General features: G+C 34.7%; 7 protein-coding genes across 9 annotated transcripts in view; 3 read left to right on the forward strand and 4 right to left on the reverse strand.

Moving 5' to 3' along the window:
• Nucleotides 1–4834, reverse strand: part of LOC110641970 (plant intracellular Ras-group-related LRR protein 6) — an 11308-nt gene extending 6474 nt beyond the window's left edge. The window contains 14 exon segments of the mRNA XM_058145462.1: nucleotides 86–153; nucleotides 235–281; nucleotides 1837–1941; nucleotides 2385–2463; nucleotides 2590–2650; nucleotides 2740–2817; nucleotides 2923–2976; nucleotides 2979–2991; nucleotides 3123–3197; nucleotides 3812–3887; nucleotides 4050–4136; nucleotides 4252–4388; nucleotides 4520–4583; nucleotides 4770–4834. Coding sequence (XP_058001445.1) covers nucleotides 86–153; nucleotides 235–281; nucleotides 1837–1941; nucleotides 2385–2463; nucleotides 2590–2650; nucleotides 2740–2817; nucleotides 2923–2976; nucleotides 2979–2991; nucleotides 3123–3197; nucleotides 3812–3887; nucleotides 4050–4136; nucleotides 4252–4388; nucleotides 4520–4583; nucleotides 4770–4834 — 1009 coding nt within the window.
• Nucleotides 4835–7195: 2361 nt separating this feature from the next.
• LOC110641973 (nuclear/nucleolar GTPase 2) lies at nucleotides 7196–12461 on the forward strand. Its single transcript, XM_058145463.1, has 11 exons — nucleotides 7196–7515; nucleotides 7649–7782; nucleotides 8228–8357; nucleotides 8628–8788; nucleotides 9230–9331; nucleotides 9445–9549; nucleotides 9945–10073; nucleotides 10181–10321; nucleotides 10805–10905; nucleotides 11468–11525; nucleotides 11939–12461. Exons 1-11 carry the CDS (start codon nucleotides 7281–7283, stop codon nucleotides 12317–12319), a joined length of 1677 nt encoding a protein of 558 aa, XP_058001446.1. The 5' UTR covers nucleotides 7196–7280; the 3' UTR covers nucleotides 12320–12461.
• An 18577-nt stretch (nucleotides 12462–31038) lies between these two features.
• LOC110641978 (MLO-like protein 11) lies at nucleotides 31039–41123 on the forward strand. The gene is made up of 15 exons (XM_058145464.1): nucleotides 31039–31966; nucleotides 32462–32519; nucleotides 32669–32904; nucleotides 33311–33427; nucleotides 34406–34466; nucleotides 36155–36249; nucleotides 36718–36792; nucleotides 37205–37290; nucleotides 37419–37468; nucleotides 37725–37765; nucleotides 38227–38397; nucleotides 38545–38580; nucleotides 38846–38913; nucleotides 39008–39068; nucleotides 40412–41123. Exons 1-15 carry the CDS (start codon nucleotides 31823–31825, stop codon nucleotides 40799–40801), a joined length of 1689 nt encoding a protein of 562 aa, XP_058001447.1. The 5' UTR covers nucleotides 31039–31822; the 3' UTR covers nucleotides 40802–41123.
• A 574-nt stretch (nucleotides 41124–41697) lies between these two features.
• LOC110641954 (putative glycine-rich cell wall structural protein 1) lies at nucleotides 41698–42475 on the reverse strand. The gene is made up of 3 exons (XM_021793857.2): nucleotides 42471–42475; nucleotides 42161–42366; nucleotides 41698–42119 (listed from the first exon to the last, which is right to left on the reverse strand). The coding sequence occupies exons 1-3, from the start codon at nucleotides 42473–42475 to the stop codon at nucleotides 41698–41700; spliced, it is 633 nt and encodes a 210-aa protein (XP_021649549.2).
• Nucleotides 42476–42532: 57 nt separating this feature from the next.
• LOC110641955 (putative glycine-rich cell wall structural protein 1) lies at nucleotides 42533–46714 on the reverse strand. The gene is made up of 3 exons (XM_058146254.1): nucleotides 46627–46714; nucleotides 43371–43434; nucleotides 42533–42905 (listed from the first exon to the last, which is right to left on the reverse strand). Exons 1-3 carry the CDS (start codon nucleotides 46712–46714, stop codon nucleotides 42533–42535), a joined length of 525 nt encoding a protein of 174 aa, XP_058002237.1.
• A 2406-nt stretch (nucleotides 46715–49120) lies between these two features.
• On the reverse strand, nucleotides 49121–50106 carry LOC110641949 (uncharacterized). 2 transcript variants are annotated; one of them, XM_058145465.1, is made up of 3 exons: nucleotides 49929–50106; nucleotides 49551–49749; nucleotides 49121–49421 (listed from the first exon to the last, which is right to left on the reverse strand). In XM_058145465.1, the coding sequence occupies exons 2-3, from the start codon at nucleotides 49624–49626 to the stop codon at nucleotides 49315–49317; spliced, it is 183 nt and encodes a 60-aa protein (XP_058001448.1). In that variant the 5' UTR covers nucleotides 49627–49749; nucleotides 49929–50106; the 3' UTR covers nucleotides 49121–49314. The 2 variants fall into 2 exon arrangements, with proteins under 2 accessions (XP_058001448.1, XP_021649541.1); XM_021793849.2 differs by having other exon boundaries at nucleotides 49551–49632; nucleotides 49929–50099.
• Nucleotides 50107–50594: 488 nt separating this feature from the next.
• Nucleotides 50595–56854, forward strand: LOC110641950 (2-succinylbenzoate--CoA ligase, chloroplastic/peroxisomal). 2 transcript variants are annotated; one of them, XM_021793850.2, is made up of 10 exons: nucleotides 50595–50958; nucleotides 51039–51111; nucleotides 51181–51334; nucleotides 51451–51549; nucleotides 52493–52590; nucleotides 52793–52986; nucleotides 53601–53728; nucleotides 54218–54606; nucleotides 54714–54925; nucleotides 56596–56854. In XM_021793850.2, exons 1-10 carry the CDS (start codon nucleotides 50759–50761, stop codon nucleotides 56723–56725), a joined length of 1677 nt encoding a protein of 558 aa, XP_021649542.2. In that variant the 5' UTR covers nucleotides 50595–50758; the 3' UTR covers nucleotides 56726–56854. The 2 variants fall into 2 exon arrangements, with proteins under 2 accessions (XP_021649542.2, XP_058001449.1); XM_058145466.1 differs by lacking the exon at nucleotides 51039–51111 and having other exon boundaries at nucleotides 50827–50958.
• The last annotated feature ends 4094 nt before the right edge of the window (nucleotides 56855–60948 follow it).

The raw sequence follows: 60948 nt of genomic DNA on the forward strand, positions 1-60948 counted from the left end.
GAGGGAAAAACACCTTAGAGAAAGTAATGAACTTAGAATTTAACTATTGGTTATTTCACACGGGTGAAAAAATAAAAAGGCTTACCTTCACCTTCAGAAAGTCTACTTCGAAGATACTTCAATAAAGCAGGTGTCGGTCCAGAAACCAAAGAGCTGGTAGAAGGGTAAAAAAATATTTTACAAACTTGTTTACATGCAAAGAAAATTCACAGAGACCAACTCGATGCTCCACACCTTCGTAAAGTTCGCAACAGATTTCCAGTAAGCAGCAGTTTCGCAAAGTTATCATCTTTCCTTGACAATGAAAAAAAGATGTTCCATTATTTAAATACCATTTCAATGGTAAAGAACCAACAAGTTTTAATTCTTTTCAGTAACTGATAAACAAGTAAAAGAAAACAAAAGAAACCAAACATAATAAAAGAATACAGATGAACAGAAAAGTCAGGGTAATATTTTAAATCATTTAGCAGCATAAATAAACATTAAACATATGCAGAGAAGTAAACTATTCAAGCGTGATAGAATTGAAGGAAAAGGGTTAAGGGAAAAGCTCTATATGTTACATTCCTTCATTTAATGAGAAGACACGCTTAACTTTTAGAGCATCTTGTTGATAAAATGGACTATTTGTGCCTAACTTCATTCCAAAGGCACCTCGTGGAGGGAGAATTGCTCAATTCATATATGAAGCATTTTTACCTAATACCCAACCGATGTAGGACTTAACACACCCCCTCACGTCTAGGAATGGACATCTAGAGTGCAAAGTTTGCTAGACTAGACATCTACAAGTAGCCCAATATCGAGATTGGGATTTGCTCTAATTCCATGTTGATAAAATAGATTGGGCTTAACTCCATCCCAAAAGGCACCATTTGAGGGAAGAATTGCCCAAATCATATATGAAGCATTCTTTTCCCAATACCACCTGCTGTGAGACTTAACACACCATCCCACACCCAGGACTAGACATCTAGAGAGTGAAATTTGTAGGACTGGACATTTGCAAGTAGCCAAACATTTAGACTACGGTCGGCTCTAATACCATTTTGATAAAATGGGTTTGACCTAAGTCCACCTAAAAGGCACCTTATCAGGGGAGAATTGCCCAAGTTATACATTAAATAATTTTTGCCCAATGCCCAACTGATATGAGATTTAACACATCTAATGTATCAAATTGTGCACTATAGGATTCTATATTTACTTGGCCATAATAGAAATTAACCCAGTGATTATATGTTGGCCCCATGTTACTCAGACTTGGGTACAGGTGTCGAAAATGGGTACATAAGTGTGTTAAACTTCTGAACTTTTTAAATAGAAAAGAAAATATGGGGATATAGATCTAAATTTAGACAAGGGTGCTCGGATACATTATGTAGGCCAAAAGGGTTGAAGTAATGTATCCAAAAGAGGCCAACCACAATTAATTATCATATGCAACCATTAGATTCTCGAAATATTCGATATTTTTTAACTTGTTTTATACATATCCATTAGTTTATAGTTGCATTCTCTTTTTAATTTCTTTTTTTTTTTTTTTACCTATCCTTTAATTCAATATATTTTTCATCTTTAGAGATCTCTGTCACTCGAGTATCCATGTCGTGTCCCATGTCGTGTTCAGTAGGGCAAAATGAAGAGCCAGAGTTTTAGAGTGTTGGCCTATGGATAAGCCCCTGTACTCCACATGGACAAATTAAAAAAGATATCATTCCTTCATATTATCCAAAATATGTGAAACATATAAGCAAGGGTTCCTAGACTATTATTGTATTACATCCATTGATTTAGACCCAATATTCCTGAAATAATTTCACAACCACCTATTTTGCTAACCTTACCAATTTCTGAGGGCAATCCACTCAATGAATTATTTGAAAGATCTAGGAGTGAAAGACGTAATTTGCATGCCTCCTTAGGAAATTCCTTTAACTGCACATGCATGAAATAGTCAGTATTCAGGTCATAATTTAGTGATCCAGTACCCATGAATAATATCACTTTGCATGATAGTTTGCATTTGATTTAATCAATCTCTACAATTAGCTATGATTTTAAACGTTTCTGCATAAATCAATTAACTAGAAAAGAAGAGAAATGAATAAATTGTTATTTGAGCATTCCTAAATGATAGTGCAACTAAATCATCAAAGCAATTGTTGCGATGGTATGGATTATCAAATACTAAACATAGGTAAACTAAGGTGATGCAAATTCTTTAATTTGGAGTGCCAATGATTTCTTGTCAAATTTCAAGTGAAGCTGAGGTGATAAGATCAAAAAGACCACAGTACATTTGTACTCTAACCTATGTCAACAACCAAATAAAGAAAGAAGGTGTCCATCTTATTACAATAAAACACAACCAAACAGACCTGGTTTGAGTAGAGATCTAGCGTTGCTAAGTGACAAAGTTCCCCAATCTCTGCCGGTAAAGTAGATAGTGAATTGTTCCTAAAAATTTGACCAGACAAATACCAAATAAATATCAAAACTGGAACATTTCAAGTGAAAATCCACATGCTCCAACTACCACCTAACAATTCAAATGTATTCTCTAAAAATGGATGAGAATATGACCCCATATAAAATTCCATGAGGGAACAGCAACCCCTTATTGATGGTGGAATCGAAGAAATTCCTGCAGAACTCAAAACTTCAACAATTTATTAGGAGATATAGAAAAAAAAGGGGTATTGAGAAAGGAAACGCCTAGGTTAATTTACTCACTGTTCTGATGAAGGTCAAGACGAATGAGTCGTGAAAGGCTTCCAAAGTTATCCGGTATAACTGTCAGCATGTTCTTTGCTGTACAGATTGAAACAATATAAACATTTTAAAATTTCCATGGATGTAAAAATATTCTGATACTATTATTAGAGAACTGAATCAATAGCCACCACAAGTAATTACATGCATTTAGTTCTGTAAGCATGGTCCATGATGCCATCAAACTCCCAGAAAAATTTTTAGCTTGTTTCCCTGGCATGATAGAAGATTCATTAAGATACAAGAGACCATTTATCCAGATACGTATTTTGATCACTGCATGCAGCTACCAAAAAGCTAAACAGCCATTGTTGAGTAGTAAAGATGGCAAATATTGCTAATACCTCGACATCTACTTTTGTCAATTTTGAACAGTTTGCTAGGTCCTCAGGCAAGCTGCTGATAAAGTTGTTTGATGCCTTGGGGGAAAGTAGCACAGCAAGTTTTCATCAAAGATCATGTAAGATACTTAAATAAATAAATAAATATTAGTTTGAATTGATAATTAAGTATCATAAGTTTTAAAGTTTAGGTTTCAAAAAAGCCCCAATAAGAGATGTTCTTAGTTCCTAAATGTATATGCTATTGCGTCATATGGTTTTAGAATGATGATAAAAATTACAAATATGTTTCCCTTTTCCTGTCCTTTACAACTTGATATGCCTTGTCAAATATCTATTAGGGAAAAAATATGTTAAACGTATTTGTATCATATTTCAACATTGACTCCATAAATGAAATAGCATTACCAGCTATGACATTTATTTTTATATAGGCAATATTAATTTAGTAATTTGTTAACCCAATTATCAGTGATTGCCAGGAAAAAAAAACAAAAATTTTTGCTTTGAAAATGAGGCATTTGTTTATGGGTGATGTAGCCATTAAATGCAAGCAATCCCCACTCATCAGCATTAAGAAACTCAAGTTCAAATGTTACAAATTTTATCATTTATAAGAATCTCATGCTAACAATAGAAAATTTAAACGTTGTGTCAGATTTACTGGCATCACTAATCATGGTAAGTATTACCTTCAATTCAGATAAATCTAAACATCTTCCAAGTGAACCTGGAAGTTCCTTAAGTTGATTGCCCGAACAATCAAACCTAGAAGAATGAACACATGCACAATGAAAAAACAAACAGAAAAGATTAAGAATTTAACTATGACCTATTGGTCAAGCAAAGGTACAAAACCATAAGCATTTTTCATATGAATAAACTAACAGAAGTTAATGACTGCTATTGGATGCTATAGCAGATGCCTACTTGACAAGAGCAGCTGCTGATCCAATTTCCTCAGGCACTTTCTGTATCATGTTAAATGACACCTCTAATGATTTAAGCAGGGCAAGCCTGTCAAATAAATTGTAAAGAAAAATCCCTTGCTAAGCATCGAGTACAAAAGAAAAATGAACGCCCAAATAAAAGAGAGAGAAAAGTAGCAGCCTTTAAGTTTGTTAACACTTACTCTCCGATTGCAGCTGGAAGCTCCGTGAGTTTGTTATTACTAACATTCAACACAGTAAGTTGAGTTAAATTTCTCAGGTCTTCCTTTAAAGACTCAATATTATTATGAGCCAAAATCAGCTTTTGCAGCTCTACAGCCTACAACCAAGCAATAAGAAATCACTCCCCTCCAGTCAACACACTTTTACATAATAAAATACACCTCTGTAATCTTAGTAAGAAGCTTGCAAACATAAATAAAAACAAAAAGAAAATAAAAGAAAAATTACCTCCCACCACTTCTCACCCGCCCCGACTGCATCCAAACTTCGGTACACCTCATCGGGCACATCTCTGAAGAAGTAAATACATCAAGAAAGATAATTACCTTATTAATCCCCAAAATGTGCATAGAGAATCATCGATTAGCAAAATTTGAGCAATTTTCCAAATTGTATAGCTTAGAATCATGCAAATTGTATGGAGAAACGAGAATAGAGATTACATTTATCCATTTTCGAGTGGTTTTAATAGACTTGCTTAAGAGAACGATTGGAGAGGTTGAGAGAACCAGAGGCTCTTGCAGCTTTTAGGACCCTATCCATTCCTTATGATTATTTGACATGTCTTCTGCACCCCAAGACCGCAAAAGAAAGCTTTTAAAATGTTGCACTGAGAGGAAGAAAAACAGCTTTCCAACGCGGTTATCTTCGGTAATTTTTTGTCAGTGGATCCCACGGTTAATTACTTTCATGCAAAGTAAAATTACATCTTTAGGATGATTTAACATAAATTTTGGGAATTACCTCATTAAATTTTCTTAGATAAAATTGTAAAGAAGATTTTTTATTCCACAAAGTAATTAATTTTTATAAAAGGTTTATTAACCTAACATATTACGAAAACTATAACGCAATTAATTATTTTAGTAATAAATAACTTGTTTCTATATCTTTTTTAATAAAATTTGTCAAATACAATTTATTTATTGGATTTAAAATATATATTTTATGTGAAAGAATTTAATTTTTTATTAAATTAATAAAATTTTTATAATTAATTATTAAAAAACTATTAATTCATAAAAATTGCATGGAATGAATCATAAAATTTTATTAAATTGTTTTATTTTTTATAATAAAATTTTTTATTTTTTATAATAAAATAAATTACTTTAGAAATTTAACACATAAACCATTATAGTTATTAAAATTGGCTGAAAAAAGTAAATATGTTTTTATAGGATCACATATATATATATATATTATTAAATTATTTTATATAAGATTGCATATATGGAATTACGGCGTATAATATAATTTTTTCCTAGTTTTTGGTAGATTATACTAGTGGCTTTTGGCCAACAGACTATGATTACCATTTAGTATTATAATTGCCAAATAATAATGATAATAATAAAATAACTTGTCATATGTAGAAATTTGAATAAACGAAATTATTAATTATTATGTTATTTAAAATATTAAGAGTTTTTTATTTTTTAAATTTTAATAATATGTTAAATAATTTAAATGATCCAATTTAAATTTAAAATTTAACTAAAGGCTAACTAAGAAATTTAAAAATAATGAATTCTTCAAAAATAAAAATTCTTATTTTTTATATTTTTTAATAAATTATTAAAATTTTTATATAAAATAAAGAATAATAAGAAAAAAATATATTTATTATTTGATTATAACTTTTTTAAAAGTTAAACAAAAACACAATTGAAATGATAAATTACTCAAATCAAAGTGTAATGCATCAAGAACATAAAAATGGTGGAGCATAGCTCCATTCAAATCATGAAAAGAATAAGCTATTCTATAAGTATATTGATTCATAATTTTATATCGATCGTGAATAATATATATGTGTGGTTTATATGAGAATAAAGAATTGATCCGCTGAACTTTTCATAAACATAAAATAAATATTAAACGAGCTATGATGACCAAGCCACCCAAAATCAACTCGAGAAGCACTAGCATCCACTAAGGCATCAATATTGCATTGAAGCTGCGCAACATTTGGCGATTGCCATTTTACTTGAAACATTATCTAGTACACTCACGAGGAGTAGAATTGCATTCTCAAGCTCTTGGCCATTCTTGAAGAGTATTATGCTGCTTAACCTGCTTAACTCATTGGCGAGCTCCTTACCATAAATCAGGAAGACCTTTTTGTAGAATTACATCATCGCCTTGCTACATGAGGAATCAAAGACCACCTATTATCAAGAATTATCTTAAAAATATAAAATAATTGTCATATATTATATTTAATGAATTTAGTATTTTAATGCTTTACTGATTTAATCTATTATTCAATTCAAATTTATATATTTTATAAGTTGGGTGAAAATAGTTTAACATTCTTAAATCCATCAAAAGGATTTCATTAATTTATAAGTTTTTTTCCTAATGAAATATGTTGATAATATTTTCATTTATTTTGTTAAATTTATATTTATCTTAAATTTTTATTTCTTAATTAAATTTAATTTTTGTTATCTACTCCTTTAATTTTTTTTTTTTAAATATTGCCCATATCATCATTCATTTTATTAATATGCTGGTGCTAAAAAAATATATGGCAGTTAGGGACGACAATGTATAAAATATTATTATTATTTAAATTAATTTTAAATTTGGTTATAATTATTTCATATTATAAAAAAATTTTATTTAATATAATTAATAAATAATTTATATAAAATATATTTTTATTAATAATTTATATTTTAAAATTTTAATATTTTATAAAATAAAATTAAAATAATCAAAAATAAAAATATAAAATTTTATATATTTTATTTTTATTTAATAAATTATATATTTTAAAATAAAACCCAAAATCATCCCGATAATTGGGCAGACCCGGATCCATATTTCGTCTAGTCTGGAACAGGGCAAAAGGCACAACCCAATTCACCCATTTGTTTGGTTTAGCGCATACAAAACATTGGATTAGAGCTAAGCCTCAAGCGGCACCGTGTTTTATATTGGCAGTTTCCTTTAACAAACAAGTGAAGTAACTAAGAAGAAGATGGTGAAGAAGAAGGAGAAGAAAGCAAACGTCTCCGGCAAGCCGAAGCACTCTCTGGACACGAACCGTAACAATGGTACCCACGATGGCTCATCGCGTAGCGCCGCCACTGTCCGCCGTCTTAAGATGTACAACACCAAACCCAAGCGGGATAGCAAGGGTAAAATTTTGAAGTATGAGTTGCAATCCAAGGAGCTTCCCAACACGCGCATCCAACCTGACCGCCGGTGGTTTGGTAAATTTCCTTTTAGACTTGAATGGATTTTTCAAGTTGATTGATCCAATTTCTTTTTATGCTGCAAATTTGTAAATTGAGTTCATTCATATATATGTAAAAATAATTAGCGTGTAATTTATATTTGTTGTAGGAAACACACGGGTTGTAAATCAAAAGGAGCTTGAATTTTTTTGCGAAGAGCTCCAAAATCGGATGTCAAGTAGCTATAATGTCATATTGAAGGAAAGGAAGTTGCCACTATCCCTTTTAAATGACCATCAGAAGGTACGAGTTCTTTGTAAATTGGAGCTAGCTTTGCCATTTTAAGAAGCACTTTTTATATCTTTAATGCACGCAATGGATTTGTGTATAAAACTAGAGCAATTCAACATTTTGAAAATTATGGGGAATCTAAGAACTAACTCATACATATGCAAAATGTTAATTAGATACAATTCTTATGATCTATTTTAGTACTTGCTTTTAGCTATTCAATGACGGACTGCCTCAAATTAAGAGTTCAATTCCTTTAGTTAAATGCTTGTTTTCAGAAGCATTATGTATGAGTTCAAACCTGGTCTGACAACAAGTTCACATTTGGGAATTTAGGATTTTTCCTTCACCCAATTGCCTCTAGTTTAATTTCTTAAGCAATGTTTGGTCATGCAAATTGTACCTTGAGTTTCATTCTAACTTTATGTTTCCATTTTCATATTTTTAATATGTGAAGCAAGCCAGAGTACATCTTCTTGATACGGAGCCTTTTGAGGATGCATTTGGACCTAAGAGGAAGAGGAAGCGCCCAAAGCTCTTGGCGGCAGATTATGAGTCTTTAGTAAAGAAAGCTGATGGTTCTCAGGGTAAATTAACTAGTTTTTGCTCTTATGCTTTCTTTTCTGTGTTGCGTGGTGGGGAAGTGGAGTTAACTGTTTATGTATGTCTTTGTTGATATGGACTTGGTATCTAACAAAGCTCAATGACGGAAAAGGATTCTTATAGCCAACCCCAACTATTTTGGGATTAAGGCTTAGTTGTTGTTGTTATCTGTCATTTTTAAGATTTGAATATTAATGATATTATTGAAGAGATAAAGAGGCGATGTGCTGAATAATTTGTTTGTAAATTTGCAGATGCTTTTGAGCTGAAGCATGGTTCCAATGCATCTGCAGAAGGAAGTGAAGTAGATGGATTTAGGGACCTGGTTCGGCATACAATGTTCGAAAAGGGCCAAAGTAAACGTATATGGGGTGAACTCTACAAAGTTATAGACTCATCAGATGTTGTAGTGCAGGTCATTACTTTTCCTTGTCCAAATGAAAAAAGCATTTATTTCCTTGCTGTCCTCTTCTATCATGAAGAATGATTATATTAGAAAACATAAAAAAAAAAAAGTGAGGTATGAGATTAAACTTTGTTATCTTTTTTGGCTATTATATAAAAAGTTGAAAATACAGTGTGTGTCATCATATTATTAGGCCTGACAATTTCTATGTTTGTTCCTGCTGTGATATTAGCAGACGTGGAGATCCAGTTTATGGATCATGCTTAGAACATTTCATTTCCGATTTCATTGCACATGCTTTATTGTCATTCACCTAAGCTTCTGATTGTCTTTTACCTGGACTCCTCTCTCTCTCTCTCTCTCTCTCTCTCTCTCTGTTGATGAGTAGAAATCTATTGAACTGGTTGGGAGTTGAGTTCTCAAGCTTTTTTATCTGTTCATATATTACAGGTTTTAGATGCCAGGGATCCTCAAGGTACTAGATGCTATCATTTAGAGCACCATTTGAAAGAACATTGCAAGCATAAACACATGATTCTTCTGTTGAACAAGGTCTGGTGTACTTTCCATGTATAATCTTATCATGTGTAATTTTTCCTTTTTTTTTGTTCTTTTTCTTCTCCCCTGAGGTGCTGTTTGTAAATACTGGTACTTTCTTTATTCAGTGTGATCTTGTTCCAGCCTGGGCTACAAAAGGATGGTTGAGGATACTATCCAAGGAATATCCAACTCTAGCATTCCATGCAAGCATCAATAAGTCTTTTGGCAAGGTACCATATCATAGATTAAAAGTCGAAATCACAAACTATGATTCTTACCTCAGCAGCTAAGCATGCTTTTCCTAGAATCCAACAATCTATAGTATGTTTACATTTGTACATTTGTATATTAAGCATTTTGATTTCAGATTTCTTTTTGTTCTATGATCTAGTTTCAGCATTTATTTAGTGCATTCTATTGTCTAGTCTCTGATTGTCCATTTATTCTTCAACAGACTATTTCGTTTCTCCAAGGCCTATATTTATAGGATGATATAGTGATAGAAAAAATATGGAGCGAAAATCTTCATTCTGTCTACCTTAAGATCTTGTTCCCTGTTCAGTAATTTTGTATAGTGTTTGGATTTGCAATCCTAATCTGTAAAACTGATTCTTCTTAAATTCAGGGTTCTCTTCTGTCCGTATTAAGGCAATTTTCCCGCTTAAAAAGTGACAAACAAGCAATATCAGTGGGATTTGTTGGTTATCCCAATGTTGGGAAGTCATCAGTTATCAACACACTGCGTACTAAGAATGTAATATTTCCATTCACCTTTTATTACTTGTGAATTGTGAGTAGATGTTGATGCAATCCATTTAGGTGGTTCATTTTGATTTGTTAATTTATTTTCTTCTTTTTCAGGTTTGCAAGGTTGCTCCTATCCCGGGGGAGACTAAAGTCTGGCAATATATAACATTAACAAAACGGATCTTCTTGATTGACTGCCCTGGAGTTGTTTATCAAAATAGCGACTCTGAAACAGATATTGTATTAAAGGGTGTGGTATGTCTCTTGTCTGTTTTCTTATGTAGAAATTATATGTCTCTTGTTCGTTTTCTTATGTAGAAATTATCTGCGTGCAATGTGTGGCAGTCAGTCAACCTTTTTCAGCATGGGCAAGGTCATGTGCTAGGTTTTTATTTATAAAAACTGTTGGATGCTTTAAATAACAAGAAATTATCATTGAAGCAAATAGTTTTTAGAAGGCTAGTATTAAGAACAAGCCAATTTTTGAACAGGTAAAAGTTGGATTCACTGATTGCAGATTTTATCAGGATGCTAGGCTGAGGCTAATTGTCATGGGTGAAAACTGAGTAATAAGAACTAAATGAAAAATGGTTCCTATTATGGAGAACAGAAAATTTAAAAATAAGCCAAATGGGAGCATTGGGTTTCTCTTTCATGCTTGCATGATTCTTTGTGTACATTTATTCACTATTTAGCATTTACCCATACTTATTTATGGGTGATTGGGGTCCTCTACAGGTACGTGTCACAAATTTGCATGATGCTGCTGAACACATAGGAGAAGTCCTGAAACGTGTCAAGAAGGAGCACCGTGAAAGAGCATATAAAATAAAAGAATGGTGCGCGACCTCTGCTCTATGATTGCTTTATTGTGTGTGAATAAAGCGATTCAAGCCTTTTGAACATGAATGGCAATCCAGAGGATTATGGTGTTCCCTGGATTGTTTACACAGGACCCTTACCGTCATAAGATCCTACAGCCATAATTACTTGTGCTGATTTTCTTAACTACAAAGTGCCTATTGCTTTGAGATTATGCATCTTATTTGCTTTAATCCACTTGATATCTGAAAAGGCAGAGTTTTCAAATTTTAAATAATTAAATTGCCTTGAATCTGCTTGGCGTACTTTCCTGCATGCTTAAACCTGCTAGGCATACCTTTACTGCTTGCTTCATTTAAGTTGTTTTTTTTTTTGGTTGATGGAAGTTTGTCTTAGTGCTTAACAAATGAAAGAAATTCTAGCCCTTAAAGAAATGGGAATTTTGAGATCTTTTTCCTCACGTTTATGCATATTTTAAAGATGTAACCCTTTCTAGCATTTGAAATCAGTTGCGATTACTTTTCAATGACATTAAATGTTTAATCTCTGTGAATAAACAGTATGTCCTATTGTTGTTAGGGATGATGAAAATGACTTCCTGGTTCAGCTTTGCAAATTAACAGGCAAACTTTTGAAGGTACATATCATCTCTTAATGCTTGATATCAAGTACTACATTTATGAAGCATTTTTTTGAAAAATCAATAAAGTGCATGCTATAATTGCTTACTAATCTGGTGCTTTAATGTCTATTCCATTGCTTGGAAGGAGATTCTAGACCTTGGCTGTGATTCTAACCGGTACATTTAGCACAAACTATAATATTGTGTCTCAAAAATGTGGCTGCAAAATAAGTTTGCTAAAGTTGGTGATTTTAATTTTTTGGGTTCGCAACTTTTTTTTTTGGGCAAAATTTTATGCAAAAAAAGTTATCCACCATCCCAACTAAATTGCACCTATCATCAAAATAACTGGTACAGTGTCTCTTAAATCTCTTTTTTTCATTCTTAGCTTTGGAAAGATAAAAGGGTGTCGAATATGTTGTGTTCAGGGTGGTGAACCTGACTTGATGACTGCAGCAAAGATGGTCCTTCATGACTGGCAGAGAGGTAGAATAGCTTTCTTTGTCCCCCCACCATGGCTAGAAGATGACTCCCGAGAGGAGCCTAATGCAGATAGTTTAAATGAGGAGGCTGCAGAGGATGATAATCAAGCATCTGCGGCTTTTAGAGCCATTGCGAATGTCATTTCGTCCCAGCAACAAAAAAGTGTCCCTGTCCAAAGGGATCTTTTTAGTGAGAATGAGTTAAGAGGTGATGGGGCTGACCAGTGTCTGGCTGCTGAGTGTGAGAAGCCTGAGCAGCCATCAGGGACGGAGGATGAAATGGATGACGAGCTTGCAACTAAAGGAAAAGTTGAAGCAACTGAATAAGGTGGGTTAGCCTTTTCTTTTGTGGTTTCTCTATCTAGAGAGATTAATTTTGAGGTCTTTGGTAGGTTACATAGTTTTTGCTTTACGAGAAAATTTGTATGGTGCATTTTAAGTTCAATAATATGATGTTCCCTTGGACTAATTCTTTTAGCATAGCCTGTCTGTGCTCGTGCTTATGTGAGGGGAAGAATTGAGATAAAGAGAGATTTTGCAAGATTGCTATTATACCATATTATCGTTTGATTGTTTCATATGTTAAACATGCTCAGATGAAAAATGTTTCTTGATTGCTCAATATTGAAGTCCAAAAGGATAATTGAGCGCAGATAATAATTGAACAGGTCACTCTGTATTTCATTATCTTTAAATTGCCATCTTCCAAGCTGTATGTATTTTTGAAGGCCAAAATGATCAATCCTTCCCATGAATTTCATTGGCTCCTTTATCAAAGTTAACCATAAATACTTATCCATTCTTAAAGTGCTAATAAGCACTGTGCTATTGAGTTTGTGGCAATGCAACACAACGAGGTCAAAGTGCTTGCCAAGTTTCCTTGGGGAGGAAATGGCTTAGTGAGTTTGTTGGAATAGCTTCAACAGACACCTGTATATTTGACACTTGGTTAGGGGTAAATAAATGGCAAAAATGTTTAATTTAGTCTCTGTATTTATTAGAAAAGTTTAATTCAAGTACTATTGTTTCTAAATTAATTTAAAGTTTTAATTTAAATTCAATTTAATTTAAAAATTAAATTTTATGGATTAAATTTCTTGATTTTTTTATTTAAATAAAAAATTAAGAAATTTAATTTTTTAATTTTGAAATTAAATTTCTTGATTTCTTAATTTAAACTTAAAAATTAAGAAGTTAATTTTTAATTTTCTTTATTTATGGGTTAAATTAAACTTAAATTTTAGGTTAAATTAGACAAAATATTAAAAATGAGTTGAATTAAATTTTTCTAGTAAAGGCATAAGTGTAATTAAACTTTAAGTTATAAATAAATAAATAATTTACTACTCGGCGTGTTTCACAGTTTGACCCTTTTTAATGGTATAAATTGTATTTTCCGACTTCCGATTTATTTTTTTAAAAAAAATTACTTTTCCAAGGATTTTAGAGATGAATTTCAGAATTACTTGTTTGCTTATGTGTGGCATATGTATATGATTAAGGAGAAACAAAGCAATAACTAAAGAACTAAGAAAGCCTGCTCCTGTTTCAAGGGACATTCAATACTCGGTCATTTCTCGTCCAATGTTTGGCATGCTTATGGTTATGGAAACAACATCGATCCTAATGGTGCAAGCCACCATATATACACTGCTGTGAGACTTCTCTTCACAACATTTACAGGCTTGATCCTTGGGATAATGTTCTGAGATCTTGGCTCCAAGACATAAGCTATCTATGCTCAGGAACTAATACTAAATATATACGAGTGTAAGCTGGGAGTACTGTTTCCATCTTCCTTCTGACAAGGACATCCCCATATGACTAATTTTTAGGACAAAGCTACAAGATCTTTTTAATGCAATGGGTTCAATGTTCGATGCTGCTATGTTCATCAGGTCACAGAATGGAGACACTGTGCAGCCTATTATAGCTATAGAGAAAGAGCTGATGGAACGTACTCAGGCTTGCCATATGCTTTTGCACAAGTAATCTACAACTTATCACATATTATGCAGTAACTTAACATTCCTCTATCTACAGTATTTCTTTTATTTGATCTTCTGTCGCAGGTTGCAATTGAGATTCCATATATTTTAGTTCAAGGTGCAGTCCATGTATGTTTTCAGACATCTCGGTGGTTTAACTCTAAATCAAAATTTTATCTTGAAGTTGATGATTTGGCCTTTTTTTAATTTTATTCGAAGTGAGTTTAGGTTCTAAAAGAATGAAAAGAAATAATAATTAGTCTTGCAATCTTGCATTAAATGCAGAAATGCATAGAGCAACACAACTCGGCCATCATTATCTTTGGACGAATGGATTTGGTCTTAGCATATTGGTGGTGGTGGTGGCAGTGTCAATTTATCAAATTAAAGAGATCAGACAAACAAACGTTCATCGAGTCAAAAATTTATAAGCGATGCATGTTGTGGGTCATGCAATGAGATTTCTGATAAAATTTGCCTCATTTGACTTTTGCAAATTATAAGAACTGTAATAAGTTGGTTTATATGAACCGTGTGAGATTAGAACACAAGGATTTTCTATTTTCTTGGTTTGGTGCGCACGCCATGCGCAGTACCTCTCTCTCTTGGGAACCCACTTGAGTATAGGTCATGATAAGGCCTTTTGGGGCCGGGAGTGAAAAAAAGGCCCCTCAACCCCTCTACCATGGATGGTGAGCAGCATGAAAACATTGGATTGATTTGATTGGGAATCTAGTCCCCATTTGATAATAGCCTCAAAAGCCGAAGGGAACATCCCCTCCTGATCCTGCTATATGTATGGACCAACCCCATCATACACAAAACTGCTTTTGGGATATGATTAAAGGTTTGTCTAGCATTGATGATTGATGTTAGGAGAAAATCATTTTTTTAGATATTTTAATCAGAAAGTATTAAAAAATAATTTAAAATTAAATTTGATAAATTTTAATTATAAAAATATTAAAATAATAAAATAATTTTTTCTAAATTATTTTAAAATTACTTTTTTTAACAACATCAAAAAATATTACTTTTATTCAAAAAAATATTTTTAAACCTTAAAACGCAATACGCTAAGACTCCCGTTCCCATCGGTCATTTGCTTTTGTAATATGGCTTTTGTGGAATAGTGATAAAAGTTCTTTACTCTTATATGACATAAAAAAAAAAAAGCTTAATATAATAGAAGTTATATATATAATTTAATAATTAAAAAAATATATAATAAAATAATAATTATATAGTATAATTAATTATATTTTAATTAATATAATAAATATTCATAAAACATAAATATAATTATAATTATTTATTTTAATTTATTTTATTTATTATCAATACTATTATTACTCTCCACTCTCATGCAATCACCATTGATAATACCTCTCCCATCTTATCACTACTATTATTATTATTATTATTATCATCACTGTTATCACCACAATTCAATTATTATTGTTGTCACTATTTATTTATTATCACCATAATTATTTAATTATTATTATCATTTATTACTGATTATAATTAATATCAAAAATTTAATTAAGTATTAAAATAAATATATCATTATATTTTATTATTTTTATTTTTATTTTATTGCTAAATATATAATTAATTACACTATACTATTAAAATATCTGGCTCTCTGCCATGTTGCTAAATAATAAACAAAACAATGACATATCGAAAATGAGTGGTTGGGGACTCAAAATCTGGAAGTGGCTGTGTCCATGACCACCCATGTGGCATTTTTTTTTTTTTTTTTATGTTATATACACATAAAAGGCTTCGCTTAAAAATATGTTGATTAAAAAAAAAAAAAAAAGGGAAAATGGGTCCTAAGGTAAGGTGTCTGTCACTGCCGACCTCCTCCTTCCAATTATTCTCCATCCTTTGTCTCTTCTCTGCTTCTATTTTTTCCTTTTCCGAGGCTTTCCCTGAAACCCAATTTGGATGTTTTATCCATGAGTCTTATTAATAGATGATCCAAAACATGACGATCACATCACATACACATTGTAAATGAATTTTGCTTTAGTTACATTAAAATTTAATAAAAATATTTATATTTAAGTTTTTATTTATCTCAATTATTATTTTCATCTATTTTTTATTTACAATATTTAAATTTTACATAATAATTAAAAAAATAATTAAATAATCTCATTTTTTTTAAAATATACTAGTGATTGATTAAATTATTCTTTATCCCATCTAAAAAATTTTATAAATATCTATTATAATATTTAATAGATATAAAGAGTAAAATTGATAAAAAAAATTAATACCTTTTGATTTTCTAAATGTGACAATTAATTTTAGATAAAAAAATTCAAATGTGGCAAGTGAAAATTGACAAAAGGAGTAAAATTTAATAATAATAATAATAATAATAATAATAAATCACACACTTTTTATATCTTTGTTTATCTCTGTTCTTTTTTTATTTTTTATTTGAGTTGCAAAAATAATGGCTCTCTAAGTATGACGGTCATATCCTCCTTAGGTCCGAGGTCTGGGGTTACTCATTCTCGATTTAACCCAACCGTTTAAGAAGAGACCTACCACCGAATCTAAGGTGGCACCCAATGAGACAAATCATTATACAACTTGTCATTGCCTCCTATTGTACTCCTAAGTAAAGATAATATTTATCATGATGCCATTGCGGAAAATTGAATCGGGATAGGACAAAGCCATCTCACCAAGTTGACCATTAGGCTATCATGCTTGCTAGTACTTATCTCTATTCTTTACTGCTTATGCAACAAATTAATGCATTTACTGTTTATGATGATTAAAAACCTCAAAATCACCACATCTAAGTTATGGGTCAGAAAAGCATTTTCAAAAAAAAAAAATCATTTAAAATACTATTGAAAAAATAATTTTAAAAAATTATTTTGCTATTTTGAAGTTTTTATAATGAGATCATATCAAATTTAATTTTAAATCAATTTTTAATACCAACTAACTAACATATTTTAAAAAATATTTTTCTCAACAACAGTTTCAACCGTTAAACAAGCTCTAAAAGTGTTTATATATACATTAATTAGTTGCATATGTCACGACCCAACCTATGAGCCGGACCGGCACTAGGACCTGGGCCAGCCTAAAGCCCCCGAGGCCCATAGTAAGCCTAATTATTCCTCAACCCAACTCTAAGGCCCATTTGGGCTCAATTTCAAGAATTCAACTGGACAGAGTCCCGCCATAAAATAGACCATACAATGGGGAGTTTTTGACTCACCCGACCTGTAAATACAATATATAATCATCTGGGAAGCTCAGCTCACCCTTCATATAATCATGATGCCATCAAAATAAATGAGAGCTCAGCTCCCTCATCCAGTCCAACATACATGCTTTTAATAAGTTTACAGGTCCAACATGGCAAATATATTACAAACCCAAATCAAATAAATATTTCTAACACATGCGGGATTCTAGGAGTTAACAGAATTACACAAACATTACAGACATTAATAGACGACCTGTGAGGGAGAGAAGCAGGTTAGAACTCAACAAGAAATCTCCTGTATCCTGGAAAAAATAAGGTGAACAGGAGTGAGCGTTCAACTCAGAAAGTAAAAATATTAATTTTAACCATAATCTCTATAACTATCTAAAGCTAATGCTCCATGTGGAGTGAAATGCAATATCGTTAATATTTTCACATCATAACAGCAAAAAGGTAATTTGGAGCACTCACACACCCGATAACGTCAAACAATACATATACGGGAGCTGATCCCCTATACAGCCCTCTTAATCCAACCTTTGCCTGTGAAGATCTCAAGCCGGACTTTCGCTTAATAAATCAAATACGAGGTCCCAGCAAAGATCTCAAGCCGTGTCTACCCCGAAGAACCGAGTCCCAGCGAGTATCCCTCAAGCCGTGTCTACCCGCCCTGCCTATATCCAGTACCATATCACACACACGCCAACGCACGCACACTACTCCAAATTACCACAAACAACACCCATGGCAATTTATCAATTAAGAATGCAATATAAAACGTGCCTAATGTTTAACTACATAGATATATACATATAAGTGATGCATGAGCATGCCTGAACATATAATAATATTGAAATTATAATTAAAATTAATATTTTACTCACAGACTTAATCATAGTCACTATGGTGGCTGGATGGAGGAGGAAAGCTGTCTCAGCTCACCTGAAAATTTTATTATAATTATTTAATTTATTTTACTCAATACAAACTGAGAAAAAACTAAAGATGTCCTAAGTCGTATCGAAAATTTGGCGGAGTCTCCCCTATACCTAGGACCTACCCAACCTGCAAAAAGACTTAAAACACACTTCTATATCCACAAACTACACACCCACAACTCAATCTCATCACATAGCTCCTCCTGGGCCCATTCAAACGGTCATCAATCACAATATGTAAAATTACAGTTTAGTCTTTATAATTAACCCTTTTGCAAAAACTACTCAAATGAGCTCTAAAAATTATAAAACTTTGCCCCGCGGTCCTTAGCAATATTACTAAACTAATGCAAAATGAATTATAATTTTCTAAGCTACCACGAATATTTTATGGATTTTTAATCCCATTCAAACACTAGATAATCAAGAAAAAGTAAGGTTCAGGTTTACCTAAGCAGATTCCGACCTCGGGAATGAGCTCGGCACGTCTGACAATAATAGGGTAGCCAAAATCTCGACCCAATTCCAAGACTTTTTTGATAGCCTGTCTGTTTGGCTGAAAATTTACAGACATGGGCAACCGTTGAATTTCTATGAATTGAAGGTACCTACACGAAGCCCACAACACGGGGGTTAGTATATAATTTTTATAGAATTTTCTAAGCTCATTTAGTACTCGGAAAAATACTATGAAGTTTCGTGGGACCCACCAAAAAACAGTGTCGAAAATTTTTGAAATTTATATTGCCACAAAGCTCTCGACGAGTGGAGCGCTCCAGTACTTTCAGTTTTCTCGTAAGGTTCACGGTTTGCGAGAAAATCTTGCCCAAAAGTCAAAATTGACTAAAAATTCCCTGGTAAAAATTGGGCAAACCGCTTGATGGATTTTAGTGTTCTTGGTGTCTATGGAAAGCTCTCGAGGTGTAGATGAGTTTTGACACAAGAGCCGATTTGATCGGTGGCTGGATCGGTCGATTTTGGCCGGGAAGGTGAAGCATCGCACTGATCATTGGGGAGCTTTCACGCTCATTTTTTGGCAGCCTGGAGAGCCAGCCAGCGGTGGGGAGGTGCTGGGGCAGCGCGCTAGCGAGTGGGGAGGGTTGGGGTGGCGGCGGCGCGGCGAGGGGAGGTGAGAGGAGAGAGAAAACAGGAGAGAGAGAAGAGACGTCGGGCGTGCGCGAGAGGAGGAAGAAGAAAAAGAAAAGGCCGGTCCGATTCGACTGATCCGATCCGGTCCGATTCGATTCGGCTGGTCCGATTCAAGATACAAAGCTTTAAATTTTTACTCTGCCTTGAGATCGAAAACGAAGCCCAAAAATTCTGAAAAAATTCTAGAAAACTCAGAAAAATTAGAAGAGTCCAAATATATTTTTAGTTTTGTCACGTGGTTTTTTAAATTAATTTTTAAAAATTATCAAAGTTTTATATTTTCGGAAAATCGAACCCGATTTCTAAAATCTAAAAAATTTCAAATAATTTTCTAATATTTAAATAAAATAAAATATTAATATTTACTTACAAAATAATAAATTTAAAATTAGGGGTATTACATTCTTCCCCCCTTACAAAAAATTCATCCTCGAATTTTACACAAGGCAGAATAAAGTATAGAATTACACATTGAATAGATAAGAGTACTTGCTACGCATGTCCCGCTCTGACTCCCAGGTGCACTCTTTCACTGACTAGCTCCTCCACAAAACCTTAACCATAGGGATCTGTTTTGATCTTAGCTGCCTCACTTGGTAGTCCACTATGGCTACAGGTTGCTCCTCAAACGTCAAGTCTTCTTTCAGCTCTACTACATTTGGCTGTAGCACATGAGAAGGATCAGGTATGTATTTCCTGAGCATGGAAATGTGGAATACAGGATGAACATGAGAAAGGTTGGGTGATAACTCCAACCGGTAGGCAACTGCTCCAACTCTATCAGTAATCTCAAAAGGTCCAATATACTGAGGTGTCAACTTACCCTTCTTTCCAAATCTCATAACTTCCTTCATCGGAGAAACCTTTAGGAATACGTAATTGCCTACTGCAAACTCTACATCCCTTCGTCTAGGATCTGCATAACTCTTCTGCGTACTGAAAGCTGTTTTCAATCGTTCCCTGATTGAAGGAACTATCTCTGAAGTGTGATGCACTAGGTCTATATCATGCACCTTCGCTTCTCCCATTTCCACCCAATGCAGAGGAGACCTACACTTTCTGCCATATAGTGCCTCATAGGATGTCATCTCTATGCTGGAATGATAACTGTTGTTGTAGGCAAACTCCACCAAGGGCAGCTGATCATCCCATTGACCTCCAAAATCCAAAACACACATGCTAAGCATGTCTTCCAGTGTTTGGATTGTCCTTTCAGACTGCCCGTCTGTCTGAGGGTGGCAAGTCGTACTAAAGTTCAACTGTGTGCCAAGTTCCTCCTGTAACTTTCTCTAAAACTAAAAAGTGAACTGAGGCCCTCTGTCAGATATTATGAAAGCAGGAACTCCATGCAATCTGACTATTTCTCGAATATAGAACCGAGTGTACTGTGCAACAGAATATGTGGTCTTCATAGGCAAGAAATGAGCTAATTTAGTTAGACGGTCTACAATTACCCATATCGAATCATATCCTCGCGTGGTATGAGGTAACCCAGTCACAAAATCCATAGTAATCATTTCCCACTTCCATCATTGGCAAATCCAAACTCACCACCTTCACCCTATTGTACTCTTTCTATGATCTTCATCAATTGCTGGTCTCTGTGCTGGGAAACTCTGACTCTATATCGCCGGTCTGGTCTTAATGAAAAATGGACCAACAATACCCCCTCATTAGAAAGATCTAAAATCAGACCTTGATCCATCAACTCATGTACTTCCTGAATCAACGGTCTCTTCTCCGTTGATATGTGCGCCAAGCTGTTAGAAGATTTTCTGCTCAAAGCATCTGCTACTACATTGGCCTTCCTAGGTTGATACTGGATGGTACAGTCATAGTCCTTCAGAAGCTCCATCCATCTTCTCTGTCTCAAATTTAAATCCCTCTATTGGAATATGTACTTCAAACTCTTGTGGTCGGTGTATATCTCACACACTTCACCATATAGGTAGTGTCTCCAAATCTTTAGTGCAAAGACTATAGCCGCTATTTTCAAATCATAGGTGGGGTAGTTCTGCTGATGCCTCTTTAGCTGCCTTGAAGCATAAGCCACTACTTTTCCATTATGCATCAAAACACACCCTAAGCCAACTCTGGAGGCATCACAGTACACGGTATACCCTTCACCATTCATTGGCAATGTCAACACAGGAGCGGTGGTTAGACACTCCTTAAGCTTCTAGAAACTCTCCTCACAATCATCTGTCCAAATAAATGGAACATTCTTTCGAGTATTTAGGGGAGCTGCTATCCTGGAAAAATCCTGCACAAAACGCCTATAGTAGCCAGCTAGGCCCAGAAAACTTCGCACCTCAGTAACTGTTGTAGGCCTAAGCCAATCAGTTATAGCCTCAATTTTCCTGGGATCCACTTGAATGCCTTCACTAGAAACCACGTGTCCTAAGAATGAGATGCTTTCTAGCCAAAATTCACATTTTGAAAATTTGGCATATTGCTGGTGCTCCCTCAAAGTCTGCAACACCATCCTCAAGTGCCACACGTGTTCTTCCTTGGTCCGAGAGTATACCAAAATGTTATCTATGAATACGATGACAAAACGGTCCAGAAATGGCCTGAACACCCTATTCATCAAGTCCATGAAGGCTGCTGGTGCATTAGTGAGTCCAAAAGACATCACCAAGAACTCATAATGACCATATCTTGTCTTGAAGGCTGTTTTAGATACATCCTCATTCCTGATTCTCAATTGATGGTAGCCTGATAGTAGGTCTATCTTGGAAAAGAATCTAGCCCCTTGGAGCTGATCAAACAGATCATCGATTCGAGAAAGTGAATACTTGTTCTTCACAGTCACCTTGTTCAGTTGTCTATAATCAATACACAACCTCAAGAACCCATCTTTCTTTCTCACGAATAGAACAGGAGCGCCCCAAGGTGAAGTGCTCGAACGTATGAAACTCTTGTCCAAAAGCTCATGTAATTACTCCTTTAACTCTTTTAATTCTGCTGGTGCCATCCTGTAAAGCGGCATTGATATGGGATTTGTACCCAGCACAACATCGATGCAGAACTCTATTTTCCTTCCTAGTGGAAACCCTGGAAGCTTCTCAGAGAAGACATCCATGAATTCTCTGACAATAGGAACATTTTCTATGTTGACACCTTCTACAGATGTATCTCTCACCAATGCCAAATACCCTTGACATCCACGCCTCAACATTTTTCTAGCACTAATTGCTGACACCAAATTATATGGAGCCACGCTCCTGTCATCAAAGCTAAACTCTTCCACACCAGGTATGTGGAAATACACCTTTTTGTTCCTGTAGTCTAAAGTGGCATAACAAGTTGCCAAGCAATCCATTCCCAAAATTACATCGAAATCCATTATTGGTAGAGAACCAAGTCTACTGGGAGGATTCTTCCATCCACTACTACTGGACTACCCGAAAAAACTATATCTACATTTATGTTATCACTAAGCGGGGTAGCTACAGACAAAGGGCATTCTAAAGTTATAGGGTTTCTACCCAATCTCATGGCAAACACTGGGGAGACAAATAAGTGCGTAGCACCTAGATCTATTAAAACACGAGCCTCACAGGAACAGACTAGAAGAATACCAGCCACAACTGCATTGGAAGACCCTGATATTGACTTCTACCTCCTGACATGCCTCCAAATCCACATCCTCCTTGTCCTCAGCCCTATTGGCCACTGAACTGACTGCCTGCCATACTGGAAGCACAGGGTTACAACTGACAAGGAACATTTACAATAAAATCCTGTGACCCCATATGTGGCTCGCTGAACACGGGGCATTCCCTAGCAAAGTGACCTAGTTGGCCACAGCTGGAACATACTCCTAAACCCATCATACAAGGTCCTGAATGTCCTCTCCACACTGTGAGCAGGGTACCAAGGAGGATCCTGAACCAAACCCAAAACTGCTGTATCTCGAACTGTGACCACTGCTAGATCCGTACCCTGGTCTGAATCCTCGAGATTTGTGTCTAAAACCACTCTTCTTGTTTCTATTTCTTCCTCTATAATGACTTTGGCCTTCGCTATCCATAGTAACCATGTGGGAAACACCTGAAGAACACTCTGCTCTATTTTTCTTTGCCCTTTCACTGTCATATCCTGTATAGCTAATCTCAATCTATCAGGCTCGATCAGCTACCATATCAAAAGACAGATCAGACATCTTGGCCAGGTTTGCATACCTCCTATCCAGCCCCTTTAGGAACCTTTTTACCTTCATACTTTCTGTAGCCACTACTGTAGGGGCATACCTGCTCAATTCCAGAAATTTTGTAGCATATTCATCTACAGACCTGCCATTCTGCCTTAAGGCCTCAAAGGCCCACTGCTTTTAATCTCTGAAGCTTTCTGGCACAAACCTGTTGATGAATAGTTCCACAAACTGGGTCCATGACAAACCTTCCATCCAAGGTAATATGTAGTCATTCATCCATTATCTAGGTATAGGTCCCATGACATGCTGCACACACTCTATAAGTCTCCTATTAGTCAACTGCAACTCCATCCTTGCCTGTTTGTAGGAATCCAAAAATCGATAAACATCATCTGACACATCATAAGTACCCGGCACCAATTTCTTAAAATTAATTATTTGTTTATAAGGTTCTCCTCTTGGTGTGGTGGACTACTGCTGTTGGGGAGGCTGGACCATATACTGTGCCATCATATCGATGGTTCTCTGTAAACCAGTTAGAGTAGCTACCATTGGGTCCATGGGACCCTGAGCTATAAAAGACTGATCCTGAACTGGTGGCAACTGCTCTTTTACTAGAGCTGCTCTAGGCCTCCTACCCTGCCTCCTCGGGGCACGCGCCTCATCCTGTGTCGACACCTCGTCAGGCACATCTGGTTATAGTGTAGTGGCAACTCTTTTGCTTCTATGCATTTTCCTGAAATTCAGCAGCGTTAGCCCATAAAATTTCAAAATGGCATGTTACACAACTCTATAGACTCATATTTACACACAATATATAAAGCAGAAACTAGAAGCAAAGATGACAGTGCAAGACGAATGTGGACCCTATTTTCTGCATGTGACTCCTAGTAGACTCTTCCTAACACTTTAGACAAATATTTCCTATGAATTTGGAGCCTAAGCTCTAATACCACATTTGTCATGACCCAACCTATGGGCCAGACCAGCACTAGGACCTAGGCCAGCCTAAAGCCCCTGAGGCCCGTAGTAAGCCTAACTATTCCTCAACCCAACTCTAAGGCCCATTTCGGCCCAATTTCAAGAATTCAACCGGATAGAGTTCAGCCATAAAATGGACCATACAACAAGGAGTTTTTGACTCACCGACCTATAAACACAATATATAATCATCTGGGGAGCTCAGTTCACCCTCCATATAATCATGATGCCATCAAAATAAATGGGAGCTCGGCTCCCTCATCCAGTCCAACATACATACTTTTAATAAGTTTACAGGTCTAACATGGTAAATATATTACAAACCCAAATTAAATAAATATTTTTAACATATGCGGAATTCTAGGAGTTAACAGAACTACACAAACATTACAGACATTCATAGACGACCTGCGAGGGAGGGAAGCAGGTTAGAACTCAATAAGAAATCTCCTGTATCCTGGAAAAAATAAAGTGAACAGGAGTAAGCGTTCGACTCAGAGAGTAAAATATCAATTTTAACCATAATCTCTATAGCTATATAAAGCTAATACACCCTGTGGAGTGAAATGCAACATCGTTAATATTTTCACATCATAACAACAAAAAGGCAATTTAGAGCACTCACACACCCGATAACGTTAAACAATACATATACGGGAGCTGATCCCCTATACATCCCTCTTAATCCAACCTTTGCCTGCGAAGATCTCAAGCCGGACTTTTGCTTAGTAAACCAAATACGAGATCCCAGCGAAGATCTCAAGCTATGTCTAGCCCGAAGGACGGGGTCCCAGCGAGTATCCCTTAAGCCGTGTCTACCCGTCCTGCCCATATCCAGTACCGTATTACACGCATGCCAATGCACGCACACTGCTTCAAATTACCACAAACAACACCTATGGCAATTCATCAATTAAGAATGCAATATAAAACGTGCCTAATGTTTAACTAAATAGATATATATATATATATATATATATATATATATATATATATATATATATAAGTGATGCATGAGTATGCCTGAATATTTAATAATATTGAAATTATAATAAAAATTAATATTTTACTCACAGACTTAACCACAGTCTCTGTGGCGGCTGGGCGGAGGAGGAAGGCTGTCCCGGCTTACCTGATAATTTTATTACAATTATTTAATACATTTTATTTAATACAAAATGAGAAAAGACTAAAGATGTCCTAAGTCGTGCCGAAAATCTGGCAGAGTCTCCCCTATACCCAGGACCTATCCAACCTGCAAAAGGGCTTAAAACACACTTTTATATCCACAAATCGTACATCCACAACTCAATCACATCACACAGCCCCTCCTGGGCCCATCCAAACAGTCATCAATCACAATATGTAAAATTACAGTTTAGTCCTTATAATTGACCATTTTGCAAAAACTACTCAAATAAGCTCTAAAAATTCTAAAACTTTGCCCAGCGGTCCTTAGCAATATTACTAAACTAATGCAAAAGGAATTATAATTTTCTAAGCTACCACGAATATTTTATAAATTTTTAATCCCATTCAAGCACTAGATAATTAAGAAAAAAGTAAGGTTAGGGTTTACCTACACCGATTCCGACCTCTGGAATGCGCTCGAGATGTCTGACAATAGTGGGGTACCCAAAATGTCGACCCAATTCCAAGACTTTTTCGGTAGCCTGTCTGTCTAGTCAGAAATTTACAGACCCGGGTAACCGTTGAATTTTCACGAATTGAAGGTACCTATACGAAGCCCACAATACGGGGGTTAGTATATAATTTTTACGAAATTTTATAAGCTCGTTTAGTGCTCGAAAAAACACTACGAAATTTTGTGGGACCCACCGAAAAACGGTGTCGGAAAATTTTGAAATTTATATTGCCGCGAAGCTCTCGACGAGTGGAGTGCTCCAGTACTCTCGATTTTCTTGTGGGGTTCACGGTTTGAGGGAAATGTAGCCCAAAAATCGAAATGAGCTAAAATTTCTCGGACAAAAATTGGGCAAACCGCTCAATAGATTTTAGTGTTCTTGGTGTCTATGGAAAGCTCTCGATGTGTAAACGAGTTTCGACACAAGACCCGATCCAATCGGTGGCCGGATAGGCAGAATTTTGGCCTGGAAGGTGAAGCGTCACGCTGCGCATTAATGAGCTTTCACGGACATTTTTCGGCGGCCTGGAGCGCCGACCGGCGGTGGGGAGCTGCTGGGGTGGCGCGCCGGCGTGTGGGGAGGGCTAGGGTGGCGGCATCGCGGCGAGGAGAGGTGAGAGGAGAGAGAAAACGGGAGAGAGAGGAGAGACGTCGGGAGCGCACGGGAGGAAGAAGAAAAGGAAAAGGCCGGTCCGGTTCGATCGGTCTGATCTAGTCCGGTTCGATTCGGTTGGTCCGATTTAAAATATAAAATTTTGAATTTTTACTCTGTCTTGGGACCGAAAACGAGGCCCAAAAATTCCGAAAAAATTCTAGAAAACTCAGAAAAATTTGTAGAGTCCAAATACATTTTTAGTTTTACCACATGGTCTTTAAATTAATTTTTAAAAATCATCAAATTCTTATATTTTCAGAAAATCGAACCCGATTTCTAAAGTTCGAAAAATTTCAAATAATTTCCTAATATTTAAATAAAATAAACTATTAATATTTACTCACAAAATAATAAATTTAAAATTAGGGGTGTTACAAAATATGACAACAATTTCATTTTAAATTTTTTAGTTAGATATATTATTAAAAATGTTTGTTTATAATTTCTTAAATTTTCGTAATCAAGTGAAGTCTTGGTAGTTATTCAATGTTATGTTTTGCTATTATTACATTGAAATGGGATATTATAATATTCATAATTTATTATAAGGGCATGTAAAATTAATAAAAGCAAGACTATATATCTTCTTATATTTTGTCTAGTTACTTTTTATTATTTTATATATTTATTTTAATTTTATTTATTTATAATTTTTAACTTAAATTTGATAAATTTCCTATTGAAATAAGTGGAAATAAGTAAATCATTTATATTTTTAGGGAGAAAACTAAATCAAATATTGTTTTATATTTTATGACTCCAATTAAACAAGTTTCTCAAGATCGTAATACCCTTAACAAGTGTTTTTTTAACATTATACAAATATAGTAACATTTTTTTCAATTGCTGAGTTCATATTTATAGAATTTTTTTTTTCATTTGAAGAGTTGGATATTAACCCTATTCATAATTATTTTAAATTTTTTTATATTATTAACACATCCTAATTAATTTTATTTAAAATCTATATCCTCACATTTTCTATCTAATCCAAAAATTAAAAAAAAAAAAGTAAGTAAACAAAACATACAAAAAGTTGAGAAGGTTTTATACTTATAAGCTATTTTTATTAAACACATTAATTATTTATCAGTTACTTATCAACACTTTAATCAAACATGCAACTATTTAAAAATTTAAATGCTTATAAATTTAATTCTTAAAAGTTGATTTTTATAAGTTAAGCCAAATACTCTATTAAATTGAAAGAGCGTCATGTATAAACTTTTTATCTAAGAGCGTTAATCAAAGCTCATTTTCTCTCATCTTTGTTCTTCTCCTTTGCAAGTTCAGTCCGCTCATTTGTAGTGAATTTATGATTGTTTTCCGCCCCTTCTGAGGAAAGGACAACCTTTTTTTCCCCTTATATGGAGAGTGAGTCTTTCCTTCCCCACCTTTGGTCGGGATTGTAAATATGTTAAGATGATCTCTTTTATTTTACATGTAGATTGAGCTTGAATGGTAAGGGATAACAGTTGATCTACTGGGTTTAGTTTCACATAACTCTTAGCTATGATCTTGTGTTTTTGCTTATTTTCTACTTCGTATGGGTCTTTTTTGGGTGTTGTTGCTACAGGGCTTGTGACATACAAGAACTAATTTTGTAGATTTGTTCAATTTGTAAAGTTTAGAGCCTTCATCACCCTTTGTGTCATCCTATATGTTTTTTTTTTTCTTTTTTCTCTAGTCTGGCATGGAATGGTCATTTGATGGCCAACTCGAGAGATGCAATACAGTAGATCAGCTAAAAAGGTGTGAATGAGACACCAAAAAGACCCACCGCCAGTGCTCTTTGTCTGTTGTGGTGCTAATGCAAATTTCCTTGAGGCTTGCATATTGCTTTCCTTGTTTTCATCGACCTGACGATATCTAAGATTCCTTTGTTTTTTGGTTCCATGTACTATGTGCTGAAGAACTCTAGCTTATTAAACCATGTTGTCTTATTGAGTTGTTGTAAAGTCCTACTCTTGACTAGTGTTATGTCGGTTCAATAGTGACCATTGTTATCAAGATCCTCAACGATGACGCATCCTTGCATCTGTGGTTGGGTTCATGTTGGCACCTAGATCTTTGAATTCAGGTTATCTTTGCCCGTTTTGAGGTTGCTGCACTAGTTAGGTTATGGGCTAAAACCTTTTTAGCTTTTCTTGTACTTAATAGTATTGGGTTTGGTCCTATTTAGAGTTTGGAGTTTTATAGTTAGGTTGTTAGCTTTGACCCCTTTTTTCTATTTGTATCTTTAGGATTTTTTTAGATGATTGTAACTCTTTGACTTTTAGGGATGGTAAAAGTTTACAAACCTCATCCGATTCGCTCAGTATCTGATTAATTTTCCTTAATCCTACCTCAACCCTTATGTTATGTTAGGTTTTCCTGTTCTCAAACCCCCATAATACGCTTTACAATATATTATTATTTTTTATTAAAAATAATTTATTTTTATATATTTATGTATTTAAATATTAAAATTATATTTAAAACTTATATTTCACTTTTTAATAAATAAATAAATAAATTATATTATATAATAAAAAATTAAAATAAAAAAAGAAAAAAAAGTCCCCGCAGATAAATTCAATCCGCCCGCTATGTTCCTTAACTAAGAAGTCTCTGCCCTAACTTTGCACTCTTATGGGGTGAGAATAGGGGAATGATCCCGTTCTCAATCCATTCTGTTGCAATTTTTATTGACTTTCTAGAACTTTTTAATGGAAAATGACTTAAAAAAAAAAAAGAAAACACGCCCAAGTCAAGTGGCATTGTTCATAAGTGCTTTTCATTTGTTTATCATTAGAAAATGACATAAACAATTAAACACCAATCTCTCCTTGATGGTCGAATTCAACGCATAGAAAGTAAAATCAACTGTCTTTTTCTATCTGATTTTCTCACCAGCCAAACAAACCCATTCAGACCCATCTTCAATCAAATTTGATGCTTTACCCACTTTTTTTTTTTTTTTTTTTTTTTTTAAGTCCTTTTCCCCCTTTCTATATCTGTATTAGGAAATCCATCAAACAGCGTTTTAGATATATTTAAAATATTCTGATAATAATTTCTTTAAAATAAATATTAAGAAAGTATTTGAAATTTATGAAAACACATTTCTAATTCTAATATTTAATTATTAAATTTAGAAAAATTAAAAACACTATGACCAAGAGCGGAGCTTTTTTTTTTTTTTAACGAAGCTAATATTATACATAAAATTAATTTGAAAAATAGTTTATTGTACTCAGCATTCATATATCTTAAAAAATCAATATTATATACTCAAAAAATACCATAATATAGTGTAATTAAGATAGAATTTTTTGAAGTGTCAATATTATAAAATTTATTAAATATATAATAAGAATAAATAATTTTAAATATTTCATTTCATTTATATCATAATAAATTAATATAAATTATTTTTAAAGAGTTAACAACTTAAATAAATATTTTCTAGATATACATATTATAAGAACAATATAATATAAAATAAGAGTCCAAGGAAAAATAAAATCATTAATGAATTCTTTTTATTTTCTTAGAAAAAATCAAATTAGTGATTTCAGAAGGAAAATATATAAATAAAGTAAATATGCACACTAATTCAAATCAACTGTTCTAGTTATCTCTAGGTATAAATAATGTTAAATATTTTTTAAAATTAAATTTTAATGACTTATATATAATATATATTTAAATCCTATTCAGCAATGTTAGCTTGTTAACCGGTATATATTATGTTAATAATTATTTATTTATATAATAATTTAAAATAAAAATATTTTATAAAAATAATTATTATATTAATTATTAAATATAAAAATAATAATATTATACTTTAATTAAAATTTTCATCAATCTATGAAAATTAGGAGCAATAATTTTACATAAATTAAATTTTTTAAATTTTAGATATTAATATAAATATTATATTATTAAATAATATAAATAAAAAAATAATATTTTTACTGTACAAGAGCTTAATGTTACAACAATGACTAGCAAAACTTACCATACCCCACACTAAATTAGTAATTAGCACTTCAATTCATAGCCTAAGCACATGGGATCCTTTTTTTTTTTTTTTAATTATTCTTTAAAAAAGGCAAAGCATGTGCCTTTGTTTTTTTTTTTTTTTTTTTTTTAAAGAAAAGTGCATCCTTAATTCTTTATTGTAGCCAAGATTAGCGGAGTATATTTTTCCTTTAAAATAAATAAAATAATTTTCTGCTTTAAAACGACGTCGTTATAGTCCATCCGTACTTCGAGATTTCAAAGCTGCAACTGCAACTGCTACTGCTACGCCCCCCTCTTTCTCTAAATATTAAAGTTGTGTGCTGGCATCATATGGGTGTTGTCCATTGAAGGAAGAAGACGAGAGAACTGAAGTGAAATGTTACGAGGTTACATACTCTGAGATCTCTTCTGGTGAAGGCCCTAAATCAAAAACGGTAGATAACCCACCCACTACCCCAAGCTTTTGCAATCGTACCAACCTTTTTCTCAACTCGATCTGCTTTCTTTCAATATGGTCGTTCAGATTCAATTTCTTTGCGGTTCCATGGAAATGTAGGGACCCAAAGAAGTTTCTCATGTGTTAAAAGATAGTCTTGAGAGTGTGAGTTTTTTCTTTGAGAGAGACAGAGAGAAGAGGGTCTTCTGGGTACCTGGATCGACTTCGATAGGCAGAGAAAACGCCGGGTTTGAGTTTTGGCGTTTTCACTACTCGAACGGTGATAAAAAGAAAAGACATTGTTGTCGGTGTCCCTTTTTGCTTTTGGCAGAGATTTCATATTCTGGAATCCAATATAGGAGACATTTAATGTATAACCTTCTTTTTCCACATTTGTCGTTTTTGTCTCTGTGCCTGTGTGTATAGCTTGAAAATATGAAGTGCCCATCTTTCATAATTGTCTCTTGTGGATATTACTGTTGAAGTGGGAAAGGAATAAAAAGGATCATATTTTAGGCTGTGTATGAGTTTGGGATGTAATTGTACTTTTTATAACATTTTGTGGTCCCCTAAAAGAAATTTTACGGGCTTAAGATTTGAAACAAAGGGGGTTTGTGGTGTATGAGTAGGATTGGTAATATGGCAGAAAATACCAAGGAAATGCGTTCGTTGGCCTTAACTCCAACTTGGTCAGTTGCAACTGTGTTGACAATCTTTGTGGTTGTTTCTTTGATTGTGGAGCGCTCAATTCACCGACTGAGTAATGTAAGTGTTATTATTATTTACTTTATTTAGTTATGCGCTATTTTTCCCTTGTCATTTATTATTCAACTTAGAAAATTTGTGTGATTATACTTTATTGGTCGTTTGAATTGCATTAAGCTTCAGATCCTTTTTAATTTTTATGGGAAGGAATTGCTAATTTTGTATTAAGAAAATGAAATTTAAAAGGTATCTTTTGCATTCGAGTTTTTGGCTAATGATACGGAAATTACAGAAGATTTGGTGTTATATGTGCATAAATTGCACCTAATATTTGATGTGAAGAAATTTTATGTTGAATTCCATTGTTTTGCTTGGAAAGATATCCATAGCATAGATAAGTTCAAACAAGGATATGCTTTTAAGATTTTAATTATCAAACAGATTGAATTCAAGTGTATTATAATTCTACCGCAATTTGATTTACTCTGACATTGATATTGATCATAATTTTAGTGCTTTTGTGTTTACTCTCACAAATTTATTTCTTTGTTTAAGTGGCTGCGGAAAACTAATCGGAAACCTTTGTTTGCGGCTTTGGAGAAAATGAAAGAAGGTATTTTGCATAAGTTCCATATGCAACCACAAATATATATGGAAGCTCCTTTTCTTATTTTAGTTGTAATTGTCTCTTAGCTAATTTCATTATGTATTGTTTAATCACTCATTTTTTTTTATATCTTAAATCTGGTGATTTTTCTTCAGAACTGATGCTGCTTGGATTCATATCACTCCTTCTAACAGCTACCTCAAGCACAATAGCCAATATTTGCATTCCATCAAAGTTCTATGACAGCGCTTTTGCTCCTTGCACTAGGAATGAGATTGATGAAGAACTGGAAGAAAATACTTCCGAAGGTCGTAAATTACAAATGCTTTTTTTTTCTCCTCTCTCAGTCCGGAGAATGCTGAATAGCTTGGATAAGAATACCTGCAAAGAGGCATGTCTTTTCTCCATGTAAAATGTTGTTCAGGATCTTAATTCAATATTATCTATGGTTTTTGGAAGATGGAATTTTCCTATACAGTTTATTTCATAGTTTCAGATTAGAAAAAGAAATTATTAGACATTGAATGAAGAGAACTAATTCAAAAAGGAGAATGAGGTATCCTCCACTAAATGAAAGAATAACAGAAAATAAATAAGCTTTAGATGCCCCATAAGCACATACCCTTAATGAATCCTGAAGGACGATAACTATAAAATGTTTATTCACTGTATCAGGCTTCTCTCTCTCTCTCTCTCTCTCTCTCTCTCTCTCTCTCTCTCTCATGTTAAATGTACAAGAAATTTAGTTATTTATTATTAATTTTTGCATATAATTGTCTACCTGATTCTTTTTTCAGGGACATGAGCCATTTGTATCATATGAAGGTCTTGAACAGTTGCATCGCTTCATCTTCGTCATGGCAGTCACACATATATTGTACAGTTGCTTAACAATGTTGCTGGCTATTGTGAAGGTTACAAAATCTGTTTCAGTTCCATTCTAGCATAAAATGTTGCATTTATTATAGTTTTTCTCACTGATAAACTGTTTTAGGGAGAGCTAAGTTTAGCAGAAATATTTATGCCTTGTTCTGTTACTCACAATGTCAACACTTTTTCTTTTGTTCCATTTTATTTGATTCAATGTTTTATCTTGGTAGTATATTGTGATAAATTTGAGCTTCTATTGGAGAATTATTGTCACTGCAATTGTATAGAGGATAATGTATAAATGGGAAAGGCACTGCTAGGTAGCTTTTTAGAGCAGAGGGTGAAGCCTTAGTGACCATGTTCAATAAATAATCATGGATAATGAACTTAATATGTTTGGTAAATTATGAATAGATAGCATATTGCCTCTTTGATTATTGCATGGAATGAAAAAGAACTTTATAAATTTTGTTAATGGTCCATTTTTCATACATATTGAGAATCCTGTATAACTGTGAAATATGGTGTGGCTTTAGATACTGTATGAAAGTCTTCACTGCATGCTTGAACTTTTAGGTCTGAAACCTTGGTATGGTATTAAAATCAGATATCATATTGTTTTATTTTTGTTATTGTTTGCCTCACATGCTATTTCTGCTTGGCAGTTAGGTAGGTCCATTACATTATCAAGTATGTTGTGTAATAGTGTTACTCTATTAGGTCCATTTTGTTATCTTGCAATCAGCAGCTTCTCTTGATTTTATCTTTAATCTTCATCTAATAGCAGGTCTTATACTGTCTCAAATAAAGGTGTGGCTGGTGTGTCCATTATTTTTAGCCAAAAATCTTTGGAAAATATACTTTTGGCAAGACAAATTTGCCAATCTAATATACATTAACATCCTGCTTGTGGTACTTAATTGTATAAAAGCCTTTGCATTGTCAATTTGAAATGTGAGATTACAATACTTTGTTTTTCTTGTGGCTTGTCTAACTGCTTATAATTGTATTTAATTAACCAGATTCATAGTTGGAGGATATGGGAAGAAGAGGCTCACATGGACCGCCATGATAGGTTATCAGGTAACCTCAAAACTGCAAAGCCATTTTGGGTAGATTTAAATAATAGAAAGCTTTTGATACTTTATTTTTTTGTTCATTCAGCACTTTAATGAATGACTAATTCACATCATACGTATGCAATCCCTCTTTTGAATTTTGTACTATTTTAAGTAGCACCTGAATGCGTAAAAACGTGGTGTCTGGAACTTTGAGGACATATTGGGATTTTATCCATAGTTTTTAGTAGTCATACTAGGAAATAGAATTTTTTACATAAGAATGGGAATTTGCAAGAAAAGGCCTAAAGACATGGGATGCCTGTTGAATGTTCTCTTTTTAGTGACCTTTTAGGTGGATGTCAATATCTAAAAAATTTTAGAAACATCTTGTGGACTTAAGAATTTGTAAGAGGTAAACTCTGGAACCAATTCAAGGGGAAAATTAGGTAGCAGATTTCAATTTTAGATGGTTCTAGGGTAGTTTCTTGTAAATCATTTTGGCCTAATGACAAAAAATACCGTGACCTTGCAAATTATCAATTTTAGTCAGTCCTTTTGATTTTATCAATTCCCCACTCAACCTTTAGGATTAATTTCAATTTGTCATTAATTTCAAATAGAAAAAAAAACTATTATTTTATTGTTGATTCAGATAAAATATTAATTTTTTTTTTTTAGTTGAAATCATTATTTAGCCCCATCTCTGTCCAATCCATCCCTCACTTTTTGATCCATCCCTTCCCCTCCCCTCTCTTGTTGAAGTCCAAAAGACCAAATTGGTGTTGAGTTGAAATGTGTAGTGGGGACAGTGTTGAAGAATATAAAGAGTATGGTGCTTATAAGGGTCACAGTTTTGGTGGGGTGCTTTATTATTTTGTGTTCTTAGGATGGAGGAGAGAGGGAGAAGGTGACATATTGTTGTTTTGACTAAAAATTAATATTTTATTTGACTTAGTAATAAAATAACTTTTTTTTTGTCAATTTGAAATTAATTGCTAAAATTGAAACCAATCCTAAAGGTTGAAGGTAATATTGATAAATTTATAAGGATTTACAAAAATTTGATAATTCATGCAAAGGGCATGGTTTGTTTTGGTCATAAGGCTAATCAATTTACTCATCTCATCATTGTGCTCCAATTGCCATTCAATTTTTTCCTTTTCCTTTGACAAATCAAATTTTGGAAGGCTAAGGTTATGTCTAAAGTAAGGGATTTCTGTTTGGTAATTTTCTAAAAAATTAATACTAATGACTTGCTGATATGGACATGCCAAATCTTTATCTTGACCTGTGTTATATATTATAAGTGAGTTTGTTTCATTCTCATCTATTTCTTTTGTGTTATATACTATACTAAAGACTTATTGTTTTTGAGCACTGAACTGAAGATTTGCCATGGAGCCATTAAGAAGTATAAAAGAGGTTGGAAGGGAAGAAAATAAATAGGAAAGATATTTAGCTGCTTTGTTATTTATTAGATCTCACTTTTACAATAACACACAATCCAATTCTTTAGGCCTGAGTTTTTATGATTTAATATACAAAGCAGTTTATCTTCGCTGTTATATGCTTTTCTTTATTCATTTGATCATAAGAATTGTGGTATAAGGGGCATCTTTATGCTTAATTCTTTCCAAAACTAAGTGCATAAATTCAAACTATCGAGTTGTAGGATAGACATCATGAGTTGGTAATTTTATTTTGTATCAGAAATTGCAAGAGAGCAGACTTTGCGAAGGCAAACAACCTTTGTCAGATATCATGCATCAAATCCTTTGGCCAGGAATAGTTTTCTAATATGGGTGGTAGGTACAAAACTTTCATTTTCTTGCTTCTTTTTGCTTTTATATGTTGTAACCTATTCTTGTTTGTCATTCACTCTAATTCCCCATACTAAAGCTATAGCTGTGGTGCGTGCATTTTATCATTATTTGGGAGCCCAATGTTATGATGGATGGAATTTATGATATGGCAAGTGAAGTGAAAAGTCTGAAACTGAAGTACTAATTAGAGCACCCGCCTATGCCTCTTCCTTTATTCAAAGTTGCCTTTTTATACTAGGAAGTTCTTGGGAAAACTAAAGCTCGGGCAACTACACCCTCCCTTTCCTTTCTCTCTTTTTTTATTTGTTTATTTTGTATTGATTGCTCTTAGTAGTTTCCCTTGTTCATTTCTTCACTTTATTATCATTTCAATTCTATTTTTCCAAAGTCTATCCATTTGTATCTGGAGGATGACTTGTGTTGAAATTTCCTAATTTGATCAACTTGCAGACTTGTTTCTTCCGACAATTTGGGCATTCAGTGGTTCGCACGGACTACCTTACTCTTCGCAAGGGCTTTATCACGGTATACTATGTTCCCATCTGTCAGAAATTAAGATACTTATGTTTCTTTATATATGTGTGTGTGTGTGGAGACATGTTTCTTGAAGGGTTATTCCTTTTATCTTGTCTTTGCTTCCTTATTTTCTCATTTATCTGTCTCATTGTTTTAAAGCTAAATTTGGCCCAAGTACTTGCATATTAAAAGGAGACCCTAATAAGACGTATATTGTCAGTAAAAGGAGACCATAATTTACATGGCCTATTCTTGTACACATAACATTCTTATAAGTACAATAAAATGTTAAGAACAAATAGTCCACTGTTATGATATAAAGCCAAGTACCTGTGTTTGTGGATTCTTATGATTTGAATGTCTGTGCTGATGTGCTATTGTTTATTAACATTTAATCCTTTTATTTTCTGGTTTTTGGCAGAATCACAATCTCTCCTTGAAATATGATTTTCACAGCTACATGATTCGCTCCATGGAAGAAGAATTTCAAAGGATAGTTGGTGTGAGGTAAAAAGTGTTAGTTGTGTTGGATTTAATGCTGACTTTTTTCTGGAAGCATATATGCAGAGTTTTGGTTTGCATTATTGAGTAATGTAGAGAATAAGCCAACTAAAGTACTTGTTTCTCCATTGCAGTGGTCCATTGTGGGGATTTGTTGTTGCTTTCATGCTGTTTAATGTAAAAGGTATGGTATTAAAATAAATTTGCACTTGCTTGGGTTAATGTCATGGAAAAGATCGCAACATGTGCTTTCATTTTTGTCTTTAAATCTTTTCTTTCTTAAGTGACTTTGTGGATTATCTTAGTGACAATTATTTGTTTTAATCAGATTGGATTTCACTTCTTAGCTATTCTTGCTTCTAGAGTGTTGTATGATTTGATAATACTGAGTTACAAACTCATGAAACTTGTGCTTCTTTGGTTTTTGTTCCTTACTACAGGGTCTAATCTCTATTTCTGGATAGCCATCATTCCTATCACTGTAAGTGTTATTTTCTTTTTAGTTTCAGTTGTACTACTCACCTGTACACTTGAAAAAGACATTTTTAGGTGGTAGTGGCATTTTTGACGTGCAAGCCTGATCCAAACCTGCCCGATAATGGTGCTAAAATTTGTCTAAACAAACGCTAAACCCAAAATAATTAGAAAATTTTAGGGTTGCCTGATAATGGTGGTAAAATTTGTCTAAACACACGCTAAACCCAAAATAATTAGAAAACTCTGGCAACGAAATGACAATATCCTAACATACGGGAGCTATCGTAATTGCCACCTCTAGCACAAGTATGCATTGACAAACAGACATTTGAAAAATCAAATGATTATTATTATTATTTTTTTTATCTAGTGTGAATGGAGCTTAACTGAGAGTGATCATTAAAATATTTTTGAAGTCATATGCCCTTTCATATTATGCATTCTGATATTTCAGTTCCTGGACAGCTTGTCCTTTTGGTGGGTACAAAACTACAGCATGTTATTGCAACCTTGGCATTGGAGAGTACTGGCATAAGTGGATACTTTGTGGGAACAAAGCTAAAGCCTCGAGATGATCTTTTCTGGTTCAAGAAGCCAGAACTTTTGCTGTCCTTGATCCATTTTATTCTCTTCCAGGTTGGTTGTGTTCATAGATATGATTTGCTAAAAGACTTAGCTCGTTATCTTTTCTTTTATCTTTTCCACTAAAAAATCTTTTGTTACCCTGTCTCAGCCTAGAGGAACTGACATGCATGTTTCTTTCTTATCTGAATTTCATTGCAGAATGCATTTGAGTTGGCTTCATTCTTTTGGTTCTGGGTACCACCCTCTTCCTTGACTGGATTAGTATTCTGTTTACTGCTGGAGATGTCCGTTCCTAATCAGTGACATCAAACTCAAATTTACATACCTTGCATTTTTTACCCATGGGCTATTGTTGCTTCAATTTTACTAATATCTGTCTGAGAAATGTGAACACCCATATGAGATGCAAAAACGACAGGAAAAGAAAGAGATTTTTTTGTTTGCCGTATGCTGGATCTAGTCACTTTAACTAACATATCTTTTGTTGATTAATATACAGTGGCAATTTGGTTACAATTCCTGCTTTATTAGGAACCACTTGCTGGTGTACATACGACTTATTTTGGGGTATGGACTATAGATAGATAGATTTCATCTCACTCTGATTTTCTTGAGATGCATCAACATCTGTGGCACATACGTCATTGTTTTTTTCTTGTAGGTTTGCTGGACAATTTCTCTGCAGCTACAGCACCTTGCCTCTTTATGCACTGGTTACACAGGTTTGAACTCACAGAAAAATATATCTTGAGAAAAATACTAACAAAATATTTAAGATACTACTGTACATAATTGAGCTGTGGAATTTTGCCCACAAGCTGTCAGGCCTGGTTGCTTGCTGCAACTACAAGGCAGGCGAAAGGATTTTATAACTGCCAAAGGCTTTATGGCCTAATTTCATAGGCCTGCATGAGTGTGCCTTGAATCCTGGGTTTTGAACCCAGACATGGGCTGGGGAAGAAATTTAAGCAAGGGAAGAGCTAGTGCCCCAACAACTAGATCCGAAAGCGTAGGAAAGACCCTCGCAAACATACAGTTAGCAATACAACAAGCATAATGCCCTCTGTTATTTATATATTACCAATGTAGATGTATTGGTATATCGCGTTGGGATGTGTGGAACTATTCTCATGCCTTCTCAGTTATTGCATGATGACTAGTTGAGGGATATAGCGCAATGAAATTGATGAATAAACTCATATGAGTGGTGGAAGGTCTTTTACTTTTTTCAAGCATAAAAGATTTTCAAAATTGACAAAGTTTGATGGATCCATATCTTCTATTGGCAGCTAAGTCATGAACTCCTACCCTCCATGGCTCTTAGCTTTTTCTTTGTGGGTGACGTAATTCTCTTTCTACTCTGGATTGATGACACTCTGACTGAATATATTTTGAAAAGCCATATGAATTCAACATTTATAGATATGAATATTGCAAGAGGCAATTCTTAACTATTTAGATAATGCTGCCTTTGTCTTCCTATTTTTGAGTTCTACATATATTTTCATGTTTTGGAAGTTCATTTCAACTTAATTTCCTTTTACAAGCTCTTCTTTGAAGACTTGGCAAAAGCTTGAGCCTTTCAATTAGTTTTGGGTCCATGAACTTGCATTATGTTCTAAGTTGGATGGTTAACTTGATGAAATGTAGTTACTGTTAGGGATTTTCACAGGCGATGTCATACAGCAAACAATATACTTAAAAAATGCAAGAATAACCCACAAATATAAGTGCCCTAGCTTGTCCATGAACTGGGGTTCGCAAACTTTACATTTTAAAAGTGAGAATAAGTTGTGAAGTTTAGTGCCCTAAATTGCTTACAATTTGAGATAGTGAAGGAATCACACCGTGATTATCTGCTTTGGAGGGCAATGCCCTCCTTTTTTGAATTAATGGCTGCAAGCCTGCAAACGTGGCTTAAACATGTTTTCATAGGTGAATGTTGTGGGATTTACCATGTACTGACTCAAAATATGAGTAACATTTCTCCCCTTTATTATTATTATTATTATTATCTTTTTGATAATTATTACTAGAATCATGTGTGCTTTCTCTTTTTGTTCAGATGGGAACAAATTATAAGGCAGCACTAATCCCACAAAGGATAAGGGAGACAATCCACGGATGGGGAAAGGCAGCTAGAAGGAAAAGAAGGCATGGTATTTTCACTGATGATTCTACCATACACACAGACACAAGTACAGTATTGTCTCTTGAGGAAGATGATCACCCCTATCTCGATGTTGGTGAGACTGCTGCTAATACACACGCAGAAGTTGAGTTGCAGCCAGTTTCTACCATATCAAATAGTCCTGCCCCAATTGCTAATGAAACTTCAAGTAGAGTTGGTACTCCACTCCTTCTACAGTCAACCTCTATTTCTCCACCAAAGACAACGATTCTTTACATGGAAAGTGTTCCAAGATCATCTTCAATGCCTGCTAGAAGAGAATGAATGAAGCAACTTGAAAAATGATACTTTAAAGGAGTTACAGTTGGATTTAGGTTTTCAAGTTATCATATAAAGAATGAGGGAAAGAAACAGAAAAGTGATCATATACTTTGCACAGTCATTTCCTTCCCTCATTCTTACCATGACCCATGTAGAAAAATCAAGGTTCATACATCATAGAATACTCAATACTTTCAGGATTTAAGTTGCAGCATGAGTACATACACAAGTAGGAAATCAAATATATGAGCTTCGTTGCATCGAATGTTGGCAGCATCATAATGTAACTTACATTAAATGAAATTTTAGCTTGTCTTCCTTTCTACTCCCTCGTGTTTTATGTTGTGTCAACCTCTTTTCTTTAGTTCCTATCATCTTTCATTTTTTCCTGTTTGTTCAGGACAGTGTTCATGGCAAATATTCTTTTTTTTTTTCTTAAAAAGCTAATTATTTTGATGAGAAATATCTCAAATAAATTGAGCTTATTCCCGAACTTCTGTTGAAGTTACATCAGCAACAACAAACTATTGGCTTAGTTATGCTTCAGTTGCATAATCATGAGGTTCTAACTCATGGGACCCATCTTTAGTGAATTTTGTGGGGCTTCTTCCACTATTTATGATGCAGTGCTCTCGAAACACTTGGGATACATTGTGGGTGACAAGTACAACCCTTGAATGGTGGAGGAATTGGCATTCTTGGTATATAACTGAAACTTCCACCCCTGCTGCCTCCATCGCCTCCTCCTCCTTCTCCACCTCTACCTCCCCAACCAATTGGTAAAGAAGTTCTTGGATAATTTCCATCCCAACCTTCACCTCTACCCTAGCCTACTTCTCAACCTTTTGGATTAGGTGTCATTGGGATATTATAATCGCCTCCACTCTAGCCTCTACCTCCTACACCCCAACCTCTACCTCCGCCATTGGATTGGGTGTCACTGGAACATTATAATCACCACTGCCTCTGGCCCCACCTCCGCTGCCACCGCCACTTGGACTAGGTATCATAGGGACATTAAAATCTTCACTTCCACCTTTGCCTCCTCCACCACCACTCGGACTAGGTGTTACGGGGACATTAAAATCTCCGCTTCCAACCTCGCCGCCTCCACCTCTGCCTCCTCCACCACTACTTGGATTAGGTGTCACTAGGATATTATTAAAACCTCCACTTCCACCCCTGCCGCCTCCACTACCATTCGGATTAGGTGTCACAGGGACATTAAAACTTCCATTTCCACCCCCACCGCCTCCTCCACCATCACTTGGACTAGGTGTCACTGGGACATTAATAAAGCCTCCACTTCCACCCACGCCGCCTTCACCACCATTAGGACTAGGTGTCACTAGGACATTCTACCCTCATTGCCTCCACCTTCACTGCCTCCATTACCACTAGGACTAGGTGTCATTGGGACATTAAAAGCTCCAGATCCACCCCTGTCACCTCCACCTTCACCGCCTCCACCACCACTCGGACTCTGTGTCACTGGGACAATAAATCTCCCACTTCCACCCCTGCTGCCTCCACCTCCGTCGCCTCCACCACCACTCGGACTAGTGTCACTGGGACATTAAAACTTCCACTTCCACTCCACCGCCTCCACCGCCACCGCCTCTATTACCACTTGAACTAGGTGTCACTAGGACATTAAAACTTCTAGTTCCACCTCATTGCCTCCACCACCACTTAGACTAGGTGTTATTGGGACATTAAAACTTTTACTTCCACCTAGCTGCCTCCACCATCAGTCGGACTAGGTGTCACTAGGGCATTAAAACTTCCACTTCCACCCCTACTGCCTCCACCTCCGCCGCCTCCACCACCACTCGAATTAGGTGTCATTAGGGCATTAAAATCTCCACTTCTACCCTTACCGCCTCCACCACCACTCGAACTAGGTGTCACTAGGGCATTAAAATCTCCACTTCCACCCCAGCCGCCTCCACCACCACTTGGACTAGGTGTCACTAGGGGATTAAAATCTCCACTTTTGCCCCCACCACCTCCACCTCCACTGTCTCCACCACCACTTAGACTTGGTATCACTAGGACATTATTATAACCACCACTTACACCTCCATCTCCACCTCTGCACCGCCACCTTGAGCATCACCATGCCCATAACTGAATCCAGTCCCACTAGAACCAGTGCCAATGCTAGTCCCCTTTGTAGACCAACAGATTTATCATGGTGAAGTTGATGGTCAGAAGTGGCATCCACAGGACCCTGTGAACAAAAGTGTTAATGTAACATCCCGTGCGGAAAGGAAGGTCTTGGCTGGAGCAGTCCTCTAGGAGGGGCAAGGCTCGCTGGTATCCTTGTCCAAATGGAAGGCAGGAATGAACTGAGTTTCACATTAGAAAGGGAAGAGAAGGTGAAGGGCCTTATAAGGTGGTAAACCTTTAACGTGGATAGCGCACTTTTGGGCCTCAAAAAAGAGGTCCAAAGGACAAAGCCGTGAGGTCCAGTAGGCCAAAGCGGACAATACTATCCAATTCCAAGAAGGGCATTACAATATAGTATCAGAGTCGATCTCCCTCAGTGCGGTGTGGTTCAGGGACGAACCAGGCGAAAGCTAGTGGGCCTATAACATCCCGTGCAGAAAGGAAGGTCTCGGCTGGACAGTCCTCTAGAAAGGACAAGTTGTCCAAATGGGGGCTAAGAATGAACCTAGTTCTGCATCGGAAAAGGAGGGGAAGGTGAAAGGCCTTATAAGATAGCAAACCTCTAACTTGGATAGCACGCTTTTGGGCCTTAAAAAGGGGATTCAAAAGATAAAGTCATGAGGTCCAATGAACCAAAGCGGATAATATTATTTAGTTCCAAGAGGGGAATTACAGGTAAGCCTAGTAAGACCACAAAGACACCTTTTAGCGAAGCCATTTTGGTGAAATGTACTTCAAGTCTCACTTGGCTTTGCATTGCATGGCATCAAAACAAGAAGCATCGTATATGTAGGGAGGTTTGGCAATGGCAATTAAGAAGAGAAATCAATATGATTGTGGTGGTCTCTTTCTTGGATTTCGGAGCCATGATGCTTGTGTGAATAGGAATTTGACGTGTTCGTTTGTAATAACAGCCCATCACCAAGCATAAGACATCAATGGGTCCTCATTTCTAGCTTCTCCTTTCGTTGCTGTACCTATAAAGCTCTTGCGTTTAGGCTTATTCTCACAATATTATTACCACATTTTTCTTATATTTTATTTTTCTCAAGGGAGATGTAATTACAGAGTTATGTAAAGAAAATCACATTTCCAAGGATACCATCATACCAGGTCGTTTTTAAGCTTTTAGCTTATTCTCATATATATATTGCAAATATGATATGATTCGATAAATTCCTTATTTATTTGCTTGATCTTTATTTTTTATTATAATTGTTTTAGTACATCAAATTTTTTGAAAAAGTGGAATACCAAGGATTAAAACTCCAACATCCAACAACACACATATTGAAAATAATTTTCTTTTTAAAGAGAATAGATTAAAGATCACAACCCAAAAATAAACTTTCAACAATGTAAAGACCAAACATTTAGCTTGAAAAATGTACAATTTAGTGTCTATAGTTTCTTTTTTTTTTTTTTAAATAATTTAGACTATAGTTTTTTTCATGATAATTGGTTTTTTTACTAATTAATAAAATGTATTTATAATTGTTACCATTAATAAAAGAGATAATTGCTAAAAAAAAAACTCTGCATTTTTCAAAATTTTACAATTTTAACCTACACTATAAAAATTACTAATTAAATTCTGAATTTTTTAGCTCTTATCAATTTTACCCTATCTTAACAAAATCGTTATCTTACTAATGGTGACACCACATCAAATGCTACATCAGATGCCACGTCAGACCATGGTAGGGTACAATTGGTAAGTGTCACGACCCAACCTATGGGTCGGACCTACATTAGGACCTGGGCCGGCATAAAGCCCCCGAGGCCCGTAGTAAGCCTTACTGTTTCCAAACCCATGACTAGGCCCACAATTTAGGCCCAACATGCATATAAAATAATTTAAATTAAACTATTATAATTTTATTTCGGGCTTACTTAATCCAATAATTATCATAAACTCAAATTAGGGTAGCTCAGCTCAACCCTATTATATCATTCATAAACTATTTAAAAATTATAAAAAAAAATTAATTTATTAATACAAAAACTTAAATTCATACAGTCCCTGACAAGATTAATGCTACTGCTAGTACATGCAGAGTTCCAAATTACAAATTCAGAGAATAATAATACAATTAAGTAATTATTGATCACCTGCGAGGAAAGAAGTAGGTTATTCTGAAAAATGTCTTCTCCTGTAGCCTGAAAAAATAGGGTGAACAGGAGTGAGCGTTCGACTCAGAGAGTAAAATACTAATTTTAAGTAAAATTTCTATAGCTATCTAAAGCTAATGTATCCTAAAGAGTGGAATACAACGCCTTTATAGTTTTCATACAAATCACATCATAAACAACAAAAAGTAATTTGGAGCACTCACACATCCATATAGTGTTCAAATAATATATATATATATATATATATATGGGAGTTGATCCCCTGTACAGTTCTCTTAAATCCAAACTCTGCCAGCGAGTAAATTTCAAGCCGGACTTTCTCTTAATATACCAAATGCGGGGGCTAGTGAGATTATTTCGAGCCGTGCCTACCCCGACTTATCCATAAAAGGATCGGGTCCCAGTGAGTCAAGCTCCAGCTGCGTCTACCCGTCCTGTCCATATCCACTATCACACACCACATGCACACTGCTCCAAATTACCATAAAATAACATCTATAACATTTCATCGAATAAAGATGCAATATAAAACGTGCCTAGTATTTAACTACATAAATATACATTTATAAGTGATGCATGGGCATGCCTGAACATATATAATAATATTGAAATTATAAGTAAAATTAATATTTTACTCACAGTACACCAGAGATTGAGTGAAGGAAGATGGTTGGCCTTGATTACCTACATAATTTTATTGAGAATTTATCAGTGCTAATTCAAATAAAAATAAATTTAAGGAGGTAAAAATATTCTAATTTATGCCGAAAATTTGGCAGAATTTTTCCTATATCTAGGACCTATCCAACCCATAAAAAGATTCAAATAACACTTCCAAATCTCAATTTCCACAATTATATCTCATCAACATCATATGACCCCTCTTGGGCCCTTCAAAATAGTCAATACTCACAATCTTAAAAATTACATTTTAATCCCTGAAATTAACCATTTTGCAAAAATTACTCAAACGAGCTCTAAAAATTCTAAAATTTTGTCTTGTAGTCCTTAGCAATATTACAAAGCTATTGCAAAAGGAATTTCAATTTTCTAATAATCCTCAAATATTTTATGAATTTTTATTCAAGACTATTACTCAATTCCATAAGTTTCCGACAACTAACATGTTCCTAATTCAATCCAAATCAATATTCACATATTTAAATCTCTATTCTCACGTTTTAACTAATCATATAAAATTTAAATATCATAAATTCAGATAATCTTATATGCCCATATGCTAAAAACCTAACTAAAATTCATATATATTTTTCAAAAACATTCCACAATCACTTAAAAATTCAACAAATGCCATAGAAAATCTCCAAATAATTTTACTTTCATCAAACCATAGAATATCTCCAAATAATTTTACTTTCATTATATATTTTTCTTAAAATTTTTCTCTAATTTTTCCTGTTTAAGAAATACTATATTTAAGCACTACAGACCAAGAAATAATGAAAATAATCTTACCCAAAGCTTATCTGTGTCTCAAAAATTTCAAAAATTTATGAAGAAACCTCTGGAAGTTGAATCATCCCCAAAGCTCGCCGAAGCCACCGTGGGAACTATCACACACGGTGGCCGACAGCCAGTCGCTGTCGACATCTGTCGGATCTGATCATACCAAAATGTTCCTCTCCTCTTCTTGAGTCCATAGGGGGTCTCGGATCGTCGATCCAATGGTCGGATCGTCCTAGATCTGATCAAAAAGCTTGAAAAACTCGAAACTTCTCTCCTCCATATCTCACTCATCCGACCACCAAATGTTACAAAATGGGTATAAAAAAAAAGCTCTAGGAACAAGCTTTCCAATGCCACCTGAATTGCCTCGATTGGACATCAGATGAAACCAGAATCGAGTCAGAAAGTTGCTGCCCACATTGAGCTTGTTGAAGGGGGAAACTCCTCCATTTGCGCCTCTGCTGGCACTACTCCGACCAGCTGGCAGCTCGCTGACGTCGCCCAGGGTGGGGAGACCCCTCGCCGGCCAGCCACGATGGCTGGAGGCTCGTCGGTCGGAAGAAAAAGGGAGGGAGAGGGAGAGTGATGGGAGAGAGAGAGGAAGAAGGTGGGGGAGAAAGAGAGAGAGAGAGAAAAAGAATTTTTTTTTTGCTGCAGTAACAACTGACGGTGGGTGTAGCCCACTGTTACACGCCACTATCGCTTCCCTCTTTTTTTTTTTTTTGGGTTATTACAGTAAGAGTTAAAAAGTATATAATATAATTGGTAATTTTTTAGTACGGGATAGAATTATAAAAATTTGAAAAGTATAAGGATTTTTTTGATAATTTTCCCATTCCATTTTAATTTATAAAAAATTTCATATTACTTTTAAAATTGAGATTTAATTAACAATTCGATTTGAATTAATTTAATTGACTTGAAAATATTGCAACACGAAAATATGATAGAGTAGTGATAAGAGAAATGAGAATGGAAACGGAGATTTTAAAGTAATATGATAAAGTAGTGATAAGAGATACCTAAAATAATATGAAATGAATTAATATCAAAAAAACTTATACATTTGAATATTAATACGAAATTGATTTTGAACATAATTAAATGGCAAAAAATGATCATATAGTTAATTTTAACTAGTTTTGGAGACTTAATTATTATTATTATTCTATATATTTTAATTAATTATATAAAACTTTTATAATAATTTTTTAAGAAAAATTTATTTTTTAGTCTTTAGATTATGTTAGAATGGCAACATATAAAGTACTCATAAAAATATACTTTTTGAATCCAATTACTATTTTAATTACCCGAATTCATCTCAAATTCAATTATATTACTTGAATAATATTTAAGCCTGTTTAAATTTATATATATATTAATTAATAATCTACATAAAACATAATAATTAATAATTTATATTTTAAAAGTTAATAATTTTAGAAAAATTACTAAAAAATCTATACTTTCAATTTTTTTTTAAATTATAGTCCATACTAATTAAATTATTAATTAAATCTTATACTTTTCTATTTTTATCAATTATACCTTGTTATTGCTGTAACATGATATCTGACGTAATAGTTGATGTAGCTTTTCCATTAGTAAGATAACAATTTTGTTAATAATAAGGGACAGTTAATATGAATTAAAAAGTTTAAAATTTAATTATAACAATTTTTATAATTTAGAGTAAAATTATAAAAATTTTAAAAATACAATTTTTTTAGCAGTTATTCCTTAATAAAATTAGGTCAAATCACTAACGTTGATTTTTTGTACTGATATGACAATTTTTAATACGAAAAACACATTCTATTTAGAATTGGGCAATTTAACTAAATGGAATTTTCAACTGATTAAATTTTAAATCGAGCTAAAAATATTAACTAAAATGAATCAAAATTAAAAAAAAAAAATTAGCCAAAATTAAAAATATTCAGTAAGGACAAGATGACGGATTATAGAAGTTCTTTCTTATTGATCAATACTCCATTACAATGGTTAAATATTCTATTTTACAGCTATATGACAGTAAAATGTCACTATATTACCCTCTCTGTTTTAAAGGATGAAGTTGAATCCTCAATTTATAATGGTGTGTTATTGCTAAATCAAAAGCAATCGAAAGTCTTGCTAACCGTATAAAACTACCTATTCTATTTTCTTATCCCTCAAACTATCGTTCTCATCCACTCTTGACACAAATAATACTAGCTTTCATGGCACTTTTACAAGCCACTTTGACATTTACACAAATACCTGTTGTGCACCATATCTCCAGTAGCAGGAATTTCAATTTTATTATTGTTCTTCTCCATCTTTCAAACCCATCTTCTTCTAAAAGTATAACAACATAGGATCTCAACACAAAATCATAGCCCCTCGACCCAAAATTAAAGTAATCACCATGATACATGTATTTTCATTTCCCAACAATACCAAAATTATAGTTCAATAATATACCAATAAGAGAAATAAGCCCTTCATCAATAGCAACCGCACAAAACAGGTTCTAAAGAGTTTAGCATAAAAAACAAAAGGTCATGCCATCTCAAATTCCCTGCCATTCATCAATCAAGTAATATAATTATTATCAGAAACAAACCCTCAAACTGCAAATGCCCAAAACAAAGAGGTAACAACCTTTTGCATAAACAGAGCTCATTTTGGAACATTAGGAAAGGCTGTTTAGAAAGATACTATAGAGTTTATCCAGATTGATTCAGGTAAGTTCACATTTAAACAGTCTCCCCACTGCCTGATTCTTCTTCCATTGCCTTTAAACTTTCGGCCATCATTCTGTCTCTGTTTTGTGTTTGTCTTTCTACCGCAACCATATACAGGCCTGGACAAGCAATAAACACAAACTATAAGAAACACGAAACAAAGAAAAAAAAAACAGCTTTTGATGGAATTAAAGAAAGAATGAAAAAAAAAGTACAATTAGCCAGAAAATAAGGTATAAAATACATACTGATTGCACTTCCAATAGCACAGGCCCAAAGAATCCTCATTGACCATTTATCCCCAATAACTCCTCTGGTTCCCATTCCTATCTGCAAAATTGTACTGCTCTAATTATACCAGTATGCTCATAATCCAGTGCACAATTAGGGGATTTTCTTTAAAGCACTATGATTGTACATGAGAAGAGTTATTTGAGAAAATTGATCCTAGAAATGAAAGAACAGAATTTATGCTCCTGTGTTGTCCATTGATGCTGGAAGCAAAATGTGAATAAAAGAACGAAAGGGGAAAACCACAGCAGCTTTAATAAAAGCCCACTAGAAGAAGAGCCATTTAGGTTTTCAGAGTCATGAAATTGAGCATTAAAAGATGGATAAAGACAAACCTTTTGCTCGAGAAACACAGCTCAAGATTTGATTTGATAGAGAGCTAAAATTTGTCGAGTTGAGAAAGAAGAAAGAGAGAGACGTGGCGAAGCAGAGTAAAAGAAAGAGACACAGGTGAGGCTACAGCACCGCTGCAATCCAAAGCGGTTAGGGCTTTTGTTTCTCTTTTGTTCTCTGCAAACGACATCGCATACAGAGATAAAGGTAAAATGAATTATATTTGATTAATTAAACACTAACAAAAATTAAGTAAAAATATATTATATTATTACAAATTTTGATCATCAATTTAATTTGATTTATATTTATAAAAATAATTTACTTTATTTTTTTAATAACAAAATGAATTCTTTTACTAAATTTTTATATAAGATAAGATCAATTATATTTTTAATATGGTAATTCAATATTTTTATTTATTTAATTTTAATTAAAATTTAAATTTAAAACATCATAATTTTAAATATAATTTTAATATTATTGATAGGTTGAATTTGTGAATTATGTAAATCAAATTTATAAATTTAATAACTTCTTTTAAAATAAATTATTTATAAAAAAATAAAAAATTTAATTTAATTAAATTCTCACATATTTCTCACATATTTTACAGATAGCTTGTAATCGCACCCACCAATAACTTGTCACCGTGAGTTATCGAATAATGTCACAAACGAGCCACTTGAATATCTCACCAAGTTCTTTACGAGATAAGATGATATACGCGCTTTCTTCAGCCTTAACATGTCATTCAAAACTCAACGTAAAATCACCGGTGCAGTGAGTCAGAACTAATCTTCCAATTCTCAATTTATCCTCAACAAAGCCAATGGCTTATTACTCTCAGGCCCATATTTGCCAGTGCCTGACGCGGTTATCAACTCTCCGGCGAAATTCCATCGTCACAATTGCCGGCGACCGGCGGAAAACTGGCGAGCATTTCGTTGAAGACGTGTTGAGTTTGGCTCGCGGACTGCTTGAACTTGGCCTCAGGAGCGGCGACATTGTCGCAATCTGTGCTTTAAACAGGTTCTGTCTCTGCCTTTGCTCTGAAAATACACGTATCAGTACCCGCTTATAAGAGTATATGATTTGGTGGCTTGTTTCAGCGTTTGCTATTTAGAGTGGTTACTAGCGGTTGCGTTTGTTGGTGCCGTAGTTGCTCCTCTGAATTATCGATGGGTAAGTGTGTGGTGTGTCCTTCACTGACTTTGAAGGTGAAACTGAAATTGACATTTCTCTGCTTGACAGATCTTTGAAGAGGCAAAATCAGCGATGTTGTGTGTGAGGCCAGTGATGTTGGTGACTGATGCGAGCTGTAATTGTTGGTATTCGGAGCTCCAGAGTGATGCTATACCTTCTCTAAAGTGGCATGCTTTCTTGGGCTCCTTCGAAGCATCAAACAGTATGTACCTTCTGCGAATTGTATAATTTGCTGTGTGTGTATGAGTTAAAAATCTTAGTTTTCTGTAATTCGATGATTGACTTAATAGTATTGTTACGTTTCCTTCATTTTTCTAGTATTAACTACTGAAATGCTTCGGAAGAATGGCATAAGAACTCTTCCATTGAATTACTCTTGGGCACCTGAGGGCGCTGTTGTTATATGCTTCACTTCAGGTATATGTGTTTCCACTTTCAGGTTCTTGTTCAATACTACATGCACAAAGTAATTTGAAGGAGAAGTGATGGTCAGTAAGATATTCCTTAGAGAAGCTGTCTTCATTTGGAAAACGATTTAAATTACAGAAGACAGTATGGAACAAAACAAATCACCTATTTAGCAATAATTTATTCTTTTGATAAGTTTTGTCTGCTAATGCATATTTCTACTAAATCTAGATAGAGAAACTGTACTTCCATTGAAGGAATATAGTAAAGGTTCTGCTACTAGGAAGTAGGAACTAGGATGAAGTAAGACTGCCCTGCTTATTTCTTTTTGCATTATAGAACTCCCATTTCTTCCTTTACAATTTATTGAGCCTTATCAGGGATGGTGTAAAAGAGAACTTTTTTTGAATTGAGATCTCATAAGTTCCAGTAGTGTGAAGGGTTTCCCCAAATCCTGTTGCCCTTATTGGTTTTCTCAACCATCTGTAAGCAACAGGCACTAAAAAAAGTCATAGAAAGTAATTAACTTTCCTAAAAAAAAAAAAAACTGAAAAATGTGTCATGATAGGATGGGAACTACTAGTATCTCAACCATAAATATGTTGGAGGCACAGCTTTAAATTTTTTCTTTTGAGCTAAACTTGGCCACTCTTGTTTGGGAGTCTAAAAACTTAGTAGGATTTAATTAGTCGTTGAAAACTACCAATAGAGCTTATACAAAATGCTTTTCTTTCAACATTTCCTTCTCCCCAAATCACCTTGATACTTAAAGAGTCACTTCAAAAGCATGCTACAAAGTTACGAAACAGAAACAATTTAAATACTTTGAATGAAACAAGTAATTATTTTTTAGCCATTTTTCTTTCAGATTCCTCACGTTTAAAACCTTAATTGGTAAAAAAAATTCCACCAGTCTTAGTATTATTTTGACTTTATTGTTTTATGGCTGTAGGAACCACTGGAAGGCCAAAGGGAGTTGTCATAAGCCATTCAGCTTTGATAGTACAATCCTTAGCAAAAGCTGCCATTGTTGGTTATTGTGAGAATGATGTATGTTGTTCCTTAAAAATTTTTCTACAGTTCAATCATTAATGCCTATGGAATGATATGACAATGAAAAAACGAGATTTATTCAAAATTTCAAATAGAATTTTTCTGAAGTAGAATTGCGTTCATATGGAGAGTAGAAGAATTGTACGGCTCAGGACAGGAAGTAGTGCTGATTGGATTCCTTATTCTTAAACTTTTGCAGGTCTATTTGCACACTACTCCGCTTTGCCACATTGGTGGATTGTCATCGGCCATGGCTATGCTAATGGTTGGAGCTTGCCATGTCTTGATACCCAAGTTTGAAGCTACACTGGCAGTAGAAAGTATAGAGCAACACAGAGTGACTTCTCTAATCACTGTTCCTGCAATACTGGGTGATTTGATCTCAATAGCCAGGTAATAATATAATTCCTTCATTCTTTAATGGAAACAGATTAAAGTAATACTGTCATAAAGATGTGGTGGGAGACAGCTATCTTTGACATTCATTTTCATAGAATGTTTCAGTAGAAGTTAACATGAAGAAAAAATGGACAAGTGACCATAGGAAGAATTTTCATGCCCTCTGAATATATTAGATGAATGAATATCTTTGTCATTTTTGGTTGCCTATGTTTCTCAACATAATTAGGCTGTGTCAGTGTCCCTACCTTTTTCCCATGGCCAGTTAAATTCCATTCTTTTTTTTTTTCTCTCTCATTCCATGTGATGTCCTAGCAAAGTCCAATTTTTTAGCATGCATTTTGAAAGCTAAGACTACTAAGCCTTTATTCTTCCCCTCACAACATGCATCGCACATGTTAGTGATTTTGTACTTGAACAGACCTTGTGCTATATCTGAGAATGAAAGCTTGTCACTGCCAATAAGTCCTGCCTAATGAATTTTGAGTTTTTATATTTCCCCCCTACACAACATGCACTGCATGTCTTTAATGATGTTAGGTTTCTTTAGTAATTGTGTTGTATGGTAGTCAGTTGGCTCAGTTTATTTTTCAGAGATATTTTGTCAGGGCAAAGGAAACCTCGAAAGGGAGTCAAACTGTTGAGAAAATATTAAATGGAGGTGGGAGTCTGTCAGTTTGGCTTATAAAAGATACCAGAAAACTGTTCCCAAGAGCTAAGCTTCTTTCAGCTTATGGTAAGAAAGTTGTCCTCTATTGCATCAAGTGTGTGCAACTTAATACATTTTCCTCCAAAATAACCTTAAAGGATTGTTTCATTTCTACTTTGAAATGATCTTTTGATAAAATCTTTTAGATGTGAGGTTGTTTAGAAGAAATTTTGAGCACTATAATTTCTTAGGGCCAAAAGAAGGATAACATTACTGAATTTAGCTTCCAATGATGTGGGTTTGAAAATTGACTAAAGTTTCATGGGATTGAATCTCCGGGAAAAACCAAATAGGGCTAAATTCTCATCTACCCGTGCCACGCTTATGGAGGTTACTAGATTCTGATTCAAACTTAACTAAGCCAAACAGACTCAGAAGTGTAAAATTGTCTGGCAACTTGTATATTCTTTCAATGGATTTAACTATTATGTATTTTTCTTATTTTTTCCCTAACTTTTCCTTTTACTAGATGTATTAATGTTCTTACTCTCTTCAACATTTCTTTATCTCTTGAAGGAATGACAGAGAGCTGTTCTTCTCTAACCTTCATAACCCTCAATGATCCAACAATTGAAACCCCTAGTCAGCTCTTGCAGACGTCTAGTAAAATAAAGTCTGCTTCAGGTAACCAACCGCAAGGTGTCTGTGTTGGCAAGCCTGCACCACATGTGGAGTTAAAAGTATGTATTGATGGCTCTTCTCAGATTGGGAGAATTTTAACTAGAGGCCCACATGTAATGCTTCGATATTGGGACCAAAATCCATTGAAGGCACCAAACCACATCAATGAAGTTTGGCTTGACACAGGTGACATCGGTTACATAGATAACTCTTGTAATTTATGGCTCATTGGACGTACAAACAACCGTATCAAGAGTGGCGGGGAGAATGTTCACCCAGAAGAGGTCAGTGATATATATATATATATAACACTAATGATCTATTAATAGATCAGTAACTCAATTTATGCTTCATGTTTCCTATTACGAAGTGCAGTATTTTGGTGATATAGGTGGAGTCAATCTTGTTGCAACATCCAGGAGTGGTTGCCGTCATTGTTCTGGGAATTCCAGATGCTCGCCTGACAGAGATGGTTGTCGCTTGCGTTAAAATAAAAGAAGGTTGGCAATGGTCTGAAAACAATTGTGAAGACCCTGCTGAAAACGAGCTACTCTTATGCAGTGAAATTCTCCGCAAGTACTGCAGAGAAAAGAATTTATCCGGGTATTGCTCCCCCTCAATTCATTTCAGGCAATGCAAAATCCGTGACATAGCCTACCTGTATGCAAACAAGAATTCAATTCCATTTATTTCTTTTTATTTGAAAGAAAAAATATAATTATTTTTTATTTAAAAAAATCAATTTAAAAAAAAATAGAATTGGATCGAATTCTATTCTTATAAATATTTTATTATTAACAAAGCCAGAAAGTTTTGACTATCAAATTTCCTTTTATTCTTATTTATTTTTTATTTTAACTGAATACTTTATCAGAAATACCCTTAAGATGGCATTGGATAACAAAATAGCCCCTAGTTTTCAAAGGAGGTCAAAATATAGAGAAATTAAACTCATGAGCCATACTATGAAGTTGTGAGAGAGAGTTGTGGAATATCGACTGCATCATGATACTTTTATCTCTCCCAATCAATTTAGCTTCATGCCTGGTCGTTCAACTATGGAAGTGATCTTTCTCATCAGAAGCTTGATGGAGAAATATAGAGATGAGAGGAAAGATTTATACATGGTTTTTATCGATTTGGAGAAGGCTTATAATAGTGTTCCAAGAGATGTCTTATGGAGAGTGTTAGAACGAAAGGGGTATCTATTAGGTTCATACAAGTGTTGAAAGACATGTATGAAGGAATAACTACTATTGTGCACACAGTGGGAGAGGACATAAGAGATTTTCCTATCTCAGTTGGATTACACTAAGGTTCAGTTGTAAGCCCTTAACTTTTTACATTAGTTTTGGATGAATTAACAAAACATATACAAGAGAGTATCACTTGGTGCATGATGTTTGCGGATGATATAGTTTTGATAGATAGACGCAAGAAGGAGTTAATAGAAAGCTAGAGTTTTAGAGAAGTACTCTAGAGTCAAAGGGCTTTAAGTTGAGTAGAACGAAGACAAAATACATGCATTGCAAGTTCAATAAAAGCCAAACTGGCGATGGGGAAGGAGTTAGTTTGGATGGAGTGATACTGTCCCAAAGTAATCACTTTAAATATCTCGGCTCAGTCCTTCAAGTAGATGGGGGATGTGAGGAGGATGTTAGTTATAGGATTAAAGCCGGATAGTTGAAGTGGAGACATATCACAGGAGTTTACCGTACAGCCATGCGATCGACCATATTATATGGTAGTGAGTATTGGACACTGAAGGAGTCGTATGTGTCTAATATAAGAATTGCAGAGATGAGAATATTAAGGTGAATGAGTGGCCATACTAGACTAGATAAAGTCCATAATGAGAGTATTAGAGAAAAGGTAAGAGTGGTACCAATTGAGGATAAGTTGAGAGAAGAGAGATTGAGGTGGTTTGGTCATGTGAAGTATAGATATACGGAGATTCCAGTTAGACAAGTAGAGCACATTAGGGTAGATAGAAAGAAAAGAAAGGGTAGACCTAAACTGACTTAGAGGATAATAGTACAACATGACCTAAAAGCATTACACATTTTCGAAGATTTAACCCAAAATCGTTTAGAGTGTAGAAAGAGAATCCATATAGCCGACCCCAAATTTTTGGGATAAAAGCTTAGTTGAGTTGAGTTGTATAAGAAGACCAACAGCATATGCAACTCTCTTCTTTGCATCCACTGTCCTCTCTCTATTTACACGCATATGAATGTTTAGTGGCTTACTGTTGCCTTGCAATCTTTTTGCAGGTTTAAAGTACCAAAAAGATTTGTTTTATGGAGAAAGCCATTTCCACTCACAACAACTGGAAAGATAAGGAGAGATCAAATTCGAAGAGAAGTTATGTCTATTCTTCGGTTCTTGCCCTGTAGTCTTTGAGTATTCACCACTGTCGTAGGAAAAGGAAAAAGGGGGGAAAAAAATTCTAGTGCCATTACATTCTTGCAATTTGAGCCTTTATGGAACTTGTGAAATCCATTTTTATAAAAATATATAGTTTATGTCATTGATTTATTTAGATGATAGATTTTAAAATTCATTTTTATGTCTACATTTAATGACTCAATACATATTAAATTTGAATCCACACTCTTTTAATATTATACTAAAAAAAATATTAACTAGCTAATCATTTTGTTTTCATGTTGTGCAAATTATTTATTGTTTTATTTAAATAAAATAATTTAATATATATTTATTATATTTTATATTTTCATAATTATATTATAAAATATTATCAATAATAATATTTTTAATTATTTATAATTTTATTTCAAATATTAATAAATAAATAAACTAGATTAATAGATTATTTTTTATTATTTTTAAACTAGTAATCATATATCAATAAAATGATAAATAAAATAAAAAAATAAATATACTATGTGAATATTTTTTAAAATTTTTATTTTGAAATTATAAATTTCGAAATTTTTAAAAAATTAGTAAAAAGAATTTTAGATTTCTTTTTCATAAGATAAGGTTTTGATAATTGAAATTTGAAAATATTAAAATAAAAAATAATAACTTTTTAAATTTTAATATTAAAATTTACAATTTTCATTAAAATAAAAAAACTTTTGTTTGGTCTAAAAGGTGTATATCTTAATCTTAGGCATGTTGGATTGTCCACACATTAATTGGTGTCTTTTTCTATGAATTAATGGTGTATTGCCTTTGTTGTAAGTGAATGTGTTGTCACGACCCAACCTATGGGCCGGACCGGCACTAAGACCTGGGCCAGCCTAAAGCCTCCGAGGCCCGTAGTAAGCCTTAACTATTCATTAACCCAACTCTAAGGCCCATTTGGGCCCAATTTCAAGAAAACAAACGGACAGAGTCCGGCCATAAAATGGACTTTCCAACGGGGAGTTTTTGACTCACCCGACCTGTAAACACAATAAATACTCAATTGGGGAGCTCAGCTCACCCTCCACATACTCATCAACATAAAATAAATGGGAGCTCAGCTCCCTCATCCAATCCATCAACATGCATAACATATTTAAGTTTACAGGTCCAACATGATAAAAATATTACAGACCAAATTCAAATAAATACTGCTAACACATGCGGAAATTCTAGGAGTAATTAAAATTACACAATATTGATAAACAACCTGCGAAGTATAAAAGCAGGTTAATCCAGAATAAAATTTCCTCCTGCGGCCTGTAAAAATTTTTGAACAGGAGTGAGCGTTCGACTCGAGAGTAAAATATCAATCTTAACTATAATCTCTATAACTATCTCAAACTAATGCAACTTTGTAGAGTGAAATGCAACATCAACATCATATTCACATCATAGCATCGTAAAGGTAATTTGGAGCACTCACACACCTGTAACATCATTCATAGTATATGGGGTGATCCCTATCTGACTCTCTTAAATCCAATCTGTGCCGTGAAGAACTCGGCTCGGACTTCCACTTAAATACCAAATCGGGGTCCCAATGAAGAACTCAAGCCGTGTCTACCCGAAGGACCGGTCCCAGAAGAACTCAGCGTGTCTACCCATCCTATCCATAGTCCACACCACATCACACGCACGCCAACTCACGACACCGCCTCCAAATTACCACAACAACACTCATGGCACATTAACAGATTATCAATGCAACATAATTCGTGCCTAGAGTTTAACTACATAAATATATGCATATAAGTGATGCATGGGCATCTTTGAACATATAATAATATCGAAATTACAGCTTAAAATTAATATTTTACTCACAGACTTGACGACAAATTACTGTGGCGGCTGGGCGGAGGAAGAAGGCTGTCCCGGCTCACCTAACAATTACATTACATCTATTTAATAAATTTGACTCAATACAAACAAAGAAAAATATCAAGTACGTCCTAAGTCGTGCCGAAAATCCCAGAGTCTCCTATACCTAGGACCTACCCAACTCGCAAATGGGCTAAAAACGCACTTCTATATTCACAATCCATATATCAACAGTTCAATCATATCACACACCCTCCCGCCCATCAAATCAATCACCCATCACAATACGCAAAATTTCAATTTAGTCCTTATTATTGATCATTTTTGCAAAAACTGCCCAAACAAGCTCTAAAAATTGTAAAACTTTGCCCCGCGGTCCTTAGCAATATTACTAAGCTATTGCAAAAAGAATCGTAATTTTCTAAGCTACCACGAATATTTTATGGATTTTTAATCCTATTTAAGCACTAAAAAATTACGTAAAAACAAGGTTCGGGTTTACCTTTGCCGATTTCGACTTCGGGAACGCGCTCGGAACGTCTGACAAGTGGGGGATATCCAAAACCTCGGCCCAATTCGGAGACTTTTCCCAGAACGTCCAGTTCGCCTAATTTTGCGGACCGATCAATCGTCGAATTTCCGCGAATCGAGGATACCTACACGAAGCCCATAACACGGGGTTAGTACATAAAATTTTCAGAATTTTCTAAGCTCATTTAATGCTCGAAAATACTGCGAAGTTCGTGGGACCCACCAAAAACGGTGTCGGAAAAATTCGAAATTTATGTCGTTGCGAAGCTCTCGGCGAATGGAGCGTCTTTGGTGGCCTCGGTTTCCTCGTGGATTCACGGTTTCGAGAAATTTAGCCCAAAAGTCGAAATGGGCTAAAATCTTCCCGAGCTAAAATCGGACAATCCGCTCGATGGATTTGGCGTTCTTGGTGTCTATGGAAAGCTCTCGAGTAGATGGTTTTGGACACAAGACCCGGTCCAATCGGTGACCGGATCGGCGGATTGGCCGAGGAAGGCGGCGCAGGGGGAGAATCGCGCGCGTTCCGGCCGTTACAGCCGGTGGCCGACGGCCGGGAGGCGGCGCGGGAGGGCGAGGAGGCGCCGCGGTGGGAGGGAGGAGGAGAGAGAAAGAGAGAGAAGGGGAGTCAAGGCGGAGGAAGAGGAAGAAAAAGAGAAGAGACCGGTCCGATTCGACCGGTCCGATCCGGTCCGGTTTGATTCGGTCGGTTCGATTCGAAATACAAAATTTTGAATTTTTACTCTGCCTCGGGACCGAAAACGAGGTCCAGAAATTCCGAAAAATTTTCCGAAAACTCAGAAAAATACGTAGACTCCAAATATATTTTTAGTTTTGCCACGTGGTCTTTAAATAAATTTTTAAAAATCATCAAAGTTTATATTTTCGGAAAATCGAACCCGATTTTTAAAATCCGAAAAATCTCAAAAAAATTCCTAAAATTTAAATAAAATTTAAATATCAAAAATACTCATAATTAATAAAATTTTGGGGTGTTACATTCTTCCCCCCTTACAGAAAATTCGTCCTCGAATTTTACACAAGGCAGAATAAAACACATGATTATACATTGAACAAATACGGGTACTTGCTTCGCATGTCCCGTTCTGACTCCCAGGTGCACTCTTCCACTGATTGACTCCTCCACAAAACCTTAACCATAGGGATCTGTTTAGATCTCAGCTGTCTCACTTGGTAGTCCACTATGGCTACAGGCTGCTCCTCAAATGTCAAGTTCTCTTTTAGCTCTATCACATCCGGCTGCAGTACATGATAAGGATCGGGAATGTATTTCCTGAGCATGGAGATGTGAAACACGGGATGAACGTGAGAAAGGTTGGGTGGTAGTTCCAACCTGTAGGCAACTGCTCCAACTCTATCAGTAACCTCAAAAGGTCCGACATACCGAGGTGCCAACTTGCCCTTCTTTCCAAATCTCATGACTCCCTTCATTGGAGAAACCTTTAGGAATACATAGTCGCCCACTGCAAACTCCACATCCCTCCGTCTGGGGTCTGCATAACTCTTACATCTCATCGAAAGCCGTCCTCGGTCGTTCCTCGATTAAAGGAACTACTTCAAGTGTCTTGCACTAGGTCTACATCATGCACCCTTGCTTCCCCATTTCTGTCCAACACGGAGGAGACCTACACTTTCTTCCATATAGTGCCTCATAGGGTGCCATCCTATCTTTGGAGTGATAATCGTTGTTGTAGGCAAACTCCACCAAAGCTAGTCGCTCATCCCATTGACCTCCAAAATCCAAGACACTCATGCGAAGCATGTCTTCCAGATGTTTGGATTGTCCTTTCAATTTGTCCGTCTGTCACGAGGGTGGAAGGCAT

The sequence above is a fragment of the Hevea brasiliensis genome, chromosome 4 (genome assembly GCF_030052815.1).
Source record: "Hevea brasiliensis isolate MT/VB/25A 57/8 chromosome 4, ASM3005281v1, whole genome shotgun sequence".
NCBI lineage: Eukaryota > Viridiplantae > Streptophyta > Magnoliopsida > Malpighiales > Euphorbiaceae > Hevea > Hevea brasiliensis.

Coding starts and splice junctions, on each gene's coding strand:
- LOC110641973 (XM_058145463.1), top strand. CDS start 7,281: ATGGTGAAGAAGAAGGAGAAGAAAGCAAACGTCTCCGGCAAGCCGAAG. Junction 7,783..8,227: donor TTTTAAATGACCATCAGAAG/GTACGAGTTCTT, acceptor TAATATGTGAAG/CAAGCCAGAGTACATCTTCT. Junction 10,322..10,804: donor ATATTGTATTAAAGGGTGTG/GTATGTCTCTTG, acceptor GGTCCTCTACAG/GTACGTGTCACAAATTTGCA.
- LOC110641978 (XM_058145464.1), top strand. CDS start 31,823: ATGAGTAGGATTGGTAATATGGCAGAAAATACCAAGGAAATGCGTTCG. Junction 33,428..34,405: donor TGTTGCTGGCTATTGTGAAG/GTTACAAAATCT, acceptor TTAATTAACCAG/ATTCATAGTTGGAGGATATG. Junction 39,069..40,411: donor TTTATGCACTGGTTACACAG/GTTTGAACTCAC, acceptor CTTTTTGTTCAG/ATGGGAACAAATTATAAGGC.
- LOC110641954 (XM_021793857.2), bottom strand. Junction 42,120..42,160: donor TGAAGGTGGAGGCAATGAGG/GTAGAATGTCCT, acceptor ATGGTGGTGAAG/GCGGCGTGGGTGGAAGTGGA.
- LOC110641955 (XM_058146254.1), bottom strand. CDS start 46,714: ATGTCGACAGCGACTGGCTGTCGGCCACCGTGTGTGATAGTTCCCACG. Junction 43,435..46,626: donor GGATGATTCAACTTCCAGAG/GTTTCTTCATAA, acceptor TGTCCTTTCTAG/AGGACTGTCCAGCCGAGACC. Junction 42,906..43,370: donor GGCCCACTAGCTTTCGCCTG/GTTCGTCCCTGA, acceptor GTGATGCTCAAG/GTGGCGGTGCAGAGGTGGAG.
- LOC110641949 (XM_058145465.1), bottom strand. CDS start 49,626: ATGGGAACCAGAGGAGTTATTGGGGATAAATGGTCAATGAGGATTCTT. Junction 49,422..49,550: donor TGCTATTGGAAGTGCAATCA/GTATGTATTTTA, acceptor TTGCTTGTCCAG/GCCTGTATATGGTTGCGGTA.
- LOC110641950 (XM_021793850.2), top strand. CDS start 50,759: ATGGCTTATTACTCTCAGGCCCATATTTGCCAGTGCCTGACGCGGTTA. Junction 51,112..51,180: donor CTCCTCTGAATTATCGATGG/GTAAGTGTGTGG, acceptor TCTGCTTGACAG/ATCTTTGAAGAGGCAAAATC. Junction 54,607..54,713: donor AGAATGTTCACCCAGAAGAG/GTCAGTGATATA, acceptor TTGGTGATATAG/GTGGAGTCAATCTTGTTGCA.